The sequence below is a fragment of the Megalops cyprinoides genome, chromosome 20 (assembly GCF_013368585.1).
Source record: "Megalops cyprinoides isolate fMegCyp1 chromosome 20, fMegCyp1.pri, whole genome shotgun sequence".
Classification (NCBI taxonomy): domain Eukaryota; kingdom Metazoa; phylum Chordata; class Actinopteri; order Elopiformes; family Megalopidae; genus Megalops; species Megalops cyprinoides.
Genome location: NC_050602.1, coordinates 789,316 through 861,404, shown reverse-complemented (window position 1 = coordinate 861,404; position 72,089 = coordinate 789,316). Strand labels below are relative to the sequence as shown.

Below are 72,089 nucleotides of genomic sequence, written 5' to 3'. Positions count from 1 at the left end.
TGCTCCCATACCCACATCCGAAGCGTCCACCTCCACCAAAAACTGCCGGGCAGGGTCAGGCTGAGTCAGAATGGGCGCCGAGGTAAAACGGGTCTTTAGATTGCGGAACGCCCCTTCAGCTTCCGGAGACCAGGCGAACGCTCTGTTGACCGATGTTAGAGCCGTGAGGGGAGCTGCCACCGTGCTGTAGTCGCGAATAAAGCGTCGATAAAAGTTCGCGAATCCCAGAAAGCGTTGCAGCTCCCGACGGGAGGCGGGGCGAGGCCACTCCTCCACAGCCTGGACCTTCTGCCGGTCCATCTGCATGCTCCCTGCCATGACGATGAAACCCAGGAAGGAGATAATGCTACGGGTGAATTCGCACTTCTCCGCCTTGACGTACAGGTGGTTCTCCAGCAGGCGCTGGAGAACACGACGGACATGCTGGACATGTTCTGACGGGGAACGGGAAAAAACGAGGATGTCGTCCAGGTAAACGAACACGAACCTATTAAGCATGTCGCGAAGGACGTCGTTTACCAGGGACTGGAACACGGCAGGGGCATTAGTTAAACCGAATGGCATAACGAGATATTCATAGTGCCCGGATGGAGTGTTGAAGGCCTCCCAGTTTCCCTCCCAGTCGATGTGGGGGTTGTGCTGGGCCAGCCATGGGTAACCCAGAACCACGGGAGCTTGAGGGGAGTCAATGATGTGCAGCACGATCGCCTCGCGGTGGTTGCCAGAAATGAGGAAATTCACCGGGGGAGTGGCGTGGGTGATGCGAATCAGCGGGGCTCCGGTGATGGCGTGGGCCTCCAGAGGTGAATGCAGCGGCATGCGGGGGAGACGCAGGCGGGCCACCAGGTCGGCGTCAATGAAGCTCCCGTCGGCCCCTGAATCGATTAAGACAGAGACCGCATGAGGCTGATCCCCGACGAGCAGGGAGGCAGAGAACAGGGGGCGGATTTCAGGGGACTGGCAGATAGGGGTAACGCTCACCTGTAATCCCCTCGCTACGGGTGAGCGCCGGCTTTTACCGGACAGGTCGCCACAAAGTGACCAGTCTGCCCGCAGTACAGGCACGACCTGGTGCTGAGTCTCCTCTGACGTTCGGCGGGGGACAGGCGAGTGCGGTCGACCTGCATCGGCTCCGGGGAGGCAGGAAGCGGGGGCGTGGGGCTCGGTGCTGCGAGCGCTAACGGAAAGGCTCGAGAGGAACCAGGCAGTCCACCGACAGCTCTCTCCTTTCGTCGCTGCGACAGGCGCTGGTCCACACGAACGGCCAGCTCCACCAAAGCGTCGAAGCTGGGGGGTAGCTCCCGGGTGGCCAGCTCATCCTTGATGGTCTCTGCAAGACCGTGGAGGAAGGCGTCATACTGAGCCTCGGTGTTCCAACTGCTGGTGGCAGCCAGGGTGCGGAAATCGATGGCGTAGTCCGACACCGACCGGCGCCCCTGGCGGATCAGCAGCATCTCCCTGGCGGCCTCGCGCCCGTGCCTGGAGCGGTCGAACACCTTCTTCATCTCCTCGGCGAAGGCGGTGTAGACGTGGCAGAAGGGGGCATTGGCGTCCCAGACCGCAGTCCCCCACTCCCTGGCTCGGCCCGTCAACAAGGTGATGACGTACGCGATCCTCGCTCGGTCAGTAGGGAACGTGGAGGGCTGGAGCTCGAAGACAAAGGAGCACTGGGACAGAAACGATCGACAGGTTCCCGGATCGCCTGCGTACGACTCCGGAGGTGGCAATCGGGGCTCCCGGCTTGGAGGCACGGGCAGGACAGGCGGGGAGGCTGCTGCAGACGGAGGGGAAGAGGAGCAGCTGCCCAGGTTGAGCTGCAGCTGCTGCAGCTGTGCAGTGACGCCAGCTAGGTTGGTCGCGAAGCTCTCCAGGGATCGACCGATGGCGTCCAACTGGTTCTGATGCCCCCCCAACAACGCACCTTGCAGCTCCAGTGCAGCCTTCAGGTGAGGTAGGTCTGCTGGGTCCATGATGGCTAGTTCGTACTGTCAGGCAGCACAGGGTAGGACACAGTCGCAGACCCCAAAAAACGCGAGGGCAGAGAAAAAACACACGGCAGAATCAAAAAACCAGAATACAGGCAGGGTCAAAAACCAGAGAGGCAGTCCGAGGGCAAATCCAAAACGGGAAAGTCAGAACGGGCAGGGTCAGAAAACGGGAAGGCACGATCAGGCAAACTAAGCAAAGCGGCAGGCAAACAACGGAGTCAGAAACGGGCAGGTCGAAATCACAAGAATAGCGAGTAAAGAAAACGCGGGGACGAAACAGGCAAAAAACACTGAGACGAACTAGCAATGACTGCACAGCGAGCAGGGTATATATAAGGACAGACCGACGAGGGGATGAGATGCAGGTGCGCAGGTAATCAGGCGGAGACAGGGCGGAGAGAAGGGCCGGGCAGAAACACAAGGGGAAAAAAGGAAAAAAAAACCAAAAGCGCAGGGCTAGGAGGCGGGAGTACTGACAGGTGCACCCTGTATCTGTTCATAGTTATTGTGCAATCCGCCACTGAAAATCACATCTGTTTGCCAATGGGGCTCTTGTATGGGAACCTCCAGCTACCTATTGTGGAAGAGCCTCCCCTAAAAATCCTGTCACTCAGAGTCCACAAAACCATCCAAATGCACAGAGGTATACAATACAGTTGACAATGAATACAAACACGTATGTATATTTCCTCCTAGATGCATATTTTCTCCTTAGATAGACAATGCAAGATGCTAGCACATATTCACAGTTGTTGTGCAATAAAACAAGGACCAAGGAAACTATCACTCTCCTTCACTGTGAAGAGCTTTGTGCTTCTTGAAAACAACCTCTGCAGTCCAGTTATGGACTTCATTATTTCATGGCTTGCATTGGGTTATGGGGGCATGTGATGATCACCCATAGCCATTCAGAAGTCAAATGATCTGGCTACAAAATGATGGTCAATTTTTCACCTCTAAGCCAAATGTTTTGATTCTTGAAACTTTGTATGCATACTCCTCTACACTTTGTATGCATACTCCTCTACACTGTTTCAATCCTAATCCAGTTTGCATGTAGTGAGAATTTGTTAAAAAGGCTTTAAACAAAGCAACAGCAGCCTCCACATGCCAGTCAGTTTGTAGCATTTAGGCATGACATATGTAAAGGCTGCCTGTTTTGCAGACTGTTTACTGTGGCTCACGTCCTGTCAGTCTACTACTCAAAGCAAACTGTTTGAAAGTATTGCTGCCAAGTTTGGAAGGACACATATACTTTTTGCACCGATTTTTGGTGTTGCAAGTCATCTGTGGTGAAGATGGTGAGAACCTTCTTCTCATATCCATGTTAACTGATTTATACCAGTTTGTGTGTGGTGACGGATTAGGGATGGGAGGTGTCCCCATGTCCCCACATCTCCAGGTCCCTAATGGCATAGGAAGGCTAAAGTATGGGTTGGGATCATTTGAGGTTATGTTATTTTTTAGATCTGTATTGTTACTGAACCCCCAAATAAACATTGCATAGCCCCTTTGCTTACAATAACAAGCAACTGTTGTTTTCATTTGAAATCTAGGTGGAAGAGTACTATAGAAACCAACAGAAGTGGATCTGAAGTATATCAGCTAGTGAGCAAGGTTTTTAGAGGATGTAGCTGAGTAGGCTCAGTCTAAAACACCACCTAAATTGTTAAGTTTGCTGCTCAAAATAGAAGGAACAGCAGGAGTAGTGATGTTGTGAGACACAAACATCCTATACACGGGGTGATATAAGGCTCTGAGTGGAGTTTAAAATATCTGCAGAGGCTACACTGTGGGGTGAAAATCTAAGGCCTTATTCAGCCCTCTAAGTAGAATATCCTGAAATGCACTGCAGCCTTCATTCTCAAAATCATTGGTCTTTATCAAGGTTTGTGTCACAAAATGTAAAACAATACGGTCCCCATGACCCCGAGCATTAGAGTTGGGGTTAGTTTTAGGGCTGGGGTTAAAGTTATGGTTTAGGGTTAGGGTTAGGATATAGGATGAAAACCACCATGCTTATGCCAGATCTTAATAACTTTTTTCCCTTTCCAATGGTACCACTCCCGAGTCTCTATGACATCGAGAAGTGCCTCAAATGTGCCAAAAAGTGCAGTAAAGGTGCCAGAGGTGGTACACATGATCAGTGGAATCCTTTCTTCTATCCAGAAGTGGTTGCAAGTCGCTAGGTTGCTCCATTCCCGAGATATGGCGGTCGACCTATAAGGGGCACAGCAGTGCATTTTGGGTCCCCCAGAACCCAGGGAACGTGTTTTTTGGGTAAGTGTGTTTGGTGTTCCAGCAACACTTTTCTTAGTTTTGACACATGTCTTATATATCTTTAACATTGAATACAATAATGATTGTGACATATGTCACCAGTAACACTCAACTTGGTCCTGTCAGCAATTTTAAGTCAATGGGAGGGTGTTATTTTTAAATTTTTTGGCACTTTTCTTACATTTTTTATGACGCTGTTCAACCACCAGGTGGCGCATGTGAGCACATGCCAATCTTAAATTTCGATTCCTATGAGTAACATTTCATTGTCTGAATTTGCTTTTTTGTGAATACCGACAACATTATTAACTAAAATGTTCTGTTTCCTAACGTTTAAAATGTTGCTGAGTTAAGAAAAGCATCATTTTATATGCAACTTGATGTGATTCTTAAAACCAATATCTAAGACATTTAAGAAAAGCATCATTTTATATGAAACTTGATGTCATTCTTAAAACTGATATCTAAGACATTTATGAAAAGCATGGTTTCATATGAAATTTGGTGTCATTCTTAAATGAGTAACGAAAAGCATCATTTAGGTGAAATTTGACGTCATTCTTTTAAAAAGTTAAGAAAAGCATCATTTTGTGTGAAACCTGATGATATTCTTAACTGAGTTATGAAAAGCCAAGATTTTACGGTTAGGGTTAGGATTAGGGGTTAGGATATAGGATTACATCTTAATAACGTTTTTCTAAAGGTCATATAGACTTGGAACCAAGTCCTAGTGGGGGGGTTTTCAGGGATGCCCTTTTCAACGGTACCACTCCCGACTCTACAGCATTGAGAAGCGCCTCAACTGGATTGAAGATTAATTAAAAAGTGCCTTAAAGGTGCCAGAGGTCTGAAACTTGATGTGTGGGCGTATCCTGTTCCCATTCACACTTCCTGAATGTTTCAAGTGTCTGGGTTCTTGCGTTCCAGAGTAGGCCTGCATGATATGAGGAAAATCTGCAATGTGTGATAACATTGTTCAATATTGTGATGACGATATGACTTGTGATAAACAAATATTGAAGTATGCATATTAGCTACACAGTTCTTATGTCTTTCTGCTTTAATAGGTACACTGCTAACATAGACCCCAAACATTGAATAGCCCAGCGTTTCCCAACCCTGCTCCTGAAGGCACACCGTCCTGCATATCTTCTATCTATCCCTGCTCTACCTACCTGACTGAACTCATCAGTGGCACTTTTGATTAGCTGAGCACACCTGATTTAGTCAAGCAGGAAGGATACATAGAAGATATGCAGGACAGTGTGCCTCCAGGAGCAGGGTTGGGAAACACGGGAATAGCCTATGCCCATTGAATAAAGAAATTAAATAAATTATTTCGAACATGATTTTTTGAACAAATTGCACATGAATACCACGCAATTAAACAGAACATTAATTTAAGTAAGACATTATAAGTATGAGAAATTAAAGTTTAATTTCCTCTGCTCTCATTAAAATATTTTCTTCTAAACCAGAGGTGCCCAAATTCTTTACTATGAAGGACCAAAAATTAATCTGGATGGAGGGCCACGGGCCAAAAATAAATGTTGATGTTATGTGAAATTACATTACATTAAAATGTATTATATTTTATAGAAAATTAACATTCTAAATCTAAAATAAAATTTCAAAATAAGCAGATTAAAGAGTAATGTTTTTATTAACAGTAATTTTATTAATTTGCAGAGATGATCGTCAAAAACATTGCCTGCATATTATTCTTTTTGGGAGCATTAACGTACTGTACATGCCAAAACATTTGTTCCATGCTCGGCTGATGCTGATAATCCAAGATACTGTGGGTTTGGCTGAGCTTTAGCTAAACATAGACCCACTTGGCCACAGGAATAATCTTACAGCAAAATAACTTTTTTCTTTCTTTTTCTCCCTCTACACCAGAAATCTAAACTCTTTTATATCTGGGGCATTGTCTCTGCCCCTGTGCCGCTGTGTAATCGTAGTAAAACTCTATCCATGCTTGTGATCCATGCCTCACAAGACCATATCTGCAACTGGCTTCTCTTGTGCCTCAGCCAGCAGGCTATTAACAGAAAAATAGTAAAATAAAAAACAGGGAGACTGGATCCCCAGCGAAGCATTCCAATTTGTGTGTGAAGATCTGAAATTAATAAAAACTACTGATGCAAAGTACCTCAGTCTGTCTTTAGAGTCAGTGGTTCCTTGATTTCTGAAAAGGGTGTGTGTGGTTTCAACTAGATTTTGCCTCAGTCTTCTCTTTGGGTTAACTGTAATACATTTCAGCCTACAGCAGGAAAGAGCCAGCCTGTTTCCACCCGCAGCAGCAAGGGCATGCTGTAGCATTACTTGGAAAAAACCATCAGCCTTTGTAAGTATGCCATGTGCCTGTGTGAGCTCACAGCTCACAGCCCACTCTCTGCTCACACACCAACACTATTGGCTTAAGCCCCTCATGAAATGGGTTAAATGCTCTCGAAGTAATTGCTCTGGCAGACCAATGCAAATACTGCTCTCAAATATTCATATCCAGTCGGTATGGTAATTCTCTGAATGAAAGATTATCTAACACTCAGTTCATGCTTAATGCACTTGTATAAGCAGAGAACATACAGAGGATATTCTGGGTGTAGAAATCTTTACATAATACCCTCCCTTACCGATGCCTGACTGACGTTCTTACCCTTACCAATCCCAGATTGCAAAATTGCAGAACAGCTTTCCAAATTCTTATGGACGGAAAGTTTCTGCAAAGTCTCAAGGCACTTGTGTTCGGATAAACCCCTCCTTCCGCCAAATTGCCCTGGGTCTGCCATGAGTAAGAATAGAGGGGAGAGCAGTTTGAGAGAAGAGAGAAAGGACAGGAAATCCCAGAGATGTCAGAGGGTCACTAAATAAACACAGCCACATATGAAAGGAAAGCTATTTTTATGGAGAATTTTAGAAGTTGCTACATATTGCATGTCATCCTTTATTCAGGATTAACAGATCACTGGGAGTTTTTCAGAGGGCTTTTCCCATACATAGTGGTGGATGAATTTTACAAGTTTGCAGTAATGCAGAGTTCTTTGGAAAGTGAAATGAATAAGGCCTTATGTCCAGTCATGCGCCCGATGAGTGCAGTAATACACTATGGTATCATTTGCCAGCGTTCTTTTGGGTTTGAAGTGGGAGGTTTATCACTGGTGATAGCTCATTTTTTATAGAACAGTTTGGGCTCCTTTTAAAGATGGCCTGCTGGCCTTCAGAGAGCTCCTTCAAGCAAAGTTTAGTGCTGAGTAAATTGAGATGACTTGAGGAGAAAAGAAGTTAAGTCCCCTGTTAAACTCCAAAGATAGAGCTGTAACAGGGCTCGGGAAGAACTCTGAATGCCTTTACAGTGGTTTATGTCATATGTTTAGTGATTATAGTGACCATTTTAACCCTTTCGCGCATACGGTCACACCGGTGTGATTAGCCCTTTTACGCGTGTATGATCAAACCAGTGTGATTAGAAAACTCGACTGGAAAAATTCTAGTTAACGTTAGCTTTGAGAAAACACTGATTTAATGTTACAAAGTATAGCAAATGTGGTGGTGAAAATTATGAAATCATGTAACACGTGCCCTACATAGTATAAAATAAGTCACGTATGCAAACGTTTAATGAGAATACTTAAAGGTCATCATAGTGAAGTGTATGTTTAGTATGAGATGTAACTAAATGTGGGGAACGTGGGTTTTTAATTGCGACCTTTCATTGGCAGCAAAATACGGGCAACGTGGGTCTTCTAATTGACCAATGTGTTGCCAATGAATACCTGCAATCTGCCAATCACCAAGTTACCAATCAATTGGCTTTAGGAGAGGTGGAGACAATTATAAGTTCAGTTTACCGGGATGAAGGCAGGTGATCTGCTCCCATGGGAAGCAGCGTTCATCTCCAGTGAGCCGGGATGGAATGAATTCTGTTACTGGGAAAGGACACAGTTAATCTGCGACTTGGCTAGAGGAATTGAAACAAGTGTGGCACCTAAACTGGAACTTTTGCAACCTGATGTGTGCCGTTTCCCGTGGGGAAACTTTGCGGAAGGTGAGACGGCTTGGAAATCTAATTACATGTTTCATGTGACTTGGACCCGCGTTAAACTGAGCCACGAACCTGTGAAGAACCATGCCAGCCACTGTTTCCAGGGTTATTAATTCTGGTGAACTGCATTTTAAAAACCTGTCCATTGTCTAAATCTTCCACGACAAAAAGACTTGGGCTACTTAGCTGTGCTAGCTGGCTAACCTGTACGGGAGCCAGGGTCTGCTTTGAGGCGGTTGTTCCTGTCCTGGCCACTCTGTGTCTGGGTGCTTGGCTACACGGTGTGCACCATTGGGTGGCGATATTTTGGTGCTGTGTTCACTTCACGGATGCGACTGCATGACTGTAAGGACGATCGGGTGACATGTGCATGTGGTGTTCTCCTTCACTCTTTTCCAGGCATGGTGGTCGGGGCGGAGCTGGCGCAACTGAAACAGACCCTGGTTATCCCTGTGAGGGGGAAGTGATTGTTTAACTAAGATATTGTTTTTAAACTATTTATGTAATAAAGGACGCTTCTATTTTTCCAATTCATGTCTCAGAGCAGTTTGTTCTCTGTGGGGAAATCACCTATTTTAGTACTCGGATTTTAACTACGGTGTCCCTTCTGCTCCTTAACCAGAAGGTGGCGTAGTCTAGCAGTCATTGGGTCACTACATAAATAATTAAACCCTAGACAACCATCCAAAAAGGATAAAAATCTGTTGGAAGGTAAAGCCAGATTTTCTCTTCAAGGTATACTTTTGTCTCCACAAGGATGGAAGTTTTTTCAATTCTCCCTCACATTTAGCAAAATGAATCAGATTTTTTTTTTATGGATATTCACCCTTTCAACAGCAAATCCCAAATCATATAAGCAAAGTATTTTTAGCCAGCTAACAGCCTAGCTGTCTAGCCATCTACCAATCACAGCACAGCAGATCAGGTAACATCACTCAGTACGGTTTGATCTAGTTATCTGGCTGGTTGGCTATGAAGGGGTTTCTCTTCCTTTATTTGTTCCATTTCTGGTTGTTTTCTCTTGCATTTCTGGATGGATCCATCCAGGGTGATTTCCTCTGTGACCACTGCTGAGCACCTGGGGAGCAATTTTTTTGGTCTTGAGGGCTAACTCACCAGCCTCCACTGTAATAAAGGCTTGTTATAGCTTCAGGAACTCATCAGAATGTCTTTTAGAGAGATTTTATTCCATCACAAAAGTGCAGGGGGGAGTCTTCAGAGCCAGAACTAGAGCTGTGGGATTGTAAGCCGAAATAGTAGAAAGGGGTGTGGACACTGTAACATGTGTTACATAGAAATGAATGTCACATCCAGTATTGCCAAGAGTGTCAAATGACTAGGGCTATATTGAATGCCATTTTTTGCCATTCGAAATTTAGCCAACCTTTTTCAAATGAAGCTTCAAATGTGTTTTGGCATTTCGTAACTAACCAAATGAATGTACCAAACCATTCCGTCTACAAGAGTTCAACCAGCATTTGCTTTAGTGTACAGAATTATTCCTGTGCGATTTCATGACACATAATTCATTCTGTAAACTGCTGACTCACGGAATGTATGGACCAAAGCCCTTTCGTGCACATCATACCTACAGCAATATAGCCTAATTACATAACATAACATAATTAATTTCGTACTTAAGCAAAATAATGATGTCTACAAAAGTTCAAGCAGCCTTTGATTTCGTGCACGGAATGCCTTCTGTAACTGCAGAGTCACGGAATATATTGTGCTAAATCCCTTTCGTGCACAATACTTTCAGTAATATATAAAAACAGTTAAGTGGACAAAATGAACATTCGATGGCACAGAGTGATGATAGTATAGTGCACTCTGTATTTCGTACCACAAAAGCATAAATGCTGGCCTAGGACATCTATTACGTGGACAGAATTACTTTTGTCTACAAAATGAGTTTCTTTTGTCCCCAAAATGAAAAGCACAACGGTCAATTCAGTGCACGACAGGAATCATCCATTTTATTTTCTGTGCACGAAAGTATGTGCTCTCTTCAATATGTTGCGGACACAACATGTGGTCGAAAATTTTTGATAAAGTGTATACCCCATATGTAAATTATGAGTATTGCCACCTTTACCCCCCCCCCCCCCCCCCCCCCAGAGAAAAGCGGAGCTTGACGTGGTACGATTAAGCTTGTTACATGGTGGAAATAAGTTATTGCCAGCAAACATCATAAGCATTGACAACAGTTGTTAGCTTTTGATTTTAACCACAGTTATTGACATGAAGTTATTGATATATTACATTAGCTATTTATTTTATCTTTACTGTACATGTGGAGGTCTGGAAGTGTATAAGGAAACCAGACAATCTAATAGTTAGCCTTAAATAATATGTATTCTATTATACTAGTGGAAAATATTGTTTGCATTAAGCACTACTACTGAAAAGTAATATGATTCTATGTCTAAATAATGCTGGGGGTTACCCTAGGTCATAAACATTGCATGTAGGCCATTGTAAGACACCGCTAGGGGGGTAATCTTGGGGGCTATTACAGGACAGTGGGTGACCTTGGAGAAGGAACACTGCCTTCAGCATTGGCCCTCCCTGGAAGTCACCCCAGAACCTTCGTGCACTATGTTGCTGTTCTATAGTCATGCCAACTTCTATTGGTTCATGGTCTACGCTTATTGTATCTTTTTTGACTTCACTTCTCCTATTGGTTCATAATCTACGCTTATTGTATCTTCTCTCCCTTCACTTCTCCTATTGGTTTATGGTCTACGCTTATTGTATCCTTTTTCTCTGACTCATAGTCATGCCACCTTCGCTTATTGTATCTTCTCCCCCTGACATGCCCCTACAGCGTGTCAGCATGTTTTTGCCTCCTTTTAACATATGCATCCCATTTTAGTTTTATATTTTCTTTTAGGAGTCATACAGCTAGAAAATAAGAGCTGATTGCCTGCTTTGGCCTAGCTGACATCTACTGGCAAATGCTTGCGAACTGTATGTGGATATACTGCAGTTTGTCATAGTTGCCCATCATAGTAGTGCTGAGCCAACGGCCCCCCTTTGCGGGGTTTAATTCTTCTTTGTCTTGTTCCTGTGGCCCGTCTTCTGGGCCGTGTCCAGACGGGGCCTAGTTCTTACATTAACCCTTTGCTTTAAGGCCTAACCTTGTAGCTTATGGCACATGGATATCTGTGTGCCTTCTTACAGTCTGCAGCACCGCGGTCTGGCTAACTGAGTTACTTAACCTTTTTTATTATTTAAATGTGGGCCTGGAAATAATGGTAATATTCCAGGCATATATGCTGTGTATTATTTAATTATGTTTAAAAATCATATAGGTGTGGAGTGGAAATAATGGGAAATTTCAGAAGTGTTATGTTTAAAAATAATATACAATTAATGACTATGGAGTTTATGGGACTTTCCAGGCAGGGTAAATGTAACAGCTTAAAAATTAAATAATGGTGTATTAAAATGGAAAATGGGATGATCTTGAAGGAGGAGCCTGGGAGGAGTTGGAAGTTGTGGTCTGGGATAGGAGGAGTGAGAAAAGGCATAAAGGATGTATGTAGGCTGAGGGGAAGGCGGAGTGATTGGGGAGTGTTTGTGAATGTATACACACCGCATATACACCTGTTGCTCCGCAGACCAACCCGGTTTTCTGTATGTGATTGATCACCATATGCAATAAACCAAACAACCATGATTACATCAGACTCTGTGAGGACTTATTATTTTCTGGAAGGCATCAAAATGTGGAGGAAGACCCTCTGTCCATTTGGCCCAGACCAGGGGGATATCCACCACAAACGCTAATGCGTTATGGTCAGTGAAATTGCTGAATAGAGCTGTGCATTACCATGCAATGAAAAAGGTTGTCATAATTAAAGTAAAAACTGGAAAATTGCCACTCACGAACATTAAAAAACCTACTTTATCCATATATTTTGATGATTAGGTTAATGGCAGACTGATGTACAATTCAGCATTTACTCAAAAGGTCTCTGTAAAGGCTATGTTATTCTATTACATTCTGTGCACAGGAGAAAATGTCATGCTCTTGTAAACGTCTTTTTCTGTCCTCTTCTATTTATGCACTGGCATGGTTTACTGGAGCAACTCATTCTTTATGAAATCCTTCAGTCCTGAACACATCCATAACTACAGGTTGATTATTATTACAGTAATCTGCACTGCTCCTATTCACAGAACAATAATCTGTTAACTTCCCTTTTGTTTAAAACTATTAAACAAGCACTCCATCACCAAATCTTTCCTTTTTAATCACATTTATGGTTTATGTGATCCTGATCAACTTCTTCTTGGTTCTTTCCCCTCTCTGTTCACAGTGTCTTTTTCTGTCTTTTCTGTTTCATTCATTTTTGTGATGTAATAAATGTGAAAAATCCTTCAGTTTTTCTTTTCTACTTTCTACAGCTGAATGAAAGGTCTCTGTTAATGTCCATGCTTGCTTCTTTTTAGAGTCCTCTTACATCTAACCAGTGAGGTCTGGACTGACCAAGGCTGGTGTTTCATAGGGATTACATCACACAATGCACTATGGCTAATGGGACCCGTAGTTCTCTTCTGAATGTGCCCTATCCCTGCATTAGGAGCACAAACATGTGGGAAAGAAATGAAGTAGTTTTTTGGCTTCCATCTTCAAAATTAAGGCTACATGTAAAAGTTTAGGTCAAGATACAACTCTTGAACCTGTAATGGTTCTTGCTTAGCTTATTGCATATATCTACTCACCATTACCTTTCAACTGGAGTACCCCAGTTTCGGTCCCTCCCTGGTTTTTGTCTATGCCTGTTCTCTGAGCCCTGATTATCAATGTGTTTCCTTTAACTTCTATACAGAATCAGGAATTACCAGTGTCCTGAGGCAGCAAAGCCAGCATTGCAGTGACACCCAAGATGGCACCACCGGGTTCGGTCGCCATCGCTGCAGCTCTGGTCCTGCTAAGCGACAGTACAGGAACAAAGTAGAGTCACAATTCCAATTCTCTGACACCCGTTGCATGTGGCAAGGACTACGGACAATATCGGACTATAAAGGAAGTGTTTCCTCTATGGTGAGTGCTGACGCTTCTCTTGCTAACAGCCTTAACTCCTTCTTTGCGCGGTTTGGTGCTAATGATGCTAATGTTAGCATAGAGACCAGCGCCTGGGAATTGCGCCCTGCTGTGGGGGGAAGAACACGCACTCACTGTCTCAGAGCATGACGTCAGGAGAACTCTGAGACGAGTAAACACTAAGAAGGCAGCGGGTCCTGACGGCATTCCTGAACACGTGCTAAAAACCTGCAAAGATCTGCTAACCCCTGTGTTAATGTCAGGAGTTTCTCCTGACAGCGGTAATCGGTCACGCTGCACTCCATGGGAGTGGGCTCCCAAGGGGGCTCAGGTGTGCAGCAGGGATAATTCAATAATTGAATTATGAGCTGCGTGACGGGATTTGCTGCCGGTGTGTGCTCCACACCTGCTGCCTATCTGGTTAAGGAGGACCCCAGGACTATTTAGGTATGTGAGTGGGAGCAGCACGCAGAGACGCAGGGAGGCCAGGTGCACGGGGTTTTAGTGTGGGGAATTGTCAATTGCTTTGAACGTGCCGGCACGGCTGCAATTAAGTTGGCTATTTTCAGTTTGTTTGATCCCCAGGAGTCGTGACCCAGGCGGATTTTTTGGAGTTGTTTCGTTGGTTAATTTCTTTTTTCTTTTTCTTTTGGTGTGTGTAGATGAGAGGTTTATCTCTGTGTGTGTTTTTTAGGCGGCTCCAGGAAGAAGCAGCAACCAGAAGAAAGTACCGCGGTGAGTCCCTGAGGGAGAAGGAAAACCGTTGACAGTTCCAGGACGCAGCCGGGACTGAGGAGAGCCCCCACCCCAAGAAAGTGCGTGTCTGGGAGGTGGATCCCCGGTGGAGAGGGAAGCGACACTGCAAATCGGCGACTGTGTGCGTGAGTCCCCGGCATGAGGTGGAAGAGTGCGGACCGGCTGCAGAACTGTTTCCCTCAGCAAGACCCCGTGGAGCTGGCACAAGCGGCTAGCGAGAAGATGACGTGGGTCGCTGCTGGAGCTTCCAGCCCGTCCGCAGGAGCAACACAGATGGCTTGTCTTTTTGGGTTCTTTAATTTTTTTATTTTGGGACGTAGGCAAGGCCCGGCACGGTGGCGCGGGCTGAGCTACGTCCCCCCTTATATTTCCTTTTGTCTTCTGTGTGTGTCTTGCATGGTGTGCATGCGTGTGTGTGTGGATCCTTCCCTGCAGCGGTAGGACTTCCCCTGGCGGAGGAATAGAGCGGTTCTCTCTCTCCCCATGCCCGGGTGGCGGGGCCCACCAGATCATGGAGTGTACTGCAGTGGGGCATGTGTGCGCAAGGCTATTGTGTGGTGTGTGTGGGGTTGTTGTGTGTGTGTGTGTGTGTGTGGGTTTGCGTACCCGCTCATCTGGGTTCGGGAAGGGGAGAACAGGAGCAGATAGTAGGGCAGGGGAAGAACGGCTGCGGGCGGGTAACGTATTGGCCTCTGTTTTTTATGAATTTGTCATTTTTTTCCTTTAATTCATAAAATAAAGTACTAGTTATCCTACTCGCCTCGTCCTGGTGTCCTTGTGGCGGGCGGATCCCTTGGAGGGAACAAACCAGTTGTGGCGGGGCTGGGCATACTGTCCACTCCCGACATTAACAACCATCTTCAACCTTTCCCTGGCCCAGTCTGTAGTGCCCACATGTTTCAAAAGATCTGTCTCCCCAACCAATTTAAATGACTACCGCCCTGTAGCCCTCACATCAGAAATAATGAAGTGCTTTGAGAGGATTATGAAGGACTACATCTGCTCCTCTCTGCCATGAACTCTGGACCCTCTTCAGTTTGCCTATCACCCCAACCGCTCCACTGATGATGCAGTCGCTCACATACTGCACACCGCCTTATCCCATCTTGACATCGGCAGAGGGAACTATGTTAGAATGTTGATCATTGGCTACAGTTCAGCTTTTAACGCTATAGCCCCCCCCCTCTTACTGGTCAGTAAGCTTCTGGACCTTTGACTGCATAACTCTCTGTGCAGATGGATCCTAAACTTCCTGACTGGCAGACCACAGGTGGTTAGGGTGGGCAGCCTCACTTCCACCTCTCTCACCCTCAACACCGGTGCTCCTCAGGCTTGTGTCCTCAGTCCCCTGCTGTAGTCTTTGTACACACATGCCTGTGTGGCAAAGAGTAGCTCCAACACCATCATTAAGTTTGCAGATGATACTGTGGTGGTGGGCCTGATCACCAACAACAATGAAAAGGCCTACCTGGAGGAGGTGGAGGACCTGACAAAATGGTGCCAGGTGAACTACCTCTCCCTTGACGTTAGCAAAACAAAGGAGCTGGTAGTCGACTTCTGCAAGACACGACAGGAGCTACACCCCACTCTCCATCAACGGTGCCCCAGTGGAGACGGTGAGCAGCTTCCGATACCTCAGCATACTCATTACCGAGGACCTGACATGGACCACTCACACTTCCACCCTGGTGAAAAAGGCAGGGCAGCGCCTCTATCACCTCAGACTGTTAAAGAAATTCAGAATGCCAAAACAGATTTTAAAAACCTTCTACTCTGGTGCCATTGAGAGCTTTCTGGCAGGATGCATCACTGCCTGGTATGAGAACTGCTCTTCACAGAACCGTATGTCCCTGCAGAGGGTGGTGCGACTAGCTGAGCGCACCACAGAGACCATTCTAACTCCAGGAATTGTGTAGCAGGCGGTGCAGCACCAGAGCCGGTAAGATAATGAAGGACCCCCATCACTCAAACCATGGACTCTTTCAGTGACTGTGGTCAGGCAGACACCCACAGAACCTCAAGGCCAACACTGACAGGCTCTGTAGGAGCTTCTTCCCCCAGGCCATCAGAACACTAAATGCAGCTCATACTGGAGTCTAACTCCATTCTGCACATTTTTTCTATGTCTTGCACATTTTTCTATTGTTTTATATCTTCCTTAAGTTATTTCTTTTTATATTTTTTTACATTATTTCTTTATATTTTTTTCTATTGTGATTATAAGTAAATTAGATTTTTTCTGTTTTGAGTTTTGCACAGTCTTCCCCGCTGCTGACCATCATTTCACTGCACTGTACATTGTACCTTGGCATGTGACAAATAAAAAACTTTGATTTTGACTTTGAAACTTTGACTTTGACAGGTGTATTCCTGGAGAAGGAAGAGGATAAGAAGGACCAACAGCAGACTCTTTTTTTTTACTACAGTACTCATACTGTTAACAATAATCAATCACAATAATCATGATGAATGTCTAGGAATGAAGTAAACTTTTCATATTTTTCCTATTGAAATATTTTGTCAATACCTAATACATGTCCTTTCATGGGGGGAAGGAGAAATAACCCACCTTTTGATTTTCAATACAGCGACAATAAGCAGCCATTTTGTGCTTTATTCTGAGTCATATAATGCCTGAGCTTACATCTCAGCAGTTTGACGGGGGACATTGTGTGGTTTATGTAACAACAGTCATTCAGCCAAGCATGGGGAATGCTGAGGGAGAAACTCCAATGGCAAAGCAGGACAGGCAAGATGTAAAAGTCCAGCAGATCATGACCAAATTATTCTCTAAAGCTACTCACCCTTAGTCAATCTTAATTACAGAAGCCAGCAAAACTCATAAAGTGTTCATTGAACCAGATTACATGGTATAATGTAATTATTTTGCAGACACTCTTATTCAGAGGGACTTGCGTAACTTATGATTTTAGCATGTTCTCCAGTTACACTGCTGAACATTACCAGAGCAATTCAGGTTAAGCACCTTGCCCAAGGGTCTATAGCAGTGCCCCACGTGGGAACTGAACCAGCAACCTCTGGGTCACAAGTCTTAAGACTCCAAAATATGTCAACTGAATATGGCTGGTATTTACAGCCAAAAAGTTTTTTTTTCCTGCATTGCACTCATCACATTATATGTGACATATTAATCCTCTGTGAGACGCATTAGTCTTTCCTCATTAAATGTAATCGTAGACTTCTTTATCTGAAGAAAAAAAGACTTGCTCTCTCTCTCTCTTGCTCTTTCTCCTATTTGTTTATAGTCTTATTAATTGAACATGTGAAAAAGTTAATAATGTGTTGTATGTATGTGTGATGTTATTATGGCGGTCCAGAAATTATGTCCTGTAAGTTACTGTCAACAAATAGGCTTCCTACATCCCTTAAAAAGCCAGCACTTGCAAAGTATTGGTAGCTTTTCAAGTATTGGTAGCTCGTTAACATCAATAAATCAATCTCTATACTCTAGAGTCATCTGGCTGTCCCAACAAGAGTGTCTCATGAGAATATGATGGTATAGGATGGGGCTTCTGGAACATTCTCACTTCCACTGTGGCACGCACCTGAATCTGAATAACAAAATGCCATGGTACTTTTCAATAAGGCTTGTTACAGTTAAAAATCTCTTGGTGTAGTATTATGCGGTAGAAACTGAGCTGTAGAGGATGTCATACTGTGAAATTTCTGTTTATGAATGTTAGTATTACTTCAGAGTAACGATACAATAATTCTGTCCATTTATACCCTCTCAGATACATCTGGACTACATCTACTCTGTGGCTCTTGAGGTTATACATGGGTTTGTTCTGTGGAAGTTGTGGCCCTGCATCTCTCATAATAGATGTCATATTTAGACAGAGAATTCCGTTCACAGTTAATGCAGTGTTTCACTATATGTATTTTCCCTGTGTTTCTCCTTAACTTTGTCATTAAATGCAAACATTAAGAACGCAAATGGCAGAAGTCACTTAATAACAAAGGAAAATAGCAAATGCAGGCCATGCTCGCTTTTATGAAAACCTGTTCAAAATACACACAAATGCTGATGTTAGCCTGGTGCAATGTAAAAAAAATGCTTGTTAACTTACAAGTCACTATGGGTCCCTTTTACTTAAGGACCTCAAGTTCAACAAAAGATCAAAATGAAAGGGAAAATATTATTGCCTTTTTTGATGTCAGTCACATTTAGTTACAAGTTTATGTTTAGTTTATAGTTTATAGTTAAAAGGACAAGTATTGATTGCCACCAGGACACAGTGTAAGCAATGTGTGTTTAATTGAATCACACTTCAGGATGAATCCATTTTATGCTTGTTCAAGCATGTTTAAGAAATCTTAAAAACAGCTTTGCACTGTTCACACAACATGTAAAAGATGCTGGGCCAGATTTTAAAGGCGTAAATGCAACTCTCTGGTGAGTATTTAGAGACATCTGTTCTTCTGTGCTGGATTAGGCTGCTAAATGAAGGTAATGCAATGTAAATCAGCTATCACCGGATTGATTTCGATCACCCAAAATTAAGGACAAAGCAGCACTGCAGTTAGATCTAGAGCCTGAAATTCTGCCACCTCCACAATACTGCCTAAATATGACATACACATATACATATTATATGTCAAATATGAAAGTGGTAATGCATGCAAAATGAGTACCATTCTTAAGCCCTGCTAATTAGAAGGAAAGGCCAATTGCAATGAGAGGATAGGCCACAGAATATACTCATATATTCAAAAAACTACACATGGCACTAGCACACTACACTTGTTAAATGCATTGCCTTTGGTTATCTGCTATAATTGCTACAATTATGCGTCATAATTAACATGAATATAAAAGAAACAAAGACACAACATGGTAATAGTCCTGCTGCTCCTTTTTACGATTAACAATCCTGCCAGTTTAATTAAGCATCATAAATCTGTGGCAGATTCCATTCTACTTGTAATAATTGTTTATAATGTGGTATCATTACCTTGAGGCTCTACCCATTAAATGTTTTAAACTATCACAAAATGATGGGGGTTATGGTGAATGGAGGACAGCAGGTTCAGGGTGGTATTTGAGTAAAGGCAAGTTCTCTGCCTCCATGCTCACGAGCCTGCTGTTTACTGCTGGCTATTTTACTGTACTAGTAGCTGGAAGTCATTCAAAAAAAGTGCTTGCAATTCATTCAACTTTCTGGAATATCCCTTATTAAACTAACCTCTCAAAAATGCATCAAGACCTGTTTCAAAGTGGAGAAACAGCTTTGCCCTACTAATGGCTGCTGCTGACACATGATGAGATTCTGCCACTATGTAGAAATGAAATTTTCATTATTTCAGAATTTACTACCTTCACATCAATAATAATATTTTTGTTATTATTTTAATCAGAAATGAGAACAAAGATAAGGTTCTCTGTATTCATGAAAATTATTCATGATGCTGCACTCAGATGCTGCACTGGATTAGTTACTTTTTCACTCACCTCCAACAATGGCCATGTTTGAGGTATGTTCTGTTAGAGGCAAGCCTTTACCATGCGTTACCCTCACAGTTTGTGTGGGGATGCCGAATGGCAGAAACGTGGAAATGTCAGGTCACTTTGTGCCAAGCTCATTAACTGCACCCTGTTGGAACATGAAGGCAAATTATGCAGCACACATAACGCCACCTAGGAATGGGTGGGCATGTCCACAGTCTGCTGAAGCGAGCATAATGCGCACAGTACCACAGAGAAGATGAGGGTCGGTAGTGGTCCAAAACTGGGGTCACCAAGGGCCAAGGGCTAGGAAGGCAGAGCACTTAATTGGCTGATTAAACCGATTACACCATAAATTGGACCACTTAACGACTTCTCACTGCTCAGAGATTGGTAGTGATTTAAAGAGATTAGCACTAGACAGCAGAATATAGAGTATAATTTAGCTCTCCCCGGGACTTGATTCGTCTAAAGACTTGCACCTTGTGAGTGTTACAACAGCTGGACCAAGCTGCTGCTAAGATTTTATGAAGAGCTGCTTTCCTTGCTTCAAGGGCAGTAGAAGGGAGAGTTATGGAAAAAAATGGATATACACAATGTCTTCCAAAGTGAAAAAATACTGATAGTGACATTTAAGGGGATGTTCAGTGGAGACTATATGTTGCAGATGTGGTTTTACTGAGATGCACCGTTGTCTATAAAGCTTTCTTGTGAGTATGTGTAACATATACACCTGCCTTTGTACTTTCATGTGTGCTCTCCTTTTCATTCTACTTCCCACAGAGACTCAATCTTCTGGGAGCCTTTCAGACCTTTAGGAAAACCAATAGTAACAACCATTTTTAATTATTTTTAACTTAAATGTTTAATAATTTTATTTACATTGAAATATTTTCATTCAAATTTTTGTGTCTCCTGTCAACATGTGTCACCACTCTCTCCTCTCAACAAAAGGGACATTTGCCACAGTTTCCTTCCAAATGATGATTCCCAGAATCCTCAAGGCTTTCCCTCATGTCTGTGGCCACAAGCATGCCACTCTGAAAAAGAGGGGCCATCATTCTGAACAGCAGCCAACACACGAGTAAGAGGCACAGCTCCTACTGCCAGGGAGAGAGCATAGCCCGCTCACCGAAAAACTACAGTCTGAAAAATAGACTTTGTTTTCATTTTAGGGAACCTCAAGTTAAGCGTTCCCATGGGGGATGCTTCTTTTGGCAAGAGGCCTGGGCGAGCCCCAGACACACTATTCCTGTAAATCCTGGGGTCACGTCATGCACCCTTCGCCCCTTTGCATGATGGGAACATGCATGCTTCAGATCTGAATTTCAATGTTTTGTGTTTTAAAGAGGACAAGTATGAGGAATTACATCTCATCACTTATGAGCTTCCAGCACGCTACAGTACTGTACCAGCAGCACCTGATTGTTTTGTATCAATCCCTGTATTTCTCAAATTAATGGCTAAACCTTTTGCAAACAAAATTGGAAGGTGAGTTCCATTCATTAAAAATGTCACAGGATACTTGAGTTCTACTATGAATTTGATAGTATTTGAGACTGACCACAGGTGAGCTCTTTAATCATACCGACCAGGAGGTAGCCAGGAGGTAGGCAGCTCACTTGAATTCAGTACTGTTCACTAGGCAGAGGGATTACTGCCATAACAGATTCTGAGTGATGATTAAGCCATCAGATGCTATTATTAGTTCATCTGTTATAGTTATTGTTTGTGCTTAAGGTGAGCAGTGAACCCTCACTGAAATATGGGCCCAAGGTACCCTTGACAGCAGACTATCCCCTCTTCTCATGCACTCAGAGCCTGCACCCCATACGGCTGCTACAAGGACACAATTCTGCAACTCTGTGTATTGTCAATGCATGATTACTATTACCAACATCTAGCCAGCTGCTTGTCACCCAGGTCAGAAGCATTAAAATGATGCAATCATTGTTAGGCAAGTGGACTTGATGTAATTAAATTAGGTAAGCAAGTCAGCCAACAACATGACTGTATCTATAAACATTAACCCAAAGAGATAGGTAGCTCAAATGAATTTCAATTTAATGTTAGGTTCTTGAATAATACAAGGACAAAGGTAATAAGTTAATAATACAATTCAAAGGATGAAACAATATTTCAGAAAAGACATAATTTTGTTATTAATTGGGTATTGCCAGGCTAGTAAAGGCTTGTGGCCAGTTTAGACTATATTAATGTTTGACAATTTATACCGGATACTTTTCCCACTCAGATTATTAAGTATTTGCTGTAAGCATGCTAATCCAACATACTGCATGGTAAATCATACTTGATCTACGTGGAACTGCTTCTCTTGGAAGTCAGTTGCTACCTCTGTACAGATGGCCTTTGGAAACACGACTTTCAAATGTGTCACAAGGGTCTCCCTGTCATGTCAATTTCACACTAGTTTGTTTTTCTGTGGCGGGCCTCTGTAGAAGAAACTGGTCATTCGTAATCATTTCCTACCACCGGAAACTGACAGCAACATCATATGGGAGATCCACAAACTCTGGATTCCATAGGACTTCCTTTCCACTTCTTCCTCCTTATAACAAAAATCAATGCTGGCAGACAGAGGAGAGACAGAGGAGTGTTGCTGGATTGACGTTGTCATCATCATTGTTGCTTATTTATTATATGTGTAGGCGGGCACCCCCAGGCTCCTCCATGGATTGTTCTGTTATCCTTTTATTTCCTCCTGCCAACAATTCATTTCTCTATTTAATTGTGCTCAAATGTCCTTGACAATGTACAGTTGGTGTGTGGGTTGGGTAAGCCTGTCTGCACTGTAGTGTTTCAGTCCTAGCTGTATCTTTTTACAGCAGTCAGCATTTAATGCAAATTACCTAAAAGCCGACACACATCACAGGCTTCCCTGAGTCTTATGGCTGCATTTGTCATGTGGTATTGTCAATCAATGAGATTGTTTTCCTTTTTCATAGCATTGCCTGTCAGTGCACTTGATTATTACCCTGTAATTACTTAGCTCATGATCATTATGCAATTGATAAAATCTTCATTTATAAGCATTTTATGGATTCAGGAGTCTATAAATCCAGTGTGATTTAACTTTCAACAGAGCCAACAGAGTAATTGTAGGGTCTGCAATCCCTGCTGCCACCTGTCATGAAGACAGGAAAGACAGTGCATGCCTGTAATGCTGTGGCCTCACCCTTGTCACTTATCTGCCTTGTTTACCCTCTCCAGTTGTCAGATCTGAGGGCATCAATGACTGACAAATAAAAGAGTGTGTTGCCCTGAGTGATAGGCTGCACATTGTTGTGTCCTTCTGGGCTTTCCCAAAGTCTGTTTGCTTCCTGATTCACGATAATAAAATCATGAGGGGACAAACATGCGACAGCAGGCAGAGAGTTGGCAGGAGTGTTCGTGTGTGTGTGTGTGTGTGTGTGTGTGTGTGTGTGTCCTCCCACAGTGTCATTGGATTCTGACTTGTGATTGGCCAGGAGGGAGGTGACGGTGAGCCAGCTAAGCGTATAAAAAATTGCAGGCTCCCTGGCAATCAGAACACTCTGCTCTCCAGGAGCTGCTCCACATCTGAGGAATATAGTACAACCCCCTCCACCCTCCAAGAATCACAATGTGCCGAGGGCTAGCATCTCTACCAACCACATGTCTGGAGAGGTACGTCAGTAATCTTCAGTGTTTGCCTCATGCTTCTGCCACAGGCTGGCGAGTGCATGCATTCATAACTGTGGTTTGCGATTTGTTATTTATTTGTTGATAGACAGTAGAGTATTATTGTTGTAACATCTTAAGAATATCAGTCATTCATCTTGGATATTTATTTTTGTGTTTAGATTGTTTCAGTAATACAGCTAATAATTATCAGAAGTCTTGCCTTATGCCATTGAAACATTGCCGCAGCCTGACAATTGTGCAATAGATAGGATATTATTTCTACCTTTGTTTCTAGCTTTGTTTTGAGAGGGAGAAATTTAAACTTTAAAGTTATAATTTAAGTTTGAATTTGAATAAGAAAGAAGGGGGGTAGGTATGATTTGCTTCAGTGATAATCATTATTTGCACATTAGTAAGTACTTGAAATGGAACTTAAGCTAATTTGACTGTAATTCTTCTTTTCAGAGCAAAAGGACTTAAAGCTCGTTTTGGCTGTTTGTTCAAGAAGCCAGATGCTTCTCACAAAATGGACAAACTGAGGTAAGACTGGGTTATATTTCAATGAGCTACTTAGGAACTATTGTCTGTTTGAAGGCTATATGCAATAGATGTATTCATTAATGGTGACAGTCTTTCACCATGCCATTCTAATGTCTATTCACAAATACAGGCATTTGCAGTATCTGGCTACATAATTTAACAGAAGGCTATGTACCTAGCAGTAGCAGTGAAGCAATCAGACCAACCCGATGGGCTCTTTCTTGTTAGGATTACCCCAGAAGAATCCTCTAAATGGAGAGAGTCTTTCGACAAGCTCCTGGCGAACAAATGTAAGTGCTCATACCTGTACCCATGTTCCATCTTGCTGACCACACAGTCCAAAGAGCATCATTTCAAGTGACGCAACCCGCGGATACTCTGTTAAGCTCTCAGCCAAAGGTTTTTCCAAGGCAGATATGAGATGTGAGAAATTTTCACAGTCCTTCCTCTCATTGAGAGATGAGATGTTCTAGACACCCCTTGATAACAGAGTCGACATGTCCCTCTCTGTGTTGTGGCATCTCCAGACACTGGGGGAACATTCTAGTTGGCAAATCGCTAAGTTGCAAGGCAGAAGTACCTAACCGCATAATTTGGTTTTAAAATGTGTTTTAAAACATGAAGTAAAAAGAGGGAATAAGTCACAGTGATTGCTGTTATTGAGTGGCTTATCCACATGCTTGATGCCTAAGCATTCTGTCATTTTTGTCTCAAACAGATGGACTCCAGGCTTTCAGAGCCTTCTTAGTGTCAGAGTTCAGTGAAGAGAATATTGCCTTCTACCTGGCCTGCGAGGATTACAGAAGCACTACATCTACTGACAAGCTGTCAGTCGAAGCAAAGAAAATCTACACGGAATTCATTGGGACTGATGCGCCTAAAGAGGTGATTATAATCATTATTCAGCCAGGACAGACAAATCACTCATGTCCCTTTGCTGTTGAATCCCTTTGCAGGACACCACAAGTGTTATGTGTGCATTTATATATTGACAGTCATTGTTCCTGTCTCTGCTGCAGGTCAACATTGACCATGAGACCCGAGCAATCACCAAAAGGAACCTGGAGTGCGCCACAGTGTCCTGCTTTGACCTGGCACAGAGCAAAATCTACTCCCTCATGGAGAAGGATTGCTACCCCCGCTTCCTGCAGTCAGCAGCCTACCAGGAGCTGAACAGGCTTCTGGCCAGCCAGCAGTGTGGCAGCATCAATGAAAGGACCCGGAAATGGGCACATTACGTTCTTGGGTCAGCTGGCGGAAGGCCGTGGTGATGGTTGGAGGCCCCTTAAGACACATTTTTGGGGGGATGGGGGTCCGGGTTTCAGAACAGATGCTGAACCGTGACCAAGAGACATTTGGGCAATGGTGGATGTCTGTGTGAGAATGTTCCAGAGGAGACACTATGGGGATTTTAATAGGGGGGAAACCTGAACATTGGATTTCGTAGCATTTTGGCACAAAGAGCCAAAGATGCGTTGGAGTGAAAAGGACCGTTTTTTTCCATGTGATTTATTGAAAGGGACATCGTGACAAGCCAATGATTTTACACAAGGACTGTTTTTCCAAGGATTATTTATTTATTTATTTTGTATTTATTTACTGTTTAAATGTTTTAGAGCAGCACTTGTTAACAGGACATGTAATATTTATGTGGATTTTTTAATTTTTATACAAAAGTAAGAGAATTGTTTATTTAATATATTTAATAATATATTAATTATTTAATATATATATGTTTCCTTCTATTTCGATTCTCATTAAGAACATATTATTATTCCAGCCTCTGGAAAACATATTGTCAAAATGTTATGCTCTGAGAACATAGCCTATGACACTTTTTTGTGACATCAAAATGATGTTTCAGTGATATCACAGCAGCTGATTTTGTTGATTTTCTGCCATTTCTTTAAGTCATCATAAACATGTATAAGGCTCTGTACCCATAAGCCACAGTGGAGCTCTAAAAAATTGGCAGAGACAAATATGACTGACAGTGTGTTTGTGTGTGTGCATGCATGTGTGTGCACATGCACGTGTGTGCTGAACCATGTCATTTCTGTTTACTCAGACAACGGAACAAAAGGAAAGGATGTGTCACATGACACCTGAACATCATTATTGCATCAGGTCTTTATTATAAAGACCATGACAGGAAGTCAACATATCCTTTCCTCCTTTTTTGTAACAGATTTGATATGATTACATGATGACTCTCTCAGCTTCCACTCTCCCATTTAACTTACAGCATAACAAGTGACTTCCTGCCTTATTCTAAGAATAAAAATGTATGTACACAATGGGGAGGATTAACCTTGGGCTGCATGTATGACATGCTCTCAGCACACAGGTATCAGCAGGAAGTAGGCAGCAGCTCTGCTTTCCTGGAAAAAGTCTGAGGGGTGGGGAGTGGGGGGGATCTCCATGAGGGACCGGTAATTGCCTGGCTCAAACAACTCCCCCCCCTCCCCCTTACCTATATCCTCCAATCCAAACAGCGGAACAGCAGCTGTTTGCCAGCAACAGCAGGGAAGTCTGTGAGTCTGTGCCCACCTCTCACACTGTCATAGGATACGGCCAATTCCACCCATTCCTCATCGCGCTTATCATTTCACCAGGCTGCCGGTGTCACATCTCCAAATGCTTACCTCTCGTGTGTGACCACATGTTGACACACTCCGCGATGGAGGCAGTGCTTTTTAAATGCCAGCAGTGCAACAGAGGAGTACTCAGCAACAGGACCACCCTTATGGAGGCAAAACAATCACATCCTTCTATGTAAAAGACTTGTTACTTTCGCAACAGAGCCTCCAGTCAATCCTCTGTTTACACAGCTGTTACATTAAGGCACATTTCAGCACATTAATAACTTATACTTATAAAAAATGCAGTAATACAGACCTGTGTCCAATGTACTTTGAATATAGTCCTATTTGTTTTAATATTAAACACCTAAGTGCACCTGTAAAATGCAAATGAGATACCAAACCAATGACAAACACAGAGCTACAACTAACTGTTCTATGCGGAGTGTGGGACATTCATGCCCTTTGTTCCTAAGCTGACCCTTCTGGCTGTGTAAAATTTTGTATCGATTAATTGTCATGATCACTATTCTGTTTACTCTCTTAGTTTTATATTTTTTCAGCACTTATTATATATTATCTAACTCTATTTACTTTGGATAAATGTTGAGTATTTAATGGTGGAAAGCAGGTCAAGTTCCTTGCTGAAGTATGCAAAGGAAGTGCCACATCTGGGAATTGAATCAGCATCCCTGGGCCTCACTCACTTTGTTACACTGCTGCCCACTGAAAGTCATCCTTCACCTTTAATAAAATCACCCCACTGCACAGCAAATGAATTCATGTGCAGTAAAGATGAGTTTGAAGAATTAATTTCAAAAGGTTTCAGCTGATTTTTTTCCCAGGGTCAACAATGTTGAGAGAAGGCTTGTACTACGTCAAGCCTTTCCACCCTGAACATGGAGGCCCCCCAAAGTGGCAAAAATGTCAGAGACAATATAGATTACAATAATTTTCAAGAGCTGGCCCAACTGAAAACGGATTGATAATACCAATAGATCTAATGGGTATTTCAGTTCGGGCTGTTTAATATGTTTGGCTGATATTTATGTAAAGCTTTTACTGACAACTGTATGATGCTGTGAGCTGATGTAATTCAAATCAGGCAATGACGGAAGCTATTAAAACAAACCAGTGTGCTCTGTAAACCCTACAGGTTTGTACAAATAGCATTTATTTGCCCACAACATTGTCCCATACCCTGCTGTTACATGCATACAGGCATCAGTTTTGCTCTGTTATGGAACCATGACACTACAGAGGGAGAACTTCACCATCTAACTGAAAATCTCCACATTTTGCAGGCTTTTGCCCTAGTTTGAACAAAAGCTGAGGTGAGATCACATTAGGTGGAAAGCATTTGCAGATGTTTGGCCAAAATCGACTCTTAGTTTGTTGTCTCACAGTTGTCTCAACCTGTGACTATGTTTACCATAGTTGGAAAGGTGTTTTGCCTTTGCAGCTATCCCTCTGCCGTAACTACTTTAATGACAACCAGGCTAGACCCTTTTGGCTTTTGCAGAGAGCCACAGCATTGAGATGTGAATGCAACATCAGCTCCAGATTTTTGCCATTAGTCATCTAAGGAAAAGGCACTCTGATCTTTTGACAGCTGCAAGGCCATTTCACTCAATGGATCTTTCCCTGAAGATTATGCAGAACCGCTACTTGTGTAGGGGGCACTACACAAGGCATTACAGCAGATGAATGAGCTCATTCAAAAGGGACCTCTGGATGTTCTGAGCGAAAATGAAACCCAAAAATGCCTGTTTGGAAATTGCCATTTGAAATCAGTTCTATAAGGGCTATGAATCTGTGTGTGTGTGTGTGTGGCACATCTGACCCTGAATTTTGTGTGGGGTTTATTTCCAAGTACTTATTGACCTTTTCCAACCAGAAAAAAACTGGAAATAACTTCAAGCTGTAAATAGCATTGCAAACTGCATCATCTGCTTTAAGATCATTTAGTAATGAATTTTCAAAATACAGTCCGCAGTGCTGTAGAATTAGTGAGAGTCAGAAAGGTGCAGTTACATACGTTTGCCAGCAGGGAGCAGGCTAGACCTTTCTTTCTCCCAATGGGCCCGTTTGTAGTCTATGTGGCCGGCAATGGCTATGTCTGTTCTTAAAAATGACGAGCCCCCTGTGAATAGTACTAGAAAATTATTACATCATGGCGGGCACTTGGGCAATTGCATTTTCCATCTGAACAATCAAAGAGAACATTGGCCAATGATCAAAAGCAATGATCTGGTTCTTGGAAAGGGCGGCAGTGTAGCATAGTGGTTAAGGAGCAGGACTTGTAACCGAAAGGTTGCTGGTTCGATCCCCGCTGGGACACTGCTGCTGTACCCTTGGGCAAGGTACTTAACCCACAATTGCCTCAGTAAATACCCAGCGTTGGATAAAAGCGTCTGCCAAATGAATAAATGTAAAATGAGGGAAAGGATAAGTAACTGGCATAGAAATCTCAGTAGTGCCACTTTGTCCTCTGTACTCTGTACCTCTGACTTCCATCATCTCAGGGATAGCAAGTAATCCTGACTTAAAATAGTTACATTGTACAACCTTTTATAATATACTATTATAATCTATATGTAGGATGAATAAATGCCTTCTGTTGTGTAAACCTCAATAAATAGGAACAAAACATGATATAACAGAAAAAGTAGATAACGTAGATATGTTTTGGGGTGTTTTTACAAACCTATAAACTCACATACATTAAAAACCTTCCAAAACTTTCAAGTGTAATCTTAAATTAAGTGGGGAAGTAAAAGCAGCCAAAAACTGGGGAGTTTAGGTCTGCCATGCGGTTCTCATTTCACTATACATTTTTCTGCAGATCCAGTTTTCAGTGACTCACTTGTTTTCCTCATGCCTAGTGTAGCAGGCAGGACCTGGTAGGGCACTAGGACCTAGTGGATACCACTTCTAGTGTTATGCTCGCTTTCATTGGCTATTTAGCATGCCATAGTCACTGTGTTCCAGACCAGCTAAACCGAGGTTGGAGAGTGAAGCCACGATTGATCGTGTGTTGCGAAGTGTCCAGTACGATACTTGGAAGTTTCAAACTGTTACCAAGTTTGTGTATGACTCCTTGTACTTCAACGCACAAAATACTAAGAAACCACTTTTTTCAAAGTTACATTGCTGGAGCAGCCTAAAGTCAACAGGGTGGTGACATCACGTGAGTTCCCACCTCTAGTTAAGGAGCCTGTGACTCAAGCACTGTTTTTTCCCAAAGTAGTTTATTTTTTGTTTTTATTGTACTTCATTTTATTTTACTTGTGTGAAATCTGTGAAATTGTTGTGTACTGTGTATATGGTGTATATTGTTGGGTGCGGGCGCCCTGGAGGCAACTAGCTGCCAGGAGGGGGCGATCTAATTTATTTTCCTGTTGTCTCTTGTTTTGTGAAAGTTTGTCTTCCCTTTGTTTTATATAATTCATACTGTGCAATAAGAGGCCATGGGCATTGTGCAATAGGTGGTACCAAGTGAACTTTTTGCTGTGAACTCTGATTGGGGTGTGGCACTTGAATCTGATATTTTTATCACGGTCTGTTTATTGGTGTGGGGTTTATCTTTGTGAGGTGTGCTATTAGGGATGCGCCGAATCTTGATTTTTATGGTTCGGCGGAATACCAAATCCAGCACTTAAGATTCAGCCGAATCCGAAACCAAATACCGAATCCCAGTCATTTCAGTTATGCACATATAAATGCAGTAAACACCAAGAACAACCGTAGAATAAATAATCACAGACAAATGTTTATTGCAGTTTAAGAGTGGGTTACCTATAACTTTTGCTAGGGTTTTGCATTTACTAACCAAAAACAGCTGAATGCTCACACTCAGAAACACCATAATGTTTCAGCTTGGTAAAGTAAAGTACACTCATCATTAACTGCAGGATACATGCTTTCTTCATTCATACAAAAACAGGTACAATATTGAAAGAAACATTAACTGAAAATTTTGTCCCACAAGAAATCTGTCAGATCTCAAAACCTAACCTAATACCTGGTGCACGCTAGAGGATTTTCAAATCTTAACCGATCTTAAAAACGTGGGAGACCACAGACATAACAAAAGATTTAACCGATTTTTAATATTTTAATTGTAAGAACGCACACACCAGAAGATTCAGTCAAGATGCAGGACCACACACTTGGTGATTATACTAAACGATTTCAGAGTGGCAAAATCAGGGGCTTGGGATCTCACAGAAACTCACGCCTTGGGCAACCCTATCCAAATGTGCCAACACCAAACAGTTTCCTGTCTTATAAAATAAATCCAGATTTAACAAAATGTCACTGTTTAAATGGCAAAACAACATTCAAGATGTCCAATAAAATCTTTATTCAATAGCCTACTCAATTGTTGAGCGCTTTTTCTGCTGTTCTTAGGCTGTATCTGAAATTGCTCCCTATTCACTATATAGCACATATATATACGTTTTACACTTGATCATTGGACTGCCAGCTAGCTAACGTTAGTTTCAACTAATTTGAACAGATGAAGCTGGGTGCTAGTTCTTTATGTTAGCTAGTGATAGCTATGCAGTGAAAAGAAACAAGCACCATTTTAAAAACCAGCAACCTTACTTAGCAGAAGTGTTGCGAAGACAAAGTCTGCTTCCGAAATCGCTCACTTGTTCACTCACAGTCTTACAATAAATTAATAATTTTCTGGATATAGTTTCATGTTTGCAAGTTTATTCAAACATTTGTATGAACATTTTTGTGTCTAACTGTGCCAGCTAGCTAGCTAAGTGACTAGCTAGTTGCAACTTACATTAACCTGCTAGCTAGATAATACCACTACCTATCTAGCTATCACTAGCTAACATAAAGAACTAGCACCCAGCTTCATCTGTTCAAATTAGTTGAAACTAACATTAGCTAGCTAGCTGGCAGTCCAACAATCAAGTGAAAAATGTACAGTATATACTGTACGTGGGCTGTTGATGAGCAAACAGGGAACAGGTGTGCAGGATGGGCTTCAGATGGTGGGTGTGGCAGCAGGGCAGATAGGCGGGAAGGGAGGTGGGGCGATGGCTGAAAACAAAACAAAAGCACATGTATGGAAAAAACAAACAAAAGACACATCCACACTGGCAGACAGGGAGAAACAAGCAGCTCAGGCTGGAGTGCTGACTCAGTTTAGCTAATGTAAAGTCTTGCATGTGGGAAATAAGAAACTTAGACCAGACTGCTTCATGGGGGGGAAAAAAAAACTAGAAAGTGCTCCATTTGAAAAGACTTGGGAGTAATAATTGACCCAAGCTTAACAGGATTAGACAGTGTGCTGCAGCAGTAAAACAGGCCAACAGGGTGTTCGGATATAGAGACAAAAGTATTGATTATAAATCTAAAGAGCTTACGTTGAAATTATACAATGCTTTAGTCAGACCTCACTTCAAAGAAGGGCAACTAAATTAGCTCCTGGCATGAAATATAAAATCTACGAGGAAAGACTCAAGTTATTTAACCTATTTAGACTTAGCAAGAGGAGACTTAGTGGTGATCTAAAAGATAATAGATAGATAGATAGATAGATAGATAATAGATTTTTTAGGGTGGGCTCAGTCTGTAGAACAAGGGGACATAAATGGAAACTAGTGAAGAGCAAGTTCTGCACTGATGTAAGGTAGTACTATTTTACACAAAGAGTTAGCAATACATGGAATAGGTTGCCAGGTCATGTAGTTGACATGTAGTTGTAGTTGAGGCCCTTGCTGTGTTCAAGTCCAGACTTGATGCAGTTTTGGATTGTCTTTAATTGTAATGGCGAGCTTAGTTGGGCTGAATGGCCTGTTCTCATCATAATATGTTGTTGTTCTTCTTCTTCTCATACATGCATGTTCACAGGGACACCCAGACAAATGCACAAACACACATTGAGTCAGATGGTTTGCCTTTGTTAGGCAAGTCCATGCTGACACCCCTTTGCCCTACCATAGACTTTCCGTGTTGTTGTCTTATTTTGCAGTTATTTATGATGTCCTCCATTTCATACAATTAGAATTTTATCCGGAGGGCACTTGTGGATCTTTTTAATATCTTTTAAAAGGTTGGGATTTCTAAAACTGGTATTGATGGATCGTGCTGTGTGAAAGGATGTTGTGAGAGCAGAGTGTTTGATAATTCAGTATTCCCACAACACCCATTTGTAGATGACACACAGAAAGTGGTCCAGGAGAGCGGTTAGCAGTCATCGTTTCCGATGGTGTTTACCACTCAACATCCAGTGCGAAGATCCCCCCCCCCCCACTTCCCTTTTTTTCCAAAAAATGTTTACATTAAAATGAGCTATATTGTCAGTGCTTCGGCCCCCTAGCTGTTGTTTTGGTGTTCTCCCCATCTGTCAATGTGGTCCATGTGCTTTTGTTTACCTTTTTCCTTGTGTTCCAGCCCTGCTCCGCTTTCCGCCCTGTCCTTGCCCACCTGATTACCTGATCACCTCCATCTGCCTGCCTGCCCACCTGCATCCTATCTACTCGTCAGCCCCAGCCCTTTATATTTCCTGCTTGCCTCTGTCTTGTTGCCAGTTCGTCTTGGTTTTTGTCCGTTGTTTTGTCAAATAAACTGCTTGGAACCTGAGCTCTTGTGGTCTGTGTCTGAGTCCATGCCTGAGTCATGACATATATGACACTGGTGGTATATTATTTCAATGAGTTCAGGAGGTCCCAGCGGGGGGTGGGGTGATCATGTATTCTCAAAACTTGTTGCTCCTTGGATGCCACTGGTCCCATCCATCCCCAGGCAGGAGGAAGGATGCTGCCTCTCCCACTGAAAGCGTGGGAACCGTCTCTTCCTCGCCCCTTTGAGCATGGGGAAAACTGCGAGTCTGTGACCCTGCTCAGTGAGGACAGGAATACATCATCTGAGACACACTGCTGACTATTCAAAGGCAGATGTGGGGAAAAAAAGGTTCCACCAGGATAATTTGGTATGATGACAAAATCAGAACGTCCAATGTGCTCTCCCCTGCTTCCATCATTATAGCATCTCTGTCTGATCAAGGCCATTTGATGGCTTCCTCTTGCCTGTAGTACCAGGCACCCCACTCCAAAGGGCAAGGCCCGCAGCACAACTCAAAGATCAAAGCATGTTACAGCAGTTCAAGAGTTCAGTTCCTAGCTGAGCAGCTGATTTTTTTGTGAGAAACAGCCTATGGATTGTTCACAAATTACTTTATGGACATTCTAAGATTTTAGATTTATAAACACTTCCACATGGTGCATAGGTCTCCAGTCACACAAAGCCATCACAACAACATAAAAGTATTATTTTTTTAATCATGTTAAAAATATGTGATCATGTAAGCTGTAAAGACTGGAATGAGAGTGAACAATATTAGCAATACTTGCAACTCAGTATATGGCTGCTTTCCAAATGCCTCATGTCTATTCTCATAGTGAGAGTGTGACAGAGGGGAAATTATGCTGTGTCTATTACCATGCATATGATTTAAGAGACAGATGCAGTCAAATCAATTAAAAAGGTGCACATTGTCAAAAAAAGGTTTGGCTAAAGATTCTACAAAGGCAGATATCACAGACATTCCAAATAAATACATGAATAAAGTAATTGAATAAACACTGGAGCAATTTTCTGTACTGCTGCACCAAGTCAGGTAATTTAAAAATATGTCATTTCATTTATGTAATATTCATTTGGGTGATTCAAGTTCAAATGAAGTGCATGAAGAGTTATCAGTTATCCAGCATTTTGAATTGAAACCCTTTGCTCAGTGGGATTGTCTCCTTGACAAGACTCATGAACACTTTTTGGTTTTTATTGAACAGAAAAAGATGGAGGAAACATCTGGAGACCCCATTGCAGCTTCCTTGTCTTATATTCTGTAATACCCATTAAATTCTTTCATGCTGGGGTCATTACACTGCACTGTAAGAATGGAACAGTTTGCATTACTATTGCCCTGAAAACGATGGAAGCCCCTGCCTTGATGACACTTCAAATGAGCATGTCATCATATAAATAACTTCCTCCATTTGTCAAGCTTCCCATTCAATGTTGTTAACCTAGCTGTCGTTTGGGCAATATGATACTTTAAACAAATTGTCCCTGCCTTGAATAACCTTAGGATCTATGGAAGAATTTTCAGTGAAGAACTCATGGGCTGTGGTCAGTGGTTAATCCAGAAGCCTATCATGTGTGCAGTACACATGTAATATAGCACAAATGAGTTCGCAGCCAATCAGACACATCAGTTGTATGTGTAACGGGCAGGGCATTAGGACCTGGGAGCTTTTCCTCTTAGTTACCTGGTTTACTGCTTAGACATATGGATCTACATCATCCTTACCTGTGACAAACCTGTGTCATTGCTACAGGTGCTGAGCCTTGCGTTTGTGCAGAAGGGAAGCCAAACAGCGCGAAAATAAAACTTCATGTGTCGCCCCATCTCTACTTTCTTTGTGTGCAGTGGAAATTATACATTCTTAAGACCTTTTTAAGTAGGTCTTCTTATATTGTAAAATATTGCTTGTAGATGTGTTTAAATTGTAGTTCTCCTTGTTCTCCATTTCATGCATGAATTAGATGGTGATTCCATGTGAACAGAAATGATTTTCAAGTTGAAAAGATTTAGATGGAGTAAGCTGTGCCTTCATTTTTATTCTTTATGGACATGAGCTGGCCATGTGGGGTGAGTTTGTTTGTACATTGAGAAGATTCTTATCGCCTCTTTGTGCGTTTTCTTATTTTTAAATTATTCCTTTTAGCTTTTGTTTGCGATTCCAGTTGTGCTTGAGTCAGGGTTTGCATAGCAGCAGGGAGCAAGGTAATTACCTCTAACTTCCTTATTCTTTGCATGCTTATGTGTTCTTCTGTTTATGACTGTGTAAGACAAGGGTCTCAGACTTACGGCCCACGGGCCATTTCCGGCCCCCCTCCCCCCGCTATCTGGCCCACAACGTTATCCCAAATTATGAAATAATCCGGCCTGCCAAAAAATATTTTATTTTATTATTGTTTTTGCCAGCTGGTCTACATTAATTTATACTACCCAATCAAAGACAGTTGACTGAAAAGAAAATTTTCAAAAATAATGCATTTTGTTAACTCAAATTAACGGCAAAGGTCAAAGGTACCTGCAACGGAAAGAAAGTATTTGATCGGCTAGTGATACCACTCTTTGGCGCTTTATTGTTTGGTTCTGCTGCTAGCAACAAACATGTCTCTTTCCAAAGCTAAACGGAAAGTAGATGAACACAGACAGTTTCAAGAATGGTGGACATTGCAGTATATTTTGTAGAATTCAGTGGAAATGCTGCCTGCCTGATATGTAAGGAAAAAGTCACGGCATTATTGGACAAAACACAGAGAACAGTGAGTGAACTTATCGCCAAAGCAGGAAAGCCGTTTACCGAAGGGCTGTTTCTGAAGGACTGCATGTTGCAGGTTGCTAACATTATATGTCCAGAAAAGAAGAGCTTGTCCAACAATATTTCTTTATCAGCGAACACTGTTGTCGAGCGTATTAATGAACTGTCAGGTGATATTTATACTCAGCTACGTGACAAAGCTGCACTTTTTACTGCTTACTCACTGGCACTTGATGAGAGCACAGACAAAACTGACAATGCACAGCTAGCCAGAGGTATTAATAACCAATTTGAAGTGACGGAAGAGTTGTTAAGTTTGTGTCCCATGCATGGACGTACAACAGCCACGGATATATTTCAGCAGCTGTGCAACGCGATTGAGCGTGCTGGTTTGCCCATCTTGGCTGGTGGGCATCACCACTAATGGAGCCCCGACTAAAAAAAAAAATGGACTGGTAGCGCTGGTCCAAAGAAAACTACAGGAGGAAAATGCTGAGCCAGCAAATGTGCTGCACTGCATTATACACTAACAAGCCCTGTGCAGCAAATGTTGTCCGGAAATGCATCAATTATATCAGGTCCAAGAGTTTACAGCACCGGCAGTTCCGGGCCTTTTTGGAAGAAGTTGAGTCAACATATGGTGATGTACTTTACTGAGGTGCGCTGGCTCAGCAGAGGACGTGTACTGAAGAGATTTTTTGAGTTAAGAACTGAGTTAAAGAGATTCATGGAAGATGGCAGAATGAGTGTCCCTGAATTTGATGATCCAAAATGGGTTATGGATCTTGCTTTCCTAGTAGACATAACACAGGAACAGAACATCCTTAACCTGAAGCTCCAGGGCCCTGGTCAGCTAATCACAGCAACTTATGAAAGTGCCAAAGCCTTCTCCGTTAAACTAAGAATGTCGAAAAATCATCTTTCTGCAAAAAATCTTAGTCATTTCACTACATGCAGATCACTTGTGGAGAAGGGCTCAGCTTTCAGTGGTGATGAATATGTGTCTGCCATTGAAAACCTAATGCAAGAATTTGATCTTTGTTTTGCTGACTTCAAGGTGCACTGTGACACTTTTCAGCTGTTTGCAGACCCCTTGTCAGTTGATGTGGAGAATGTCCCAACTGTGTTGCAAATGGAACTTATTGACTTGCAATGCAACAGTGAGCTAAAGAGTAAATTCAGGGAGGCATGGGGGAAACCAGACATGATTGGACAATTTCTGAGAGATTTATCCCCACATTACCCACAGCTTTCCAAAGTGTTTAGTCGAGTAATGTGTCTTTTTGGAAGCACATATCTTTTTGAGAAACTTTTCTCCACTATGAACTTTAATAAATGCAAGTACAGATCTAGGCTTAGTGATGCCCATCTTGAAGCTTTACTCAGGGTTTCAACTGTGACTTCCATCAGGGCAAATGTGGCTAATTTGTGTGAAAAGAAACGCTGTAAGGTGTCTGGCAAAAAATAAAGTACAAATGTGCAGTGCAGGTTTTAAATAAGTTGAACTTAGAATATAAAAGTTAGAAAATGCACTAAGGAGACATATTTGCACTTGAACTGTATATGAATGTTGTCAATACTTGCAAAATATAGTTATGTTAATAGAAATAAAAAATACATTTTCAGAAATAATGTTATTTGTTGATATGGCCCTCCTGTGACATGACAGTACCTATAGTGGCCCCAGGCCAATTTGAGTTTGAGACCCCTGGTGTAAGATGTTCCTTTTTATTTATTTCGAAATAAATCTGTTAGCCTGGGCAGACTGCAAAAGGGCACACACAAAAACGGCAACACCGGCAGTCACGTCCCTTACTGCAGAGGGGCACCACCCCGATTTGCCTCCTGCCCTGCCTGGGGTGTCATCTCTCTGCCGTCCACCAGCCTCACTTCCCTTCTCCTTCCCCAGCTGGCTTCCGCTGTCTTGCCTGCCCCAGGCGTCACTCCTGGAAGCCGTCTGGATCCACAGCGCTCTGCCGTCTCTCGCTCCGCACACCACAGCTGTTAAAAGAGATCCCCTCCCAGGATCCCTCCGCCAAATCATACCAAAAAGAAACAAAAGAAATCGAAAATGAAACGTAACAAAATATTCCCAAAAAGAAAGAAAAGAACCTGGCCGAAAACATCAACCAAAATCAAAACCAAAACAACCAAAAAGCAACACGAAACGAAACGGAATGGAAGGGAACAGAACGGAACGGAACGGAAGGGAACGGATGGGGACAGAACGGAAGGGAACGAAACGAAACGACTTTCCCAAGTAAAACCGCAAGCAGATCGCTTCCTTCCCGAGTCGTCTGTCTCCCCGACTGCCTGAATTGTTGCGTTTTTATACCTGTACTCCCGGTAATAATGACAATTCAGAACAGCTGTGGATCCCACTAGTTCAGCAGTGGCAATAATCCAATATCCCCGGCTCAAGCACGCACCCGCGGTACCCAATTAATTTCCCTGATAGAGGCGCTCAACAACAGCGGCAACTGTCGGCTTACTTCCCGTGTGTTTATTTCACGTATTATGTTTTTACTGTGATCCTTGAGTGTTAGTAAAGTTGATGAAATACTGTGCCTCTTTATGCTTTGCAATTACAATACTAGTGTTGGCCCATTTTGAATTGTAACAGTGGCCTGAGCCCTGACCTAGAAGGTTCAAGTTTCGCAGTTTATACATTGTACCCTTAAAGCCAAGAGCCATTATTGCCTCTCTTGGTTTATTGCTCATCCCGTTTATTTTTTTTTTAATTAATTGTATCAATAAACAGAATTTTGTATATTTCTAAACATCAGCATCCATCTGTTTCATTTAATTGAGTAAGGCTTTTGCAGGGCTTTTTTAGTGAGCCTGTCAATAGGGTTCTCTCATATCTTGCTGTGAGGGTGACCTAGTAAATCTAAACTCCTTAACCTACTGAGTGCCACATATAGATAGCCCATTGTAGAAACCCCTCCAAGCTGCGATTTCTGCAGGTAGGTGCATCATGATAATTGACCCCATGCAATGCATGGCCTCATGCATTTCTATCTCTGTCTTTTGGGCCTGGCCAGTCAAAAATAATGTAGCCTAGGAAGCAATTACAAAATGAACAAGTACTCTGTGTACATGGCTTGGATATCTTTAGAAGCACTAAGGTCATTGAGCTCACCCTTCTGCTCTTAATATGGTCAAGTTCACATACAGTACAGCAACAAACAGCACAGTCACCACAACAGTGAGCCCTGCTGGAAACCTTGGCCACAGCTGTAGTACCACTTAGTGTGCAGATGAGTGTTTGCTTGCATGTGTCAAAGTGTAGCTAGGAATCATTGTGCTGCCATCACTGCTGTTATTTTAGATGGAAATGGAAATCACTTAATGGTAGGTTTATTGGTGTTTCTTTTTTCATTTTTAACTCCTTTTTCAACAAATTGTACCAATTGTTCTACCTTAGGCTCATCTCACTGAGCCTTTAGCAAATTACTATATTATAGCTAGTCTAGATCCTTTTAATTCAGCTATCAGTTTACATTTGTTACAGCCAGCTAATGCATTACTATAACTCAAAGTAGCTGGATGAATTGCAAGGAAGTTATTTCAACCAGTCAGTGTATACACTTAGCAGATAGATAAGTATCTTGCTAGCTTGATAGTTTTGTACTATATCTTTCTAACAAGTTGTTTTAATCAGGTATTTAGTATGGCTAGAGGGCTAGATACATCACCAGCTTGCAATATTAGCTGGTGCTTAAGTGCTTCTATAGACATCAATGTAGCTAAGTGGCTGCTTTATTTCCATAAGAAGACATATTTATCCAAAATGTTACACTTGGATGATGTATTAGCATACATCATGCGTTACACATTTGTAACAATGAAAGGAGATAATAACAACCCATGTCCTGCTGTTTGCCATTACGCAAACTGTCTGCCATGTGTTTGTATTGGATTTCTCTGCATGCTGCTGACTGTAGGTCAGTATCAGGAGCTATCTCACCATCGTACACATTGTATGTTGTTTAACTTCAGCACCCCCAAATGAATGTGTTCTCGCGTCCCTGGTTCTCCTTCCCTGTCCCCGGGTGGCGGGGGCACCACATTAATGGAGTGTATTGCTGTGGAAGGAAGGAAGTGCACGGAAGGAAATTGCGTGGTGTGTGGTGTTGCGGGTGGGTAGCAGGGCGGGGGAATGAGAACAGCTGCGGGCGGGAAACGTAATTGCGTCTTTTTGTTCTTTTGTTTTTTTTCTATATTTGTAAAATAAAGAGTGTGTTTTTCCCTACTCACCTTGTCCTGGTGTCCTTGTGGTGGGCGGATCCCTAGGGAGGGAATGAACCGGTTGGGGCAGGGCTGGGAATTCTGTCCACTCCGGACAATAGCCTACATAACAAAGTCTTATAGGAAGAACATTAATCATAAAGAAAAGCTAACGACAAAAACAAAAAATATTGGAAACACACACTTCCTTAGCAGCAGTGGCTAACTATCAACCACTACAATATATTATGTTGTCTAAGCATAATTAAAATAATCCACAAAACCACTGTAGTTTACTGAACTATTCAACAGTGATTCATGTCAGTAGAGGGTGTTTCATGCTGTACTCTTTGGAGTCGTACAAAGCCATTGTACTGAGAACATTTCGGGGCATTTTGGGTCTCATTGTCAACACAGAGAATCTTTTGAGACAGAATGAACCATTGTACTGAGAACTTGTCAACAGTACATCAGGTCATTCAGCACACAGTACACAGCGGGGGCGTTTCGAGTCTTCCAGAGTCAGTCACATGCTGTAGTCACCATGATCAGCATAGTCACTGAGCCGCCATGCCGAGATGGCCAGTGGGAGGTGCTTCAAGTGTTTTAGCATTTCAGCCATTGGCTAGTTGTCATCATGAGCTTACTGCTGATAGTTTTGTGATAGGCTGCTTCATGGACAGACCGCATAGCCGTTAGACCGTTTCAAATTTTAATTATCATTAAAACCGTGGTTGATTACCGCGCTTTGAAAAACTCACGTTAAATACTGTTTTCTTATCTGCAATATGCACAAAGTGCAGTTACCTCTCACGGCCACATGGTTCCACCTCTAATGTTAATCAGTCCCTCCAGGATTTCGTGGGCTTTTGTCGGGATTGTTGCGGCCTAAAATGCCTGATTTCGCGGGAGCATTTCTAAAAAGTTGCAATGCATATTGTCCTTTTTTGTGTATAATTCACAGGAAACCACAGGCAAATTGTACCAGTAAAAATAAAACCACACTGTTCTGAGTATTCCAAATAACTCAGGATTACAAATATTCTAACAAAACATGCTTTATTAAAAAAATGTGGGGCATTCCACAAAGCAGCAAAATAATTAAATTAAATAATTATTAAACCATAACTCAAAACACAAACCTCTTTTGCTGTAATACTTAAAACAATACAAATGTAAACAACTCACTTTTAACTTATAAACTGAAATTCTTATATTACTTATAGTTTTATCAAGAGCTCTGTTGAAGGTTTGATAATTTAAGATCTAAAAGAAAAAAATCCTTCATCTTAAGGATTTAATGTTGAAAGATGCTAACAACAGAATGCAAGAAGAAAAAAATTATTCTTCTGAGGACCCACACAGTACCTGAATGCAAAAAACAAAACTAAAGTTGTGCAAATTTAAAAGTTGTACTGCACAGAACTTATCAGTAAACACAGAACAAATCAAGTACCACTGTACTTTACATTACGCTTGTGCTCCACACCATAAGAAGAGTAAATCTCAACCCACATTCTCAGAACTTTTATCTACAGCTGCTCATGAAACCAAACATTTATGCTGACAGATATCTGTATGAGCCTACCCTTTTAAGATACAGTTTGAGCTTATTAGCATTAACCATTTTCACTCTCTCCTCTGCCTCACTGAATGGCATCTCTCATGCTCTCCATCTCAGATTTCATTACACACCCAACTTGAAATAAAAAAAAGCTTTTACATATTTAAACTTTTCGAAACTTTTCATTATTAAACTATTTTCTCTCTCTCTCACTCACGCACTCACACACACACACACAATTTGTCTCGCAAACAGACAAACACGCTTCTAATACTTGGTGGTTTATCCTAAGCTAACGTTACCACTAACCAAACATATTAAATCTAACTCACCTTGATTCTTTCGGCACTTGCAACAGATCTCGATGCGACGGCCTGCTACTGCCCTGGTGTGTTTTGCGGCTGAAAAATGTTTGTCAGTCGTTGACTTTCGCCTGTGTTCAATGACAATGTTGCACGGTGTGCAAAACAGTTTACCCCCACTTTCATGTAGTAAGTGAGGAAACTGTCTTTCACGGTCTTTAGCAGTAATTTTTGTTAGTAAATGTGATGTTTGTATCGCACATGTCTGCATTCTCGCTTAATTAAAACAAGGAAGTGAAAACCGTATCGCTGGTTTTGTGCGGGGCTGCTATGATTGGTGAAACTCGTGAGAAACTACGATGATTGGTCAAATTTGCGGGAAAGTTGCGGTGATTGGACAGAATTGCATGGTCGCACTGAATTCACGGGGATTGGCTGAATTTGCGTTAATAGTTGTGATCGCGAAATCCTGGAGGGTCTGATGTCTAGTAGCCTCAAAGATATTTTCCATAAAAGCTTGTCTTTAGTGTCAAGCTTAATTTGGCAAGTTTTTACCCAGCTGCTTAAAGGCTTAAGTTCTGTTATTCAGTTATAAAATCAAATCTGCTGTGATCACCAAGAACTGTAAACAAAACAAAAAGGTTATAAAAACATCCCGTTTTGATGTGGGGTTCTGGAACAGTTCAAGTCCTAATGGTTCCAGACTGTCCTTGGTTTAGAATTAGAATTAGAATTAGAATGCCTTTTATTTATTATTATTTATTTTACCTTTATTTTACCAGGAAATTCCATTGAGATCTAAAATCTCTTTTACAAGAGAGACCTGGCCAAGATAGCAGCCGTACAGACTCACAACATATTAAAAATACAACATATACAATAAAAAGTACGACATATACAACATAATATACAAAAAATCCACAACAAAAAACAGCTATTTAAACTCAGTGGCCTCTTAAGAAAAGCAATGACATGTCTCATTCGCCACATTCTTTATGATCGACTTAAATTTATCAATGGATATAAATGTATCCAATTTTAAATCTTTCTGTAGATTATTCCATGTCCAAGGTGCATGGTAAGAAAATGCAGTTTTCCCCAGATTTGTCAAAACCCGGGGTACATTAAAGAGCAACCACCTGGAAGAGCGTAGCTGGTAACTGCCTGAGGTGGGGCAGGGAAGAGTACAGAGGTAAGCAGGAAGTTTACCCAGTATCACTTTATAGATAAAAAATAAACCAGTGCTGTTGTCTGCAAGTGGTTAGTGATGTCCAGCCCACCAAATCATAAAGAATGCAATGGTGAGTGAGAGACTTTGCATTTGTAATAAAACGTATCGATGCATGGTACACTGAATCAAGGCTCCGTAAAATGGAGGAGGCTGCACGCATATACAATATATCACCGTAATCGATCATAGGCAGAAAAGTAGCTTCCACAAGTTTTTTCTTAGCATTAAAAGTAAAACAGGATTTATTTCTAAAATAAAAGCCAATCTTCACTTTTAGCTTCCTAACTAGATTAGCAATATGTACATTAAATAAAAGCTTGTCATCTATCCATATACCTAAATACTTGTAAGAGGCACCCTTTCGATGGATTAACCATCGGACGTGAAAATGCTAAAATCATCAAGCAACTGTAAGCAAGCTTTTGAGAGGACCATGAACTTTGTTTTCTGAGCATTTAAAACCAATTTTAAAATAAGCAGAGCATTAGTTTGTAATGGCTGTAATGCAGTCTGAAGCTCTTGTACTGCCTGTGTTATGGAGGGTGTCATCAGCGTAGAGGTGTATTTTTGCTTGAATGTCCTTACCCAAGTCATTTATAAAAATAGAAAACAAGATAGGTCCCAGAATGGAACCCTGGGGGACACCTTTGGCTATCTCAAGAAAATCAGATTTGTAGCCTTCTGCATAGACATACTGGTTTCGATCTACAAAATAATTTCTAAACCATTTAACAGCCTTGGGACCAACACCAACATTCCTAAGTTTATTCAGCAGCAATTCATGGCATTGCACATTGTTTTACAATGAAATTTGCTGTTCAGCCCCTGAGACAGTATATTAACATTTCATACTCAAACACACAAGATAATAAATATAATATAAAAAGATAATATAATAAATATAATAAAAAAGAATAAAAAAGTGGCATATCAAAAGCTACTGTTGTATATTGTACCTATGCTATTGCACCATGTAAAAATATTTTTGCACTGTGCCAAAATGTACCCCTGTACCAATATTATTGCACCTTATAAAACATTATTGCATGTTATATACAGATGATTTACAGATGTTATTAGTGTGATTGCAATGCGAGCGTTGCAAGCCCAACTTGAAAAGTACATTTCCTGAAGAAAATGCGGAGTGTGATTGCAACCCGGCAGCGAAAACCTGGTAACGTATATGAGACGATTGCTAGGATGTGGCTAAGTGGTTGCTAGGCCTTTGCTAGGGTGTTGCTAGGTGGTTGCTAGGATGTTGCTAAGCGGTTTCAAACAAGCGGTTTGTTGCTGGATGGCTGCTAGGCTGTTGCTAGGTGGTTGCCAGGGCATTACTAGGTGGTTGCTAAGGTATATAAGGTGGTTGCTAGGGTGTTGGTAGGTGGTTACTAGGGCATTGCTAGATGATTACTATGGTATATAATTTGGTTGCTAGGGCTTTGTTGGGTGGTTGCCAGGCTGTTGCTAAGTGGTTGCTAGTGGGTTGCTAGGGTGTTGCTAGGTGGTTGCTAGGGTAAACAATATGGTCGCTGGGGCATTGCTAGTGCGTTGCTGGGCGGTTGCCATGGTGTTGCTAAGTGGTTGCTAGGGTGTTACTAAGTGGTTGCTAGGGTAAACAATATGGTTGCTAGGGACACACCCACCTTTTGTGAGTGTTGGGTCACATGACCCAAAGCACTATGTCAGGTCCCGTGCCTATTGGTCAAATGGTGATCGAGTGGAAAGGCTTTGAGAAATGCACTGAAGTGAATGGGAGGATGGAAGGATGAATAAACGAGTAAAGGATGAGTGCGGGGTCAGAATGGGATTCAATTAGTGTTGGGTGGCATCACCTGAGCCAGCATATGAGGTACTGTGTCTGTAGGCCGAAAGGTGACCGAGCTGTAATACTTTGAGAAATTAATTGTAGTCAATGGGAAGATGGAGGGATGAGTGAACAACAAAAAGAGGAGTGCGGGTCAGTATGGCTTTCAATGTGTTGGGTGGCATGACCTGAGCCAGCATATGAGGTACTGTGACCGTAGGCCGAAAGGTGACCGAGTGGTAAGACTTTGAAAAATGAATTGAAGTTAATGGCAGGATGGAGGGATGAGTGAATGACAAAAAGACAAGTGCGGGTCAGTATGGCTGTCAATGAGTGTTGGGTGATTTGACCTGAGGCAGCATATGTGGTACAGTGGCTGTCAGGGAAAGGTGACCGAGGCGGTAAGACCTTAAAAATGAACTGAGGTGAATGGAAAGATGGAGGGATGAGTGAATGACAAAAAGACGAGTGCAGGTCACTATGACTTTCAATGAGTGTTGGGTGATTTGACCCGAGGCAGCATATGTGGTATGGTGGCTGTTGGGCCAAAGGTGGCCGAGTGGTAAGACTTTGAAAAATGAATTGAAGTCAAAGGGAGGATGGAGAGATGAATAAATGAGTAAAAGATGAGTGTGGGTCAGTATGGGTTTCAATGTGTTTGGTGGCATGACCTGAGGCAGCATATGTGGTAGTGTGACCATAGGGCGAAAGTACCACAGTACCACATATGCTGCTGGTGTGCTTGTATACAGCTAAGCCGTACCTGCACTCGTTCTCTGGTTTTTGTTGTTTTTTCATCCCTTTTTTCCCATAGACTCCCATTCATTTTCAAAATCGCCCCCCTCACACTTTATGGCCTGTCCCACTCGGACATTTCACCCCATAGCCACCATACCTCACATGTTGCCTTGGGACAAATCACCCAACACCCAACCAAGACCGTCTTGACCCACACTCGTCTTTTTGTCATTCATTCATCCCTCCATCCTCCTATTGACTTCAATTCATTTTTCACGACTCGGGTCACCTTTCGGCCTACGGTCACAGTACGTCATATGCTGGCTCAGGTCATGCCACCCAAACACTCATTGCATTTACATTTACATTTACATTTACGTTTACATTTTTGGCATTTAGCAGACGCTCTTATCCAGAGCGACTTACAATGTTATCCATTTATACAGCTGGATATTTTACTGAGGCAAGTGGGTTAAGTACCTTGCCCAAGGGTACAGCAGCAGTGCCCCAGTGGGGAATCAAACCAGCGACCCAGCGAAACCCATTCTGACTCATCCTTTACTCGTTTATTCATTCTTCCATCCTCCCATTCACTTCAGTGCATTTCTCAAAGCCTTACCACTCGGTCACCATTTGACCAATAGCCACGGGACGTGACATGGTGCGTTGCGTTATGTGACCCAACACTCACTAAAGGTGGGTGTGTCCCTAGCAACCATATTGATTACCCTAGCAACCGCCTAGCAACCACTTAGTAACACCCTAGCAACCACCTAGTAACCACTTAGCAACACTTTGGCAACCAACCAGCAACGCCCTAGCAATGCCCAGCGACCATATTGTTTACCCTAACAACCACTTAGCAACACCATGGTAACCGCCCAGCAATGCACTAGTAATGCCCCAGCGACCATATTGTTTACCCTAGCAACCACCTAACAACATCCTAGCAACCCACTAGCAACCACTTAGCAACACCCTGGCAACCACCCAACAACGCCCTAGCAACCAAATCATATACCTTAGTAACCATCTAGCAATGCCCTAGTAACCAGCCACATCCTAGCAATCGTCTCATATACATTACCACGTTTTCGCTGCCGGGTTGCAATCACACTCTGCATTTTCTTCAGGAAATGCACTTTTGTAGTTCTTTTTCTTCTTCTTATTCCACCAAATTTTGGACCGCTTCTCCTCCCACAGTTTTCGAGATATTGACCCCAAACCAACTGTAACCCATCCGGTCTGACCCCGATTGGTGTGCTTGTATACAGCTAAGCCGTACCCACACTCGTTTTCCGGTTTTTGTCATTGTTTCATCCCTTTTTTCCCATAGACTCCCATTCATTTTCAAAATCACCCCCCTCACACTTTATGGCCTTCCCACTCGGTCACATTTCACTCCATAGCCACTATACCTCACATGTTGCCTCGGGACAAATCACCCAACATTCAACCAAGACCGTCTTGACCCACGCTCGTCTTTTTGTCATTTTGTTCATCAGTTTTTTACTCATTTATTCATCTCTCCATCCTGCCATTGACTTCAATTCATTTTTCAAAGCCCTATCACAAGGTCACACTTAGGCCGTCAGCAAACGTCCCTCATATGCTGGCTCAGGTCATACCATCCAACACTCAGTGAAATCCATACTGACCTGCACTTGTTTTTTACTCGTTTATTCATCCCTCCATCCTCCCATTGACTTCCATTCATTTTTCAAATTCTTACCGCTTGGTCACCTTTCAGCCTGAGGGTCAGACTTGGGGAGACGTGGGGTCTGAGTCTGACTGTCTGTGGGCGGTTGGATAGGAAGTCCTTGATCTACATGCACCATGAGTTACTGAGACCCAGCTCAAGGAGTTTGGTGACCAACCTGCTGGGGACAATAGTGTTGAATGCAGAGCTGTAGTCTATAAAAAGCATCCTCACATATGTCCCCTTCTGTTTGAGGTGGGTCAGTGCTGTGTGGGGAGCTGTGGCGATGGCATCCTCTGTGATGTTGGTTTGTTTGCGACTGGTATGATTGTGGCTGATTTCGGACAGGCAGGTACAGTAGCCTGGGAGAGGGACAGGTTAAAGATGTCAGCAAACACCTCTGCAAGCTGATGGGCGCAGTCTCTGAGCACTCTTCCTGGAATCTCATCAGGCCCCGCAGCCTTCTTAACATTCACAGTGCTGAGAATTCGCCTTACCTTACCTTAGCATGTGGTCAGCAATCTCTCGTTTAAATAGAATAATTGGATATTCAAATTTAGCCTTCAGCACTTTGTTCTGAAAGATAGCCATCGTTTAGTTGGTTCCACAACTTTGGTCCTATCAATATCAGCAATCGCCTGGCTCAATGTTGTGAAAGAAATGAAAAATATAAAATTTAATGCAACTACAAGAACTATGCAACTACAAGAGTTATATGTTGTCACATTGTGTTTTATTCCATGGATGATCCCCCAGTTATTCTGAATAACTTTAAGTTGGCCTAATAGTGTGGACTAGTAGTTTTCACAAGCCCAAAATCATCAATTGTAACATAAGGCAGAAGTTTAATTAAAGAAAATATTTGGTCATGAAAAGCATTCTTCCACTGAAGAAGGTCTGCAGAAGGCCTTTGAAAATAAACTGATTTATATGAGCAATTCAGGCGCTGTGGGAAAATGAGATTAATTTCCTCTTGGCTTCTCTATCACAGCTCTCTCACACCCCCTCAACATTCAAAGGTGCAACACTGCATTTTGATTAATTAGCCACCTTTTTAATAACTTGGGAACAGAAGCTGAGAACTATATGGTTGTCCATTAAAAGTTAATATCTTTTCCCTTGATTTAAATGTGAACCTTCACATTAAATGTCTGTGTCAAGCCCTGCTCCATAAATAGAACATCAGGGGCATCTAGTATCATTGAACAGTTTTTATACCTTAAGCTGAATGGTCACATACCAGCTTTTGCCTTCCATCAACAATTTATGTTGTAATGAGAGCAACTTCATGATTATACTGTGTTTTAAACCCTTTTCTAAATGAAAGACAATTGCTTTGTGGCTGATGTAATGGATTGTGTTAGGGTCCATTAGTTAATTTCCTTTGGCCAAGCAACTTCAGTCTCTTATGTTTCTGAGCTATTTAAGCAGCCATGGAAATGAATACTCTTTAGTCAGACTTTGGATTGATTTAATAATTAAATTCTCTGACAATCTGTCCATTTTGCCACCTTGCATCCTTATTTATCAATATATAGTCAAAAGACATCCAAGATGACATACAAGCTGCAAAAAAATCACCCTGTACCCTGCAAGGACTCTCCATACACATGAATTATAATATTTTCAAGTAGATTTTCTTTGACATAAAACGTTCCTGCATGAAGGATAAATTTTTGGAAGAGTACAAATGCCTAAAAAAAGTGAGCCTCTGCTGCCTAGAACCTTTTTATTCAGCTCCAGTGCCTTGGATCATGCATAGCTACTCAATGAGGTAGAGTTCAGACTTGCAGGAAACTTGATGTCACCCTTTGGGACTGCTGTGCTTGGCCTCTTAGCCAGCTGAGGGCTTTTCATGGATAATTTCATTTGCGGCTCGCAGCCCCTGGATGATCCATCTGTTTACATTTTTTTTTTCCCCTTTGTTGGCCTGAAAACGGCAAGCACTACATTCTTATTAATGCAGAGCTCTTCAGGATCTGTGTACATATTGTGTAGTTAGTTCTCTCAGTCAAACAATAGCACTCCTTAAGGAGTGTGTGGTACATGCTGAAATGCAATTGTGGATGTGCAGCAGCATGTGTATCATGTTTCTGACACTGTTGCAACATACAGTATATGCAAACATGCAGCAAAGGGCTACATTTGCCAGCGTTTGCTCCCACCAAGGCTGCGATTTGGCATTGACTAGCAAATTTAAACAGGTTCTCTTTATCAGCTTCCTCTAATACACAGCGACCAACAAATTCATAACATCACACAAGAGTCCAAGGAGGGAAGCGCTTACTTAAATGTTTTATTCAGTGATTGAGAATGCACTGATTAAAAAAAAAAAAAAAGACCCCCTTCTTGTTTTCTTGTTTGAGTAACAGTGCTCTGCAACTGCTGAGTGATTTTATTGTGATGCAGGACTGCACCTCACACCTGATGAGTTCTGAGGAGGAAAATCCTACCCTTCTCCTCCTCCCTAGCAAAGCAGTAGCCATTGACAAAATGTCAGGATGAGAGCTGCATTTACAGCATCTACATGGAACCAGACGCAGAGAGGAAAGCACTGCTAGCCTAGCATGTGGCATGGCAAGGTGGATTGCACACATTGAGGCCATGACATCTCAGCACCAGTCACTGCACACTTCCCTCTGCTGTTATTCCTGCTGCTCAAAGCTCTGCACTACACTCCCCTATACATACACACACACTTCTGCAAGAGAACCACATGTTATAATGTACAGTTTGATGAGGCTTCTAGTGTTGAACACTAATCCATCTCAACTCAACTATGAATTCTTTTGGACTCGACTTAAAATCCCTCCACCATTCAGCTCTTCCTCACCTTCCTCAAACTTCCTCTTGTCATAGATCATAGTCTGCCTTACTTAGAGTTCCAACTCCACCGTCTTGTCTTCTCTGTTTCTTAATCTGGCTGTCTCCTTTTATCTGACCAGCTTTCCTGCAGCCCCGCTACTAGAGTAATTTCCAACAAATGATTTAAGTCTGGAACTGTCAGGGCTCAGGCACGGACTCAGACCACGAGTGCTCCAATTCCAGGCGTTTATTAGCAGAATCGTCAAACAAGCAGGCAGTCCAAAAACAGGCAGGGTCAAAATACCAGGAAGGCAGTCCAAGGGGAAAACAAGGATCAAAAACAGAAACAGGCAGGGTCAAACCTTGAAGGCAGGCAGATCAGGCAATCAGGACAGAAGGGCAGGCAAAAACGATGTCGAGGAACAGGCGAGGCAAAAACCAGCAAAATCCAAACAGGGTAAACAGGCGGGAACCGAGACAGGCAGAAACACTGAAACGATCTGGCAAACAACACAGAGACAAGCAGGGTAGATAGGTGGGCTGGGCTGATTAGGTGATGGGAGGCAGGTGTGCAGGCAGGCAGGTGGAGACAATCAGGTGGGCGGAGACAAGGCGGAGAGCGGGGCAGGGCTAGAACACAAGGAAAACAAAAGCACATGGACAGGGAAAAAACAAAAACACAACAGCTAGGGGGCGGGAGCCCTGACAGGAACACTCTATACAAGACAAGAGAAGATTGGTGGTGTGATAGCAATCACTTGCAGCTACAGGGTAATGGATATTTCCCTCCGGTTTATCATTACAACAGTATGTGGGCCTGATTTTGGCAGTATGTGACTGCCAAAAGTTCATAATGTTGTGTAAACATCAAGAGGAGCAGCATTCACGGGGAAAGGGGGGAAAACAGATTTAGAAGGACAGAGTAGCATGTACCCAACAGCAGGCAGAAGCAGTACTGGACTGAAACCACAAAGGCTGGCCCCACCTTTCAGTGTCTTTTTGACACCTACTGCTAGTACAGGGGTACCGCAATGACTTTGGGGCAGTCCCTCACCCAGTCAGTCAGCAAATCAGCGAGGGGTCACCAGGGGAGGTGAAACCACCCCTCTTCCCAACTATATTTATCCACTTCTGCTGTTGCATTGTGCATCGGTACAGTGCTTTGAGTCTCTGCCTACATTGTCTGTAGCAGCACAAAATGACTTCTACCAGGTTGGCCTTCTCACCTGCAAAGAACTGTGGGAAGGTACACAGCCATTTCTGGCGTACGCGAAGACTCGTGATATCTTACCGTTGATTGGTTTGGGAGCAAAAAAGTCTTGTTTCAAAATTTATGGAAGAGGTCTAACGGTGTATTCTGATTATGGTCTGAGACAAGTGTTTTCATAATTGTAATTAATTGGAATTAATAGCTCCTGCCAGATTATATGAATATCTTAAAACAAGCTTGCATATATATATGCATGACATAAAGCACACTATACAGAAAAGCCAAAACATGCCAGCTTTGGAATGGCATGTTTCAGCATGTCTCCATAGTTTAAGTACCTCATGTCATACGTATACATACAGAACACTTTCACCCACTAATTGGTTTGTAAAACTGATGGTTTCTTTTTCATTATTTGCTTTTTCTTTTAAAAAGGAAAAAACTCAAATTCATTATACTCGTGAAGGTGAAAGTTAGATTAATAAAGCATATTTTTGAAGTGAAATATGCAAAAAATCTGTGCACTAACCTAAAAAGATTAACCTTCTACAATACATCAGTACATCAGTTTTGATTGGCAATATCAGATAGAACCTGCTGCTCCCTTACAATGCCATCCTTTCTGATCTTATCAAAGGATAGATAGATAACAGAGATATGAGGATTTTGTATCCTGATTAATTTAAAGGCAGCTGAAAATATGTTTTCTTCGATTTTAAGGACAAACCACAATGTGGCTGAATTGATTCTGAGCCTTGGTTAGGTCTGAAAATAATTTCTTTGTGAGAAATTTTCTCTAATGAAGGTCTAGTGACCAACGTTCCATCTCACTACATGAGATTTGCAAAGACCACAGTGCACAGAAATTTCAGTATTTTTCTATCAGTGCATTCCATCTTTAACACCTTTGCAGAGCATTTCTTGAGAGGGTGTAGTTTCTCATGTGAGGACAGTAAAAATATGAAATCTGAAATTTGCCCAGCTTTCCCATGCAGTGGTTGAGCAAGGTTGCTCATTCCAATGATCTAATGAAGATTCAATATTTCATCAACATTACTGAGGTTCACAGTGACCACCAGCAGACAAGTGCACATCTCAGCAATAATGATAGGAAACAAGTTTGATGTTTCCATGGACCTTCTGGAGATTTTGCATGGTTTTCAATTTAGGAAGTCTGAGAAACAAAGTGCCCTGTATTTCCAGTAAAAGCAGATACTAACAAACTAAATTTGTATTTCTCCCATTTCAAACAAGACACTGAAATGAATGAAGAGACTTTCTGGATCATGACAGAAATCTATCTGGATAGGATTTTACATTATTTTATTTAAAGGTACTGTACGAGACTGAGTTCTAACCAGAACAAGTAAGTAGTACTCCCAACAAAATTAACAAACAAAATGAAAGAATAAATTCATAATAATAAGAATAAATTCAATTTTATTTATAAACTATGTCATTTTTATTGATGAAATGTGTTGTAGGAGTAGGAACCCGTAGCTCAGAATTCCCTCACTGGTATCCAGTTGTGAGTCTGGCTCTTCCAGATCACAAAGTGCATGTGGGGTCCCCCGCCACAGAGGGCCCCTGTCCAACAGAGTTGTAAGACCCTTGCAATTGCAGCCAAGACATTTATAAGACACTCATGATCACTGCCGCCTTTAATGTCACCTGGCAATGTAGAAAAAATCACAGCTCCACTCACACACAAGCACATTACACTGCTGTACAATGCTGTACTCAGCTGTCAAGTAAATCTATCAACTGACTGTACACTATGCCGCCAAAGGGGGTCCTTCAAATCAGATAATATCGAAATGGCATCCAAACAAACCTACTTATCAGGAAAAAAGAAGAAAATGAAACTTTAAAGTGAGGAACGTACAGCAAATAAAGGTATGCAAATTTAATACTTTTGTGCTATAAAATAACTTGCTGCATACATTGCTACAGCAGAATATTTTAATAATACCAATATGGTTAAGAATGAGTATTTTTAAATCACACACACACACACACACATATGTATGCGCATATATATATATCAGGACATCATTAACAAAAGTATTACCAGAATTATTAGTATTACCGTGTTGTATCCTATCAGAGCTGATCTGTCTAATGCAAAACATATTCATGCTGTGTCAACTCTTTCAGCATTGCTTTGATGTCTGATCATATAAAGTTTGTTCGTGAGAGGGTGTTTCAATTCACATATTAACACCAATTAAGAACAAGAGAAAAGTTTTTTCAACAGCCATTGCATTTTAGGAGTGCATCATCCCATAATTTTTTGCTTACATTGGCAGTTTAATCACTTAGGGGTGTTACACAATACACACCACAAGAAGGGCCTTCATGAGGAGGCAGGATTGAATGCCTTAACTACTGACTATAGCTCAGTGTTATGTTCTATTGTCCTACACTCCATCATCTTCACATTACAGTTAACCTCCCATTGCCTCTCTGCAGCAATTTAAATCAGCAGAATGTAAGGTGGAAAAGATTGTTTTACTTAGCCCCACATGTGTGATTACCAACACAAGAAATTCTACGGGGATAAGACATTGAGGGGTCCGCTATTGTGACGTTACATAAGTTATTTCCTTCTTAAAAAGGTCAGCACTTCTGAGTCTCTATACAGCCTATTTATTATATTATATACCATACAGCTTTCAATTCAGTGAAAAATGTGCAATGCATTTCAACATAATGTATATTATATATTATATTGTATTCATGTTTAGTTATGTCTTTAAAGCAGTCATTCTGTTATTGTAATACCTTACAATGTCTACTCTTAGCATAGTGATGCACTTATTTGTAAATCGCTCTGGGTAAGAGCATCTGCTAAATGATGTAATGTAATCTAATGTAAAGTTCACATGGTATTGAAGTCAGGTGGATGTCAAAGTTTGTAGAAAAAAATACTTTCTCTTGGACATCCACTCTCGAAAGAAAGGTCTTTATTCTTCCAGTTAACTGATCCTTTCATTCTGTTTTTACTACTGCCTTGCATTTCTGAGGTAAAATTCTGACACCATATGTTGATGTTTAACACCAAGGTAGAACTATCAAGGGCAAAAACAGACCCAACAGATCTTGTCTCCCTGCTGAATGTATCATCATGTTCCCCCCTCTCCAATTTGTCCTCCAGGGCTAAAGAGATCAAGACTACATTGGGTACTCTGCTTCAGAAGCCAGAGAATGCCATAGATCTGATCATCCCCTACCCTGAGAAGCAAGAGAAGAAGCCAGAGAAACCTCAGAAGTAAGTATAAGGGAGTCACACACATTCTTCTGCACACTTACTCTGAGGTTAGTGTGAGGCATTCACACAAGTTCATTTAAATACTGACTGACCTTCAGGCAAATTCAGTTGTACATAAGAACATAAGAACATATGATGACGAGAACAGGCCATTCGGCCCAACTAAGCTCGCCATTTCTTAATTAAAGAGTATCCAAAACTGCATCAAGTCTAAACTTGAACACAGCAAGGGTCTCTGCCTCAACTACATGACCTGGCAACCTATTCCATGTATTGATAACTCTTTGTGTAAAATAATATTTCCTTATATCAGTGCGGAACTTACTCTTAACTAGTTTCCATTTATGTCGTCTTGTTTTACAGACTAAACTCACCCTAAAGAATCTATTATAGTTGACCTTATTGATTCCTTTTATAAATTTAAATACCTCAATTAAATCACCCCTAAGCCTCCTCTCGCTTAGTCTAAATAGGTTAAGTAACTTGAGTCTTTCCTCATAGCTTTTATATTTCATGCCAGGAACTAATTTAGTTGCCCTTCTTTGAACCTTTTCTAGAGCTCCGGTATCTTTTTTATAGTGCGGTGCCCAGAACTGCACACAGTATTGTAGGTGCGGTCTGACTAAGGCATTGTATAATTTCAATATAACCTCTTTAGATTTATACTCAATACTTTTGGCTATATATCCCAGCATCCTGTTGGCCTTTTTTACTGCTACAGCACACTGCCTAGATCCTGTTACGCTTGGGTCAACCATTACTCCCAAGTCCTTTTCAAAATGAGCACATTCTAGTTTTCCACCCATGAAGTAGTCTTGTATAAGGTTCTTATTTCCCACATGCAAGACTTTACATTTATCTAAATTGAATGTCATCTGCCAGGTATCCGCCCACTTTTGGATGCTGTTTAGGTCTTCCTGTATTACCTTAGTTGATTCTATACTGTTGGCTAGACCCCCTAGTTTTGTGTCATCTGCAAATTTTACTATTTTACTACTAACCTCTGCATCAAGATCATTTATGTATATAAGAAATAGCAAAGGCCACAACACCGATCCCTGCGGGACTCCATTTCGTACAGGACCCTGCTCTGATACAATTCCTCCCACAGTTACAGACTGCTTTCTATTAGACAACCAACTTCGAACCCACTCGGTGATAGCTCCTGTAATTCCCGCAGATGTCATTTTCAATATGAGTCTCTCGTGCGGAACTTTGTCAAATGCCTTTTGAAAGTCCAAATAGATAATATCATAAGCTTGGTTTGAGTCCAGACATGCTGTAGCTTCCTCAAAGAAGTCCAGGAGGTTTGTTAAGCACGACCTCCCTCTGCGAAAACCGTGTTGGCTATCATTTAAAACACCATTTCGTTCCAGGAATAATTCCAAATTATCCCTAATGATGGATTCCAGTATTTTGCATGCTATACAAGTTAAGCTGACAGGCCTATAATTTCCTGGTTCAGTCCGGTCTACTTTCTTGTAGATAGGTACTACACTGCCATGTTTCCAGTCATCTGGTATTTCTCCAGTTTTAAGGGATTGCTTAAAAATAACTGTCAGAGGCTTGTAAACCACCTCCGCTAGTTCTCTGAGAACTCTTGGATATATTCCATCAGGGCCTGCTGCCTTATTTGTTTAAAGTTTTTGAAGTTTATCTAGTACTTCTGCATCATTTAAATCAATTTCCTCTATAAGTCTCTGAGAACTGACTGCACCTGAAGGCATGTGCAAAAACACTTCACTAGTGAAACTCTCCACAAAGTAACTGTTTAGTGTATCAGCAATAGCTTTGTTATCGTAAACCATAACCCCATCCTTATTTTTTATACCTCTTATTTCATCCTTAACTATCCTTTTTTGACCATAATATTGAAAAAAACGTTTAGAGTTGCTCTTTGTATCTCGTGCAATTTGTCTTTCATAACATCTTTTGGCTTCCCTTATTTTTTTCTTAACTTGAGCTCGCATATTACTGTATTCAATCTTATTACTATCTGAGCTCTCCAACTTGTATTTTCTAAATAATTTCCTTTTTTGTTTCAAACTGTTCTGTACTGACTTATTCATCCACTGTGGATGCTTCTTTTTCAGCTTTCCTTTTCTCACTTGCGGAATGAATTTATGCTGTACATCCAGAATAATCGTTTTAAATATGCACCACATTTCTTTGACAGTTTTACCACCTAGAAGAGGTACCCAGTTTATATTCCTTGTATAATCACGCATCTTAATAAAGTCAGCTTGCCTAAAGTTGAATACTCTAGCATTGGAGAATGCAGACTTAACTTGCCAAAAAACTTCAAATGTAACTGAACTATGGTCACTTGTACCGAGTGGTTCCCCTACCTCAATACTGCCGATTCTATCAGGATTATTACACAGAACCAGATCTAGGATTGTGTTCTCTCTCGTGGTTTGAGTAACAGACTGTATCAAAAAACAATCATTTACAACATCCAAAAACTCTTCCTCACATTTACCTTGACCTGACACAGCTTCCCAATTAATTGAAGGGTAATTGAAGTCCCCCATTACTATTGTGTCACCCTCCTGACATTGCTGTCTGAGGCTGGTGGCCTATAGCATACTCCAACATTCAGGCCTTTATCATTTTCCCCCAATATCTTAATCCATATGTCTTCACTAACACCAAGGGGCTCCATTCCTGGTATTTCCTAAGTATTAAGATTATCCTTTACATAGAGAGCCACGCCTCCTCCTCTTCTATTGATTCTATCTTTTCTTAGCAGCTTGTATCCCTCTACGTTGTACTCATTCCCATCCCCTGCACCAAGCCACGTCTCTGTAATCCCAACAACATCAAAGTTACTATTATTCATAACGGTTTCCAGATCGAGAATTTTATTTTTTATGCTTCTAGCATTTAAACAGAGGAATTTCAGGGTACCACATGTGCCTCTCCTGCCCTCCACCCCTGCCCCCAACTGCCCAGAACCACCTCTATTACAGTGCTGCTCTGACTGATTTACAAGCATCGCTTCCTCTCTACTAATAAGATATTTAGCCATGGTGTGTTCTATTCCGGCAGTCTGTCTATCCCTACCCATCTGACTGTATAAACTACCTGCCCCCCCAGACCCTAGTTTAAATAACCCTCTGCTACTCTAAGCATACACTGGCCCAGTGCAGCTGTACCCCTCCGGTTCAGGTGCAACCCGTCCCGTTTGTACAGGTCACCCCTGTTCCAAAAGGAGTCCCAGTGCCCCATAAACCTGTACCCCTCTTTCCTACACCAGGTTTGTAGCCACGTGTGAAACCTCCATATAAAGGCTTGCTTTCCTTTGCTTGCACGTGGTATTGGTAGAATTCCAGAGAAGACTACCGTGGAGGTTCTGCTCCTAATCTTCCCCGCTAGCTCAATAAATTTTTCTTGCAGAACCCCGAACCTACCCTTTCCTATGTCATTGGTTCCAGCATGGACCATGACCACCAGATCCCCCCCCGCTCTGGCCAGGAGCTTGTCCACGCTCTCCAGGAGGTCTCCAACCTGGGCACCAGGCAGGCAACAGACCACGCGATACTCCTTGTCGCACGAACACACTATGCTATCTACCCCTCTAATGACTGAATCCCCCACTACCACCAACTCCCTTTTCTTGGAGGATGAAGCCGCCTGGGTGCCCTGGGGCTCTTCAGTCCTCCCACTCTCAGGATCGTGGGTCAACTCGTCCTGCAGTGGCGCGAAACGGTTGGTCACCGCGATCTCTGGAGATGCTGCCCCTCTTGGAATTTTGTGCCCCTTTCTACGCCTACACCCTACTGTAACCCAGCTCTCTCGCCCTATCTGGTCTGTATCTTCCCCCCTACCCGGCTTGGGTGAGCACACTATCTCTCTATAGGGCGTACTAATCAGTTCCTGGAACTCTAACAATTCAGGATTACTGTGGAGTCCAGCTAGTTGGGCCTCGAGATCAAGAATCTTGTTCTCCAAGTGCTCAACAAGTCGGCAACGGTCGCAGATGAACTCATTCTGAAGGTCTCCCTCCAGAAATCCGATCATCCGGCAACTCTCACACAGTTTTGGCCACATTTTTTCCCCTAACTGAAGACGCTTTCCCTAAATAAGGATTTACTGCCGAGACAGAATTACCAGCTAAAAAAGTGCTAAAAGCACCGAGGTGGCTCAGAACAGTCAAAAGGCAGAAATCAAGCGCAAGAAATGCCACTTACTTAGCCTAATACAATAAAACTACGTTTACAGTTCAGCAGACGCGCTAACACAACCAGAATCAGAATATCCTAAAATCTGACACTGAAAAATAGTAGAAAAAGGTAAAAAAGCGACCCGGCTAGCTAGCTAAACTACCCGGATGCTTAATTATTTAGAGATTTGCTCCTGAGAGGGTGAAAAACCACAAAAAAACCTCTCGTTGGCTAGAGCCGAATTAGCTGCGACGGAGGAAAAAAAGTGGAAAATTCCCTCTCTGTCCCCTAATGGCAACAAAAGATTCAACTTTAAGAGCAGATCAGACCTACCTTATGTAATAGCTAGCTAAGTAGCACCAACTTTTATTTTTATCCAATTGAATGTAATAGCACAGAAACCACTCCACAAACACAACACCAACAAACACAGCAGGAACTCGTCCAAGCTAGAGCAATCAAGCAAGAGCAATCGAGCAAGTTGTCTTTTTCATTTCCCAGTACATTTCTTGTCAGGACTCCCGCTCCCTAGCTGTTGTGTTTTTGTCCATTTTTTTGTTTGTTTTTTTCCCTGTCCATGTGCTTTTGTTTTCCTTGTGTTCTAGCCCTGCCCCGCTCTCCGCCCTGTCTCCACCCATCTGATTGTATCCACCTGCCTGCCTGCACACCTGCTTCCCATCACCTCATCAGCCTAGCCCTATATCTACCCTGCTTGTCTCTGTGTTGTTTGCCAGATCGTTTCAGTGTTTCTGCCTGTCTCGTTTCCCGCCTGTGTTTCCCTGTTTGGATTTTGCTGGTTTTTGCCTCGCCTGTTCCTCGACATCGTCTTTGCCTGCCCTTTTGTCCTGATTGCCTGATCTGCCTGCCTTCAAGGTTTGACCCTGCCTGTTGCTGTTTTGATCCTTGTTTTCCCCTTGGACTGCCTACCTGGTATTTTGACCCTACCTGTTTTGGACTGCCTGCTTGTTTGACAATGCTGTTAATAAACGCCTGGAATTAGAGCAATCGTGGTCCGTGTCTGAGTCTGTGCCTGAGTCCTGACAATGTCAGTGCTAGAGCGTGGAAGGGAACTCAAAGGCACAGCCTTTTCTATGTACGAGCAGTTCCCTCCCGAAATCATGGAAAGGAGACACGTTCTTTTACCCATAATGAAAAGCAACAGGGCACAGAACAATAAAGTGCTATTGACAGTAGATAAACTGTATATTAACAACCAGCTTTTCAGGGACTTCAAGATAACAACATGGCTGTAAGTGGGTATTATCCTACCTTTTTTGGGTCTCACTGTTTTTGTTCCTTTTCTTTTGGAAGATGTACATTGCAATCACCAGCGAAAACACTGCCTTATTTAGCGGCATGAAAAGTGTTTGTGCGATAGTGTTGAGGGATGCCCTTTGTGGATGAAGTGGTGTTGGAGATGTGTGAAGTGCGGTGAAGGAGGGAGAGGCAGGTGGACAGAGATACATGTTCCTTCACAGTGCGTTGGGAAAGGGACGACACTGGGAGGGGGGAGGGAGGTGGGGGGGGGGCTAATGCATAATTTATGTAAAACTCAACCATCTTAATTTTATGCATGACATAACTACACTGCCTTGTTTGATCCATTGGGTTAAAAATTCTGTCAAACTCAAACCTTAATATATAAATATGGTTATAGGAGAACTGAGAATAGGCAGCTATAACTGCAATGGTTTAGCAGACCATAAAAAAAGACAAGCGATTTTCAACTAGCTGAAAGATAAAGGATACAATATTTTCTGTTTACAAGAGACACATTCCATAGCTCCGTGTTTCCCAACCCTGCTCCTGGAGGCACACTGTCCTGCATATCTTCTATGTATCCTTCCTGCTTGACTAAATCAGGTGTGCTCAGCTAATCAAAAGTGCCACTGATGAGTTCAGTCAGGTAGGTAGAGCAGGGATAGATAAAAGATATGCAGGACGGTGTGCCTTCAGGAGCAGGGTTGGGAAACACTGCCATAGCTGAGGATGAAACAGTTTGGGAGAAGGAATTGGGGGGACCAATTCATTTTTCTTATGGTACAAAAAACTCAAAAGGTGTTATGACACTTTTACAAAACAACCTGGATGTTAAAGTAACATTTTCTCAAACTGACCCACAGGGAAGGTGGACCATCCTGACCATATCAATAGATAGTAAACATAAGTATTATTAACTTATATGGTCCAAATAATGATGACATTCTTCTTTGAGATTATTTGTAATAATGTATCAGGCTTACAAGCTACAACCAATTACCTCATCATGGTAGGAGACTACAATACTGTTTTAAACCCTGCTACCATTGTACAAATTATCACCCGCAAGCCTTTAAAGGAATCTCAAGTATTATGGATGCCAGGGACCTTGTAGATATATGGAGACTTAGAAATCCAGATTTACCCAGATATACTTGGAGGAGACGGAACCAAGATAGTCGTATCAACTACTTCCTAATTTCATTCTCTCTGGTACAAAAAGTTAAAAAGGCATTGAGTGAAGACAAAATGAGATCCGATCACCAGCTCATAGTGCTCCACCTAGTACTTACCGATTTCCCTAGAGGCCGAGGATACTGGAAATTTAATCAGAATCTTTTAAAGGACAATACTTTTTTAGCCAAAACAAAAGTTTTTATTACAGATTTCTTCAGCAGGTTCAGCAGATCCTCTCATTGTGTGGGATACATTTAAATGTGCCTTTAGAAGCCACACAATCCAATACTCTTTTAAACAAAAGCAGTTGAGGTCAAAAGAGAAAACTAAAAAAAAGAGATTGAAAGGCTTACACTAATTATTGATAGCACTGATAATATATCAATAGATCTGTTAAATAAGTTAGATGAAAAACAGAACGAACTTGAAGAACTTAATCATGAAAGATCAAGTAATGTATATTTTAAAAATAAAGCAAAATGGATGGAGAAGGGGGAGAAATGTAACCAATTCTTTTTAAATCTTCAATACAGAAACACATCTAAAAAGAATATACAGAAACGAATCACAGCTAATAGTGAAACTCTTGTGGCCCCAGCTGACATATTAAAAGAAGAAAAAAAATAGGCTCATTGCAAAGACTTTTTCCCAAAAAATCATGTAAAGCTTTCAAATAAACAAAAAAGAATCCTCTGAAGGCCCAATTACAGAAGATGAGCTCAGACAGGCAATAAAGTCATTTCAACCTGGGAAAACACCTGGCCTTGACGGCATCCCAATTGAGGTGTATCAGACTTTTTATGATCAAATTAAAGAACCATTAGTTACATGTTTTAATTATTCATACGATAAGGGTGTACTGTCTGAGACCCAACAAGTTGGTTTAATTTCTCTATTACTAAAACTAGAGACCAGCGGCTAATATAAAGACTCGGTCTACCTAAAAAACTGGAGACCTCTTACACTTACACTTCAGTGTTGTGATGCTAATAGCAATATATATAAATGCATAGCCCATCCCATTAAAAGTATCTTGTCAGATATTGTCCACTACGACCGGTCTGGGTTTTTTTTATAGCGGACTTTGAAAAGGCCTTTAATAAAGTTCGTCAAGATTTTATTTATAAATGCTTATATTATTTCAACTTTGGCAAATCTCTAATAAAATGGGTGAAAGTTATGTATAGCAACCTCACATGTAAAATTATAAATAATGGTCATATTTCATGTAATATTTCATTATCAAGAGGGGTAAATAAAGGTTGTCCTTTATCGCCATTTCTGTTTATAATGGCAATTGAAATACTTGCATTAAAGATAAGGTCAAATAATAAAATCATAGGTTTAGAATTCCAGGGACTACATACAAAGGTTTCAATGTATGCTGATGATACCAGTTTCCTGTTGTCCCCCCAGTGTTCTTCCTTGCAAAGTCTAACACAAGACCTTGATTACTTCTCCAATTTGTCAGGTCTGAAGCCAAATTATGACAAATGTACAATACTTAGGATTGGGTCCCTGAAAAATACAGAATTCATCACCTTACCATGTAATTTACCCATAAAATGGAAGGGATGTGAATTTTAAGAAGTGTCCTTAATCGATTGTTGTTAACCTTATCAAATAATAATCAATTAATTGTCAGGTTTTTTCCTTAGCCCACACAATACCGTTTAGTAGGATAGGCGTAAATTCTGCGATCGTTGAAGTTTATTGTACTCTAGGCTATTATAAAAGCGATAGTTAACTTGTATATATACATAACACAAATGCATGTTATATTCCTCAGTTAAATGTTTATTGTAAATCAAAAATATAGGACAATCTTGTATAGCATATCAAAAAATGTTGTGTAGGCCTAGGTTTCGTTTTCCTATTAAGGCCAACAGGAAAAAGGGGGAAAAAACTAAAACAACTCCGTTTCGTTTGTCTCAAGTGAACCGATAGCCTAACATTATCCCTCTTGAACGATAAAGACAACAGTAGCCTCAACTATGCCTTCTGAATTAAAGGCATAAACACTTCAGAGTCTGATCTCCTATGCTCACATAGACCTAAATAACCTAAAATCTCAGTATTTTTAATCAGGAAGATCAGCATATCTGCATAGTCAGGGCTGAGTCTTGTGCGCAGTCTGTTCACAGTAAGGCCAGCTGATGAGAATATGTAACTTTTTGTTATGGTATGTAGCGCATGTGTTACCTTATATGGTTCATTATGTTTTCATTTGCGTTATTAAGTTTCTCATAGATTTCAGTTAGCATTTGCTATATTTTTTAGAATTAAATTGCTGTTTCCTCAAAGCTAAAATTAGCTAGAATTTCTCCAATCTAGTGTTCTAAGGGCACCAGTTTTAGCATATGCGCTAAACGGCTAATCACACCGGTGTGACCGTACGCGCAAAAGTGTTAAAACGAAATTTGCCGTTCAGCACATGTGCATTTGCCACACCTTTCATTAATTCAGCCAGGTAAATATCTGCGTTGGAATTACGGAAGTTGCGGTCAAACTTTAAACTATGATTAATTTGCATTAAAAAATTAATGCTTTAAAGTTTCCAGATTAATCGCGATTGAGTGTTAACGCATTAACGCTAACAGCCCTAATTACAAGAGGAAATGGTTCTAAACTCTCGAAATCTCCAAAATCTGTGGAGGCTTTGAGGACAGAGAGATTCAAACTCTTTATAAAACATCACAGCACAATTGAGGCTTATATGGCACAAGAAAACAGTAGGCTAATTGTATGTAAGGACAGATGGAAGGCACTGAGAGTGGCAGTAGGCTGGGAATAAAGAATAACAGACATACGTAGATATGTGTGAATATCGATATGTGATTTGGATGTACTTACTGTAAAAAAAAATAGAAATGTGTAAATTATAAGCACAAAATGGAAAAGGTATCATGAGTGGATTACATAGATAACAAAATATGTCAAGTAGTAAAGAAGTGAACAGCTACAGCTACAGCTACATTTTGTACATGTATATATAGATATAATAATAACAGCAATAATAATAATAATAAAAAGGATAAGGGGAAAGAAAAATAATGGGGGGGGGGGCAAGTAGGATGGGGGGGTGGGGGCGGTAACTAGAGAAGAGGTTGGAATACTGACCATTGGTTTTGGGTGGAGGATAGGTGGAGGACATTCACTTGCTAGTGGTGAGACAAAAGACTATTGATAAATATTGTATCTTTTTTTCTGTTTTCCTTTATTTTTATCTTTATTTATTTTATTCTGTTATTATCATTTTTTTCTTTTTGTGTCTTCACCTTCATCTACTTGCTGTAATTCAGTAATATTGTTGATCCTGTTTATTGCCTTCCTTCTTAAGCTTTAAAAGCTTTAAAAAAAATTATGCGTGGGTCAGTGAGGTGGAGAGAGCTTCTTCTTAAGTCAGGCCTAGAACAGGTTTCTTTGCTCAGCCTTATGCTCAGACAGACGCTCAGTCATCCGTTCAGTCATCCAGTCCGTGGCTCAGTTTCTCCTGCAACTTTTTGAATTTTTCCTTTTTGGAGTTTTGCTGCTATTGTGAGTGGTTCCTGTGCCTCCAAAGAAGTGGTTCTTCTTTGGGAGAGGAAAACAATTGGCTTGGGTAATTTTCTTTTCACACATTCATTCATCCATTCCGTGATCCATCCATGTTCTTGTTTTGTGAATGTCTTTGTTTATTTTATTTAATGTTTGTTAAGGTAGTGACCAGGTCTGTAGCCCAGACTCTGAATTTTGTCTTAGTGTAACTGCTCAGTAAACCCTCTTAATTTATTCCAGTTGTGATTGTATATTTCTGGCAAAGGTTGATCCACCAGACTGCTCATCAACACAGTTGGCGATTTAATTGATAATTAATATCTTTAATAATAACTATTAAATTAAATCAATTTTTAAATTATTCTACATGTTGGTTAAGTGAGTTTTAGTAATTGGTGTCACTTGCGTTCGGTATTCAGAGTGCCTGACGATAAACAAGGGCATCAATTTCTAAGACCATTCAGACCATTTAATTTTTATTAAATTCTCACTTCCCCGACACATAGGTGCCTCACCTTGACCCAGCTCCTTCCCAGACCTAGGAGCTGCCCACCTTCTGCCAACACCAGTGCTACAGGCTGTCGTGAGTTGTCAGAACAAGTTTTCTTTGCTAGCAGCCAACACTATGATTTCATATATCCAGGTTTCTTACAATAATGGCATATAACCTCACTTGGCTGATTGGAGGAGTGAAGAGGTTTCCCAATGTGCTGGGGTTGGTCTGCAGGGCCAGCATTAGCATGCTCTACATGGTGAACCTCCTTCTTGCCCTTACTATCCGGTTTCCTCCGCTTTGCAGAGGACTTACCCTTCCAGGGTTCCTGATGAATTCAAAAATAATTATCTGCCATTTCTGCAGCTTTACGCAGCTCTTTCACTTGTTCATTTAAATGGATCTCAAGGTGATGTGGCACACTAGCTTTAAACTGTTCAAGCAGCATCAACTGCCATAACTCCTCAAAAGAGTGCACCTCACAGGCACACAGCCATTTATCAAGATAAGATAATCCTTTATTTGTCCCACAGCAAGGAAATTTGCAGTGTTAACAGCAGCATAGGGGATAGTGCAACAGTAGAAAAAAGAACAAGAAATAATAATAAGTAATCAAACAAGCAGGGACGGCTGGTATAAATGGACTAACAGGGCAAAGCCCTCCCTATCTTTTACAATAAAGATGAGAAAATTATTGTTAAAAAAACCTTAGAACAGATTGGTGGAACCTAGAGGAGCAATAGCACCAAATAGTCACAAGGATACAACAGGATATATCTAAATGAGAGAAAGAGAAAGACAGACACTGTTCCTGTTCCTGCTGTCTTGCAAGATCCACATACGTCTGACCAGGTTTCAACCTTCCAGTTGGAAACTTCCGTCGATAAGCCTCTGGGACTAGTTCATAAGCCTTAAGAACTGCCTTCTTAACCGTTTCATAGTCACTACTATCTGTAATGTCATGTGCAACATATGCTTCCTGTGCCTTTCCCATAATATCCGCCTTACTAGAGTCACCCACTCGTCTTTTGGCCAAAACCTTTCACTAGCAATACCTTCAAAAGTCTCAGAGTAAATATTGGGAGAATCTGAACAAAAACGAGGCATGATTTTAAAACACCTGGAAATGTTGAAATGACTTTCATGCTCACGCTGACGTTGCAGTTCATAGAATACCTCCTGTGATTCCTTCAATTTATCTGCACCCTACCACCCCAAATCAGGACCACATGATGTGTACCAATATCACACAGAACTTGTGTGATGTCATAATGACACAGTGATGATTATTTGTGTAGGTATGCTGTTTGTTTTCTGTTCTTTCCATTAATATCATGTACCACATTCAGAGGTGAGCTCTAACAGGGATGGTTTTCTTTTCTCTTGTACCATCAGTCATATATTCCCAGATGGTTTTGATTTGCTTGTTCTCTTCTTTATATTTAACAGGTGGCCCCTCTGAAGAGCCTGAGGGTGTTTAAAAAAATCAATCCATGTTAACTATCCTTGACAAGCACACTTCATTCAGATTCTTCATATATCAAGCAAACTGGCTTCACGTTGCTGTGTTCTTGTTTGTCACCTCATACAGGTCATGTGAATGTAAATGACCAGTTTTGTACAGAACCCAGTTAGGCTCACTCATATACTACCAGAACTCCTACCATCAGTGATTCAATCCCCTTTCTGACTTTCTGTCAGAACTGACATAAAAAGACTGCCAGCATGAGCTTGACAGGTGTTTACTAATGAGTACGGGACCCCTGTGCTACATAATGAACTACAATGGCGGCTGATGGTCCGCTTGAGCAGCAAGCCGAACACTGTGGCTTGCCACCAATCAGAAGCACCTCTCTGGCCCCAAAGCACTGGTGCCTGGGAACTTGATGCATCTCCCTTTCACCCACAGTTCAATATCAACACGGCACTGTGGTGGCAACTGGCCACTTCTGAGTTTACTCTGGGCCTACACGTGGGACAACTTAGGCCCTGGAATCTGTCCACCCACATACACTGTGTTTGCAGAACAGCCATGTTTTTATGGGTTTTCAATACAAGCCTCCAACAGAACCAATCAAAATGCCAAGAGAGGTAGAGTGCAGTGCACTGCCCTTCTTGGAACGCAAGCAGACAGCTGTTCCCAAATAAACCCCTCAGTACAGTTCAATCCAACTCCAAAGTGGGAGGCTTTGGCAAACCCTGTGATTAAAGACTCATTAAGCAGAACCATTCACCCTGATTTTTATTTTAGCATGTAAACTGTTTTTACAGCATTGAAGGCTTGGACAACCTTTTTCAGAGTGACACTTCTTTGGCAGCTCTACTAGTAGTATTTCAATGTTCAGGGTTGCAATCAATATGGAGACAAAACTGAAAAAAGGCAAGATTTTTTCCCCCAGTTTAAAAAATGTTGAAAATACATGTTCATGGTTCATGTTCACAGTGTTCACTTCTGAACACTTCTGAATAAATATTCTGTAGCTTGGTTTTCATCTTTGAGGAGTCATTCTTAAATACTCTAAATAAATTGTTGGATCAGTACTGAAGTGTTTGAACATGGAAAACACAAGTAAAGCAGCAGAGAAATTTGATCTGTTCAGCATTGAGCAAGAGCTATTTCATTTTATAAAGTACATGTCCCACTAGATTTCCATTACGTTTCATGTTTGATTTTTAAACCATTCAATAGATTCCATATACAGTAAGGTCAGACATTTCTTTGTATAAAGGTAACCACATAAATCATGATCATTAGCACTGAAATGTATCCCTAATAAGGGGATTTGTTGACTTGTTACATAATGCATTCACACATTATTGGACAATGTGTTTTGCATGAATTGCCACATTTTTACCACATCATTAGTACTTCCTCTAAGGTTAGTAGGGGCATGTGACACAGGCAACAGGTAGCTTATATAAATTGCCTATTTATAACTTCACTGAGTGGTATATCATCATGGTGTTGAGGTAGGTATACAGACATCCCTGTTTAATTACTAGTTAGGCAGGGCAGTACAACATCAGAAAGGTTATTTCTGGTAGAATATTAGTCATTAATTTAACAAGTTGTTTAACAGGTTTTTTGTATTCTATTCAATTTGGTTGCTTCAGTAGGCCAAACAAGATATTTATAAGGGAGTTTGTGATTCTTGCTCTCGGGGATGTCATTAAGTTTAATGCCACTCTAAACAAAACTGGCCAAATGTATTGACCCAAAAATAGTTTTTGTCTGGTGCTTTTTCTGTCAGGTTTGCAAATAACAGATTACATTTTGCTCTGTGCATTTATAACCAATTAAAGTGCTAATTGCTTTCCAGTTAAGGGAATTTAACCGATGACACAAATTATTTAGTAAAAAGGACAGCTACCCATAGTTGGGGAAGCAGTTAAAAATCTCAGATTGCACTATCATGCACTTATAAAGCCTTTCCTTATTTTGTGCAAGGCTAACATCAGCACCTGTATATATTTTGAACAAGTTCTCATAAAATTAAGCATAGCCCTGCAGTTACTATTTTGCTTTGTTATTTAGCCATTTTTGTCGATTGTGTTTTTTACGTCTTCTTGGGTGACAGGTGGACAAGAGATCTGAGGCGAATAATGCAGAGCACAGAAGTTCCAGACCAGTATTTGCTTTAATAACCCCATGTGAAAGACCTCCGGACAGACACAATAAATAAGCTTGACTGGAAAAGCAAAGGGTCAGGACCCCGCAGAATGGAGAGGTGGGGATGCACTGTGTTCTCCCAGATGGGAAATGCATGAAGGTATGAAGGTATAACACCCCAGGCTGCTCGCTGTGCAGCGCAGAAGTGCAGATGTATATCACTCCAGATGCTGAGAGCCTTACCTCACATGGACTCAGTCACTCAGCACAAACTTGTACTGCTGAATGGTTGGGTTGAATGGAAACCCCATTCCATTCAACCCTATACCTATGTGTCAGTCGTAGTTTGAAATAGATTCTCAAAACTAGAAATGTCTGCAGCTTAGAGAACTCCTCATCTCCTGCACTGTTTCCTAAACAAATGATTTCATTTTCACCAGTGCTGAAACATAACTGGAACACTTAGGCTGAGTCCTCAGGTGAGGGACAGAGGGAGGTCTATACCTACCACAGCACTACACGGGGGGAGGGTGTTATTTGGGAACTCATTGTTCCAGGACTGAGGTTCATGAGGACTGAGCTCCCAGGGGGGCCCACCTTAAAGAGGGCACTCGATACACAATACTGTGTAACCTCACAACAAGCAACAACTACGCACCGCAATACAGCCTAGGTATACAGTGCCATGAGCACTACCACATCATAGATGAACCTCTGCCACACACCATAATAACACAGATGTATCATGACTAATTACTAAATTCACCCGCATACATGAATGGAGAGATGATAAGGAAATGAATCGCATCAGAGCAAATACTCTACGTGAGGCTCCTGGAAAAGTATCATGCCAGACTCTGGGGGAGCCTGTTTCAGACCATTTGAAGTCAGATGGTAGCTGCCCCGGTGCACTTGGTTTTAGGTGAATAACTTTTGATAGGAAAGTGCTAGAGTGTTGAAACCAAGTTCCATCCCATATATTTTGACTATGCTCTTTCCAATGGTACCTGCCTCAACTCTGTGCAAGCTTCCGTTCCAAAAACTAGGGTTAGGGTTAGAGTTAGGTTTAGGGTTAGGGTTAGGGTTAGATTTGAGTTCATGGTTAGGGTTATGGTTACGTCCTGAATCTAGTGGTACCAGTTTGGTGTCTCTACGACCTTCCTAAGTGGGTGCTGCCATAGAACTCCCATTATAAAAAATGTCCATGTCAACAATTAAGTCCCATATGGGCTCCTGGAAAAGTATCATGCTAGACTCTGGGGGGAGCATGTTTCAGACCATTTGAAGTCAGATGGTACCCCCTTTGCATGACATGTTATATTGCCCCCATACATTGGTGGCTGCCCCGGTGCACTTGGTTTTTGGTGAATAACTTTTGATAGGAAGGTGCTAGAGTGTTGAAACCAAGTTCCATCCCATATATTTTGACTATGCTATTTCCAATCGTACCAGCCTCAACTCTGTATGGACTTCTGTTACAAACAATAGGGTTACGGTCAAGGTTAGGGTTAGGGTTAGGGTTGGGTTAGGGTTAGGGTTAGATTTGAGTTGATGGTTAGGGTTATGGTTAGGTCTTGAATCTAGTGGAACCTGTTTGTTGTCTCTACGACCTTCCTAAATGGGTGCTGCCATAGAACTCCCATTATAAAAAATGTCCATGTCAACAATTAAGTCCCATATGGGCTCCTGGAAAAGTTTCATGCCAGACTCTGGGGGAGCATATTTCAGACCATTTGAAGTCAGGTCGTACTCCCATTGCATGACATGTTATATTTCCCCCACTACATTAGGTGGCTGCCCCGGTGCACTTGGTTTTAGTGAATAACTTTTGGTATGAAGGTGCTAGAGTATTGAAACCAAGTTCCAACCCATATATTTTGACTATGCTCTTTTCAATGGTATCAGCCTCAACTCTGTGCAAGGTTCAGTTCCAAAAATTAGGGTTAGGGTTAGGGTTAGGGTTAGGTTTGGGTCAGGGTTAGGGTTAGATTTGAGTTCATGGTTAGGGTTATGGTTAAGTCCTGAATTTAGTGGTACCATTTTCTTGTCTCTATGACCTTCCTAAGTGGGTGTTGCCATAGAACTCCCATTATAAAAAATGTCCATGTCAAAAATTAAGTCCCATATGGATTCCTGGGAAAAGTTTCATGCCAGACTTTGGGGGAGCATATTTCAGACCATTTGAAGTCAGATATTACCCCTTTGCATGACATGTTATATTGCCCCCATACATTGGTGGCTGCCCCGGTGCACTTGGTTTTAGGTGAATAACTTTTGATATGAAGGTGCTAGAGTGTTGAAACCAAGTTCCAACCCATATATTTTGACTATGCTCTTTTCAATGGTACCAGCCTCAACTCTGTGCAAGCTTCAGTTCCAAAAATTAGGGTTAGGGTTAGGGTTAGGGTTAGGTTTGGGTCAGGGTTAGGGTTAGATTTGAGTTCATGGTTAGGGTTATGGTTAAGTCCTGAATTAGTGGTACCATTTTCTGTGTCTCTATGACCTTCCTAAGTGGGTGTTGCCATAGAACTCCCATTATAAAAAATGTCCATGTCAAAAATTAAGTCCCATATGGATTCCTGGGAAAAGTATCATGCCAGACTCTGGGGGAGCATATTTCAGACCATTTGAAGTCAGATGGTACTCCCTTTGCATGACATGTTATATTGCCCCCATACATTGGTGGCTGCCCCGGTGCACTTGGTTTTAAGTGAATAACTTTTGGTATGAAGGTGCTAGAGTGTTGAAACCAAGTTCCAACCCATATATTTTGACTATGCTCTTTTCAATGGTACCAGCCTCAACTCTGTGCAAGCTTCAGATCCAAAAATTAGGGTTAGGGTTAGGGTTAGGTTTGGGTCAGGGTTAGGGTTAGATTTGAGTTCATGGTTAGGCTTATGGTTAAGTCCTGAATTTAGTGGTACCAGTTTGGTGTCTCTACGACCTTCCTAAGTGGGTGTTGCAATAGAACTCCCATTATAAAAAATGTCCATGTCAAAAATTAAGTCCCATATGGATTCCTGGGAAAAGTATCATGCCAGACTTCGGGGAGCATATTTCAGACCATTTGAAGTCAGGTCGTACTCCCATTGCATGACATGTTATATTTCCCCCGTACATTAGGTGGCTGCCCCGGTGCACTTGGTTTTAAGTGAATAACTTTTGGTATGAAGGTGCTAGAGTGTTGAAACCAAGTTCCAACGCATATATTTTGACTATGCTCTTTCCAATGGTACCAGCCTCAACTCTGTGCA

General features: G+C 41.7%; 1 protein-coding gene across 1 annotated transcript; it reads left to right on the top strand.

Annotated features, from left to right (window-relative positions):
• The first annotated feature begins 23,217 nt into the window (after positions 1 to 23,217).
• On the top strand, positions 23,218 to 54,597 carry LOC118796022 (regulator of G-protein signaling 5-like). The gene is made up of 6 exons (XM_036554856.1): positions 23,218 to 23,261; positions 23,724 to 23,798; positions 24,027 to 24,088; positions 24,517 to 24,683; positions 24,818 to 25,044; positions 54,480 to 54,597. The coding sequence occupies exons 1-6, from the start codon at positions 23,218 to 23,220 to the stop codon at positions 54,595 to 54,597; spliced, it is 693 nt and encodes a 230-aa protein (XP_036410749.1).
• Positions 54,598 to 72,089: the final 17,492 nt, after the last annotated feature.

What these genes read in the sequence shown, in the direction of transcription:
- LOC118796022 (XM_036554856.1), top strand. Translation starts at nt 23,218, where the DNA reads ATGTGCCGAGGGCTAGCATCTCTACCAACCACATGTCTGGAGAG. An exon ending in CCAACCACATGTCTGGAGAG is followed by an intron (nt 23,262 to 23,723) that starts GTACGTCAGTAA and finishes TCTTCTTTTCAG; the next exon opens with AGCAAAAGGACTTAAAGCTC. An exon ending in TGGGCACATTACGTTCTTGG is followed by an intron (nt 25,045 to 54,479) that starts GTCAGCTGGCGG and finishes TTTGTCCTCCAG; the next exon opens with GGCTAAAGAGATCAAGACTA.